The sequence below is a fragment of the Seriola lalandi genome, unplaced genomic scaffold (assembly GCF_002814215.2).
Source record: "Seriola lalandi dorsalis isolate HSWRI2012SDOR001 ecotype SW California unplaced genomic scaffold, Sedor1 jcf7180002054574, whole genome shotgun sequence".
NCBI lineage: Eukaryota > Metazoa > Chordata > Actinopteri > Carangiformes > Carangidae > Seriola > Seriola lalandi.
The window spans coordinates 1,182,242-1,245,178 of record NW_019525127.1 but is presented as its reverse complement, the minus strand read 5'-3'; the positions used below and the strand labels follow the sequence as shown (position 1 = coordinate 1,245,178).

The 62,937-nt window shown below is 40.0% G+C and overlaps 5 protein-coding genes across 5 annotated transcripts; 4 read left to right on the top strand and 1 right to left on the bottom strand.

The window, feature by feature from the left end:
• The first annotated feature begins 4,304 nt into the window (after window positions 1-4,304).
• On the top strand, window positions 4,305-9,219 carry fgg (fibrinogen gamma chain). The gene is made up of 9 exons (XM_023417351.2): window positions 4,305-4,578; window positions 4,672-4,722; window positions 4,828-5,014; window positions 5,193-5,277; window positions 6,080-6,210; window positions 6,608-6,741; window positions 7,666-7,850; window positions 8,075-8,352; window positions 8,544-9,219. The coding sequence occupies exons 1-9, from the start codon at window positions 4,516-4,518 to the stop codon at window positions 8,729-8,731; spliced, it is 1,302 nt and encodes a 433-aa protein (XP_023273119.1). The 5' UTR covers window positions 4,305-4,515; the 3' UTR covers window positions 8,732-9,219.
• A 1,363-nt stretch (window positions 9,220-10,582) lies between these two features.
• plrg1 (pleiotropic regulator 1) lies at window positions 10,583-16,342 on the top strand. The gene is made up of 15 exons (XM_023417476.2): window positions 10,583-10,740; window positions 10,968-11,074; window positions 11,696-11,832; window positions 12,100-12,150; window positions 12,262-12,355; window positions 12,472-12,562; window positions 12,675-12,773; window positions 12,891-12,983; window positions 13,283-13,432; window positions 13,540-13,641; window positions 14,282-14,384; window positions 14,531-14,639; window positions 15,082-15,221; window positions 15,413-15,606; window positions 15,706-16,342. Exons 1-15 carry the CDS (start codon window positions 10,732-10,734, stop codon window positions 15,763-15,765), a joined length of 1,539 nt encoding a protein of 512 aa, XP_023273244.1. The 5' UTR covers window positions 10,583-10,731; the 3' UTR covers window positions 15,766-16,342.
• LOC111663311 (uncharacterized) lies at window positions 15,971-18,329 on the bottom strand. Its single transcript, XM_087176935.1, has 5 exons — window positions 18,078-18,329; window positions 17,750-17,950; window positions 17,324-17,529; window positions 16,367-16,507; window positions 15,971-16,179 (listed from the first exon to the last, which is right to left on the bottom strand). The coding sequence occupies exons 1-5, from the start codon at window positions 18,212-18,214 to the stop codon at window positions 15,971-15,973; spliced, it is 894 nt and encodes a 297-aa protein (XP_087033061.1). The 5' UTR covers window positions 18,215-18,329.
• Window positions 18,330-19,535: 1,206 nt separating this feature from the next.
• Window positions 19,536-31,943, top strand: LOC147818497 (protocadherin-23-like). Its single transcript, XM_087176954.1, has 7 exons — window positions 19,536-21,600; window positions 24,910-25,101; window positions 25,264-25,495; window positions 27,128-27,364; window positions 29,992-31,020; window positions 31,116-31,303; window positions 31,782-31,943. The coding sequence occupies exons 1-7, from the start codon at window positions 19,855-19,857 to the stop codon at window positions 31,941-31,943; spliced, it is 3,786 nt and encodes a 1,261-aa protein (XP_087033080.1). The 5' UTR covers window positions 19,536-19,854.
• Window positions 31,944-33,251: 1,308 nt separating this feature from the next.
• On the top strand, window positions 33,252-51,501 carry dchs2 (dachsous cadherin-related 2). The gene is made up of 12 exons (XM_087176953.1): window positions 33,252-33,870; window positions 34,320-34,559; window positions 37,876-38,046; window positions 40,253-40,462; window positions 40,669-41,529; window positions 41,618-41,731; window positions 42,499-42,710; window positions 42,839-42,990; window positions 43,890-44,020; window positions 44,150-44,436; window positions 45,198-45,339; window positions 47,797-51,501. Exons 1-12 carry the CDS (start codon window positions 33,252-33,254, stop codon window positions 50,403-50,405), a joined length of 5,748 nt encoding a protein of 1,915 aa, XP_087033079.1. The 3' UTR covers window positions 50,406-51,501.
• The last annotated feature ends 11,436 nt before the right edge of the window (window positions 51,502-62,937 follow it).

The following is a 62,937-nucleotide window of genomic DNA, read 5'->3' as shown; positions in this document are numbered from 1 at the left end:
ACTGTGGGAAAAGCCAGTTTAACCCACAAAGTGTGTATAACCTACTTTTGAGGACGTATGTGTGAATAATGATTTTGCAGCACTATCACTCAAATTCTGAACTTCTATCCTGGAAAAATGTTAAATGGTAAACTTACAAATATAAATTATTAGCAAGGAACAAACTGTTAATGAAGTGGGTGTGTCAACAATGTCCATTCAAATCTTCAAGTCAGTATTAAATGAATTCTAACATTCATTAACTTTAAACACTGAAAACATCTAATGCTGTTACATTTTTTGGACCAGTCAACATAATAATAATAATAATCAACTGTCAGAGTTTAACTTAAATAGTTTTATATTTGAAGCACAACCTTTTAGTCACGATGAGAGCCTGTTTCATTCCTAAGCATTTATAGACACACTGAATTTATATTGCAATCATCTGTGTAACAATCAATGGCGGAATAAATATTCAGATGCTTGTCAAAGTACAATTAGCAATACTGCAATGTAAAAATAATCCAGTACAAATAAATGTCCTGCATTTACAATGTTAAAAAGTAAGTAAAAGTACATATGTCTTGCCAGCGAAGTACTCACTGAGCAGAATAGCTCCTTTTTGTGTTTTACATTGTTTCACTTATTATATGAAATTATTATTACTGATGCTTTAATGTGTAAGCAGCATGCTGTAGTTAGTTGATGTGGAGCTAACATTTACTTCATATACTGTTTGGTAATTTGCTTTATATCTGTGCATCATAATTTATGAGATGCTTTACAGATGAAACTGTAAAAGTAACCTTAGTAACAACAGCCGTTAGTGAGTAGAATTTTAAATATTTCCTTCTGAAGTGTAGTTGAGTTGAAAGGAAATACTGACATAAAACAGAAATATTTAAGTAACCTAAAATTGTATTTGAGGACAGTACTTATTAAATGTACTCATTTGTTTTCCACCAGAATCCAAAGTGAGTATTCATACAGTGGAAGACCTGAAGTTAGAAAACCCTTAAAAGTAATAAAACTGATGAAAACTCCTAACACTTATCAATATGTTATCAGCAGCAGTCAAACATGAGTAACAATGACATTAGCCATGAACATTAAATGTGCAGTTTTACCTGATTATATATTTTTCTATTTTATCATAATTCACGTTGACAGGTTGATTTGAAACAACTTGTAATTTCTCAGAGAAAACACAAAACAAGTACATACTATATAAATCAGCGTAATGAATGGCACAACGTGCAATGAGCCAAGAGACGCGTGAAAGAAGCAATGTAAGACAAATATTAATATAGTAGTGTAAATAACATGGAAGATATGTACCACATCTTTTATTATAGAACAGCTGCAGGACCAAAGGAACCCGCATCAAACTAGCTGTAGACAAATTAAACATGGAAGCAATAAATCAGAACAGCAGAGCATCATAAGATGATGTATTATTACGCCAAAGTCGTCCATGATGCGTGGACAACAAAGTGTCAGCCTGGTTGCTTGTTCTACCTCAGATCACACCATGTTCAGCTGAGTCGACTTACCGCCTGTGACCGCAGGTTGAACCCTGAGGTGGCATTGCAACAAACCTTTGCCCTCTGTCTGGGGAGATTTACGCCAAATGGCTCCAGACTTATAGTTGTGGCCAATGGGGAACCCTAGCAAGGCTCTTTAAATTTAATTCCTGCACCGACGACCTGTGAACTATGCTGACTTTGTTTCTCAGCCTTGAAACTTAAGTTGATTACTGACGGACGCATTTCCTAAAGACGTGAATGTTTTCAGGAAAAACAATGATTCAGCACCATATTCCTATGACTAGATTTACAGGTTGAATAGTGGGGAATCGCAGCTGCCACCATATTATAAAGAAAACGAATAACTTTGTTCTGCTTGTATGTTGTTTTGCATTCTGCATCAGTGTCTGAATACATCAACTAGAACAACAACCCAAATCACATCTTAACATCCTGGACACAGTGTTCAAAAACAGTGTCCGTGTCTTTCATGGCACTTAAAGGAAAAGAGAGAGACACTTTCCATCTGGTGTTTCTACACAAAGAGGCCAGTTCAGCAAAAGTTCAGCACTGTTTAGGTTCATGTCCCTGGTAGTTCATTCTCAGGTCAGTGTGGCTTTATATCCATCCTGGGCCCTGGTTTTTCCCACATTATAAAACCAGGCCACGCAGAGGTAGTTAAGGTAAGATTTACTATCTAATGTCAACATGGGGCAGACAGATGAAGCATTATTAAGCTTCATGCTGTCACATGTGTCTTCACTGTTTGTTTTGATGTAATAAAAAAGAGGTGTGTTTGCCATGTGCAACCTGAAAAATACCCACTGGATAACCTTTATCAGCAGCTACATCCCTGCTAAACTGTACATCCAGCAAATTAACAACTCCAACAAAACAAAATCCTGAGTCAAACTGAAAAACATTGCACTTCACTTCAAAATCCACAGCAGGCGCACATTCCTGTTTTGAGAAAAGGCTTCAAACTCATCTGTTACAAGAGAGGACGTGTATTTCCATTAACTGTGACTCAAAATAAGCCCAGGAGCATGAAACCAGAGCCGTGTGGAGACGCTAAACATGACTGAGACGGTGAGGTGATATGGCATTTTTACTGTCCGGGAGGTGTGAAATGAGATATGTAAATGAAATGGCATTTACATACATTATGATGTCTTTGAACACACCGTGAGATCGTTCAGTTTACATATTGGCAGACTGTCCTTCCAAGAAAAATGATAGTTGTTTCAGAAAGTGCCCTCCAGCGGCTGTAGAGATTATGACAGGAGCAAAGGAGGAAGTCAGGTGACAGAACTACAGAGCCACTGAGTCAATGTTCAGAGGGTCTGGTCACCGAAACATGGGATTTTAGTTCTGGAGATCTCAGTTTATTTCCTACTGACAGTTAGCATTGTCTTTTTAAATCACGGCCACCATCATTCCCTTTCCTTAGGCATGTGTTTATTATTGCAATCATGAAGATGAAGGTCCAGGCCCAGACAAATGATATCAGCCTGCCGATAGGGCGTCAGATAATAAAACAACAAATGACCTGTTTTGTCATTTCATTTAGATAATTTGTCGCATAATGGCAGTATACACAAAACTTTAAGAGTGAAATGTTGTTGTTTTCTATACAAATGCATTGTTTAGAAAGTTTTTTTTTTCAAGGATAATGATGCAAAAATTTAAAACTAACTTATTCATTAATTTATGCCTGAATTCTGTCCATCAATGACATTGAAAGAAGATGTAAAATTAATATTTAATGATTTTTGAAAGATATTTGTTTGTTTTTATTCATTTTAACTTCCAAAGTTACCAAGCCATGAATAAATTTTGACCTTTTCACTGAGATTATTGGATAGTAGGCCTGACTCAAAAAAATTTTAGCTTACTATATCTGGAGTATTTTTGTTTGCATCAGATGGGCTCCATGCAAAACACATACCAACAAGTTTTAACAACAACATACACACCACAAATGACATGTAATCGTTTTCTGATCTGACACTGGACATCATTTGTCAGTGTCTTCCAAAACAGTTGAATAAAAATAAAATAATACAATTTCCCGCTCTTACACTGCTATAGCCAATCAACTATGGGTCGATTAGGTTTAGGTACAAAACTGACATGGTTATGGTTATGAACACTTCACAGTTTGGGTTACAGCATCTACGTTCGTTTGGAGACCTTTGGTGTCATGGTTACAGTAATAACTACTTGGTTAAGGTAAGGGAACAATGGTGGTTATGATTAAAAGACGCCAACATGAACTGTTGATAGAAAACTGAGCTATAACAGAAGTCTCCTGTAGTATGGCATTTTTATAGTTGTAATTCCTAACAGTTCTATTTTAAACTTCTCACTTTTATTTCTCATCCTAATATATTTTCTTTTATTTTCCAGGCAGAAATAGGCTTCCACATGTTAAAAGTTTATCCCGCATTTGTTAGCACATCTGTACTGACAACACGCCAATGTTAATGTTTTACGTGGACATGTTATAATGACATTGTGTCTTTATGGAATGACTCATGTTGTCATCTTTGATCTTTATCATAAATTGAATAAGAAAGGTGAATAAACTGTGTTCCAATCCTGTTCCTTAACTGGAATAAGCTCAGTTTGACGGTAAAGTCCGAGTGGAGAAAAAAAAGAAAATTGCCATCACACACAAAGGTTAGTCATCATGCTTTTAGACTTGCTCTGTCATCATTACCAACACTGAGATCCACATAAATATACAGTTTGCCGATGAGTCACATACAGCTGTGTTCTGATGGCCCAACTACAGCTGTCAGTTACAGACCCTGTCAAATATGGGAAATGACCACTGTTGGACATTTGAGTCACAGCCTTGTCTGAACACAGTGAGTGGGATGTTTACATATGAACCCCTTATCGAACGCTGAGCTGGTGACCTTGTTCAGATAAATATCCCCCCAGAGTCAAACTGCTCCTCATTCTCCAAGAAGACAAGACCACAACTGGTGGCTAAAGCAACATGGCTCCATCACTTCTCGCAACGGCAGGAGGACTTCTGTTACTTTTCTCCTTCTCATCAGCAGTAAGTCACTGAGTTTACGTTTTACACTGATGCACTGCTCTTGTGCAGGAAATCATCTCAATCATTTCTTCTTCTTTTTTTTCTCTTCTGTAGCAAATAAGAGGAGACAGTCTCTCGTCAATCTGCAACCCAAATGACGGCTTTGTAAGTAAACAGCTATTGATGATAACCTGAGGTTTTGCTATGTGGATGTATTTATCACTCAGCACACTATCATTGATATTTTTCACTTGCTTTATGTGTACTCAGGGAAGATATTGTCCTACTACATGTGGAGTGGCTGATTACCTACTGAGGTATACGCCAGGAGTTACCAGGGATTTGGAGAAATTGCAAAGAGACCTGGAAACAATTGCTAATTTGACCCATGGGGCTGAAGAAAAAATTGTCTACATGAAAGACTCCACTGTTTCAGCTCAAAAGAGTTCCCCACATGGTACCATTTTTTAATATGACTAGATAATTACAGTCTGTAACAATTATATATATATTTTTTAAATGTGTTCTTGGCTCGCCTTAAGCACAAACTGTTGTATATATTGAAAGTTTTATTAACTGGGTCGAATGGTTTGAAAGGGTGATGACTAATTACTGGAACTAATATTTCATTTCAGACTCATACTTCAAAAAGTCATCGAATATGCTGGAGGATGTCCTTCGCTTTGAAAAGACCATCATTGCGCAGGAACAACAAATGTTGTAAGTTACAATTAGCACACAAATTCTACCTTTAATGGCTCGCTTGCAATAAGATAACTCTTTATTAGTCCTGCATTGGGGAAATTTGCAGTGTTACAGCAGCAAAGTGACATAATGATGATGTGACATCTTACATTTATTTCACCACTGAAATTACAAGTTACTGTGCAGATTAAAAAATTTCCCCCACAACATATGAACAGCTTATAAATTAAGATGCATTTGACTTTACACAGTGTGTAAAGAATATAAAATTTACTTTAATGTGAAAATGCTTCTTACTCATGAAGGCATCAGTAATAATAATGTAATCCAATAATATCATGTGACATTGAATACAATATGTAAAATAACACTCTACAAGAAATCAAGGCATACTTTCCAAAGTTTTGAATGCAAGGCTTTTACTTGTAATGGAAATGTTTTACATAGCAGAACTGGCGCTACTGCCCACGCCTTCAGGTCAATGCACGCCAACCTCCGCGCCCACGCAGTTAAGACTAAACACAGATCATGGGGTAATTTGCCACCCACACCTCTTTCCCCTATTGACTGGGGAACTCAGACTCACTGCTGACTTTGAAAAAAAAACACTTAAATTTGATTATGTCTTTTTCCAAGTTCGATTTGTCATTTTTTCATTTTGCTTCTCCTGCGTTCTTTTTCTTCTTATTCTGATTGTATCTATTTTGTAAAATATCTTCCATTGTCATCGTTTTGTGCTTCTCACCGCTGTGATGATTGTCCCACTGTGTAAGAAACTGTGGCATGAATTACTTAAGATTTGTTTCCCTCTTCCCAGTGAACTTCAGAACGTAATTGCATCCAACGAGAGGAGAATGGCAGATTTGAAACAACTCTCCATTCAGCTGCAGCAGAAATGCAGTGAGCCTTGCCAAGACACAGTTGAGATCCAACCCATCACAGGAACAGGTAAAAAAAAAAAATCAACTGTGACCCTCAGGCCATTCCCATTTCACAAGAAGTTTCTCAATCATGCCTCTTCTGAACAACATTTGTCCTTGTTCATTGTTTAGTTAGAGACTAAAATCAATACGGTGCATCAGTGCAAAGTAAACCATTTATTTCTGATGTAATTTTTTGTGACCTCATTTCAAAGGACTTTCTAAACTTTATAATGTGGACTTAATTACTTATTTTTATTATTACTTATTACTATTATATAATTATAATTATCATAAACAGCAACAAAGGAGTTTAAGGATTCAACTATCCTATCTATATATATATATATATATATATATATATATGTGTGTGTGTGTGTGTGTAAACCCAAGCTATTGTTTTAATATATTCTTTTTTGTATTAGACTGCCAGGATGTTGCAAACAAAGGTGCTACCAGCAGCGGTCTTTACTTTGTGAAGCCAGCGAAAGCCACTGAGCAGTTCCTGGTCTACTGTGAGATTGATAGCTTTGGACGCGGCTTCACTGTGATACAGAGGGTATGATTCCCTGCAACCATTCACAAAAATGTCTCTTTACTGTCTTTATGTTGCACTTGATGATTCCAATATATTATTTTTGTAAAACAAGTTGGTAGTAATAGCCAGATAAATACTGTGTCATTTATCGCTCCTGAAAGCAAACAGCTGTTAACAGCGATTAGGGGCTGCCCAAAAATTATGAGACCATCCTGAGTGTTATTAATATTTACTTTAGATCTTCCCTTTGACTTAAAATAAAAGTGCAACACCCACTTCCCAAATCCCAGTATAATATGGGAGAACTGAGTGCTTACAGTAATGAATGAAAGAGGCAAAGCAAGATATTTAAAAGTTGTGTAGCCTACTTTAAAACTAATATTCTCCTCTTACAATACAATAAAATATTCATTAGATCAGATGTTGCCGAGGCCTGACATCAGATGTCTGACTGTCAGTCATAAGTGATTATGTGATAAATTTACAAGGGAATGCCAAAACAAAATTTGGTATTATTTTGTACAAAAAGGACATTCAAAAACTCAGGCCAAAAGACTTTAGTTCCCAGAGGATGAATCCCAGCTTTTCTTTGACCCTTGACCTTTCCTTCAGTGGCACCATCAGGCCAAAATGTCGAGGTTTTAAGCCAAAATCACCATTGCAAGAAAAGTCCTAAGAATACTCAGAATTATGCAAATTTGAGCTAATAAGGTGAAACCCTATAAAACAAGCATGTAATTAGAGCCACTTGCTCTCAACTCACAAAACTTAGACTGCCCTCCTCGTTTTCTAACCTCCCTCTCCTCACTACCAATTTTCACACAGTCCCTTAGTGAGCTACTCTTTCTAGAGTTGCATACAGATTTTGGAAATGTTTCGTTGACTAACTGTAAGAACAGTAATCAAATGATTATTTTGAAACTGAGCATATTTTTGTGTCCACAGAGACGTGATGGCAGTGTGGACTTCCACAAGGACTGGGTCCAGTACAAGGAGGGCTTTGGTTATCTCTCCCCAGACGACACTACCGAGTTCTGGCTCGGCAACGAGAAGATGCATCTGCTGACTTCCAGTACGAACTTCCCAACTGTGCTGAGGATAGAACTTGTTGACTGGGAGGGCAACAAGAGGTATGTGCACATACACACACCGTACACACACACACACACACACACACACACACACAAACACACACACACAAGATAACAGGTTATATAAGAGGAGAGCAAAGGGACTCAATTACAGAGCAAACATGACCCCAGCGATGAGGTTTCCTTTGAAGAAGAGAAAGATAACGCAAAGATTACCAAAAACACTGCATCCTCCTTTCCTCTATGTGGCCTCCTTTCTCCAGGTATGCAGACTACACCATGTTCAGAGTGGGGTCAGAGGCCGACAATTACCGTCTCACCTATGGTTACTACTTTGGCGGTGACGCAGGAGATGCTTTCGATGGCTTCGACTTTGGAGATGACCCCAGCGACAAGTTCTACACATCTCACAACGGCATGCAGTTCAGTACCGTTGACAAGGACAATGACAAGTATGATGGCAACTGTGCTCAGCAGGACGGCTCTGGCTGGTGGATGAACAGGTGTCATGCTGCGCATTTGAACGGCAAATACTACCAGGGTAAGACCACATGGCTGAAATCGGTGCCAAAACCTTTAACTGATGTTCAATTGTGTGACTGGTGGCATTTAAAGCCCTATAATTATGTTTCTATTAACAAAATCAGCCACTGAACATCATCCAAAACATGTCGTCATCCATGTAACAGTGGAAAATCATTATCTAAACTGTGCTGTGTTCTCTTCATCCAGGTGGCAGGTACACAGAAAAGGATGCAGGTGAATACGGCTTCGACAACGGCATCATTTGGGTCACATGGCACAACCGCTGGTACTCGCTGAAAGAGACCACCATGAAGCTCATTCCCCTCAGCCGCATCGCAGCAGGTGGTGAACAGCAGGCCGGTGTGAAACAGTTTGCCGGACTTGGAGATTCCTAAAAAGTAAACACATGTGTTTGAAGTCTACTCTTAATGTGTTCAGCACAACAACACTGACACCACCTTAGATCAAATAAAATGCCTCCATGGAAAAGTTCTGACTTCATGATGTGTTTTCATGTGATGCTTGCACGCCGTGGTGATCTCACCAAGCTGGACACTGATGTTCACATTTTCTCCCTTCCTTCTTCAGTGTTGTTTTGAGCACTACATAAATGTATTTTCTTTACCAGATATGGTTTGTCATTTGGACTCAATTGGCACCAGTTTGGAAGCACCTACCTTGTGAAGTCCATATTTCAAACAGCTGTTTTATAAAACAATATGGAGATGAGACTAAAAAAGAAATAATCGGGAAAGCTAACAGAGGATACGTGTCTGAATTAACTCTGCAATACTTTCAAATGTTTTGTCATAATACACCATAAGTATACGACTGTATGTAATGCGGTGCACAGCCCTCAAATAAATATCATCTTAAATATAAATATTTTGTCCATTTCATTTGCTTAGGGTGTACAACACAAAAAACACCACTGTGACACAGTGTCAACAATCATTAAAACTATTTGTTTCTCAAATGTAGAACCTATGACTTGGATTTCATCACAGTCTACAGGGGTTTTTCTAGCTCACTGACACCAGGTCATATTCTTATAGATAACACACATCCACACACGGACACGCAAACATGGCAAAATAGCAGCATATTTTCTTTCAGCTTTTTGATTAATGAGTGACTTGGCTCCACAGAGAACATTTTAAACAAATTAAAAGCAGCCTGGCTAAAATCAATTTGCTTTAAAAGCAGCAAAATGCAATCCATCAGCAGCCCTTTGTCACCATAAAATTAATAATTAAAAAATATTGACCAGGGCAGTGATCCTCAAAGCACTTCTAAAGGCCACTTGGAAACATTCCAGTATAGATTTAGGAAGTATGTAATTAAATAATTTACATGTGGTTGATTTGAAAAGAAATTTAACTGAGTGGACTGGTATTTATTCTCCTCACTAAAAGCTCAAGGTTGCACTTAATCAGCCAATACAGGCTTTTTACATTTAATAAAAACGACCCGTGCTTACTTTTACAGGACTGACCTGAGAAAAACAGTTTCAGCTGCAATAAAAGCTTGTAAGACAAATTGCAGGAATTATAGTTACATTTTCAGTATTACAACAGACACCCAAACAACTATTACACTGGTAGAGTTCTTTTTAGAACAGTGCGGTTGTAATCTGTATTTTGATTCACATTTGGACACTTATTTACTTTGCATTGTGTACTGGTAGTACTTGTCCCCGTGCATCATCGATAGCTACTGGTGGAGTCCAAATTCCATCTTGCTCATTGTAGATGGTTGTGCCAAGATGATAAATGCCTTTGCATGGCCTAACACTGGGTATTTGCACAAAAGCCCCACTGCCTCCCCACTCCTAAAAGTCCCCAAGGTCAGTTGTTGTTTTTGAGAATTTTATCCTAAAAAGGATTGTTTGGACCTAGTCCTATTATGCCACAACAGGGGAACCCAGACACTTTTCACTAGATAGGTGGGCTACATTTTCTTCGCACTGAAGGATTGGAAAACCATTGATCCACGTGCTTTGTTAGGCAAACATGACCTGGTACACAAGGCAGGAAAACCAAGTTATGGCCGGTGGTCACAACAGGTTACACTCACTCCAATTACATCCATTGTATTAATATATCATTTGTGAAAATGCAGAATGTTGACATTTAGATTTTCTTGTGGAAAAGTGGAAAAGAAAGTAAATTTTTAACAGAATTGCAGCTCGCCTTCCTGGCCGACAGGTGGCGCTGACAAATGACCAGCTACTGCTTTTGGTGTTGTTTACTTCCGGAGCATTCATTCGTCAGTTTGTAGTGGTGGTGGTCATGTTTTCATGCTTGTGATATATTTTCGAGTGTGGCCAAGAGACATTTACTGAAAATAGTTATTTCTTCACCTGCGGTGTCATATCAGGATATTTATCACCACAATGTCTGAGGTAGGTCGATGTTTGAAGTCCTCTCGTGGCTTTTTCTCTGCTCCCGCTCAGACGCTACCGCACGGAAAGCCACTGGGTTGGGTCCGGCTATTTACTGGAACGCGTTGCGTTTACGTTACGTTTTGTTGTTTGGATAACATACAGCAAAGGATTGGGAAACTTAAAAAGGTCACCGTCTTTGTGCTGTTAAATACGGTATTTTTTAAAACACATCTCTTCTTTCACAGGATGTCCAGAAGCACTCGGTCCACACTCTGGTCTTCAGGTCTCTCAAAAGGACCCATGATATGTTTGTGTCCGACCATGCGAAATCCATCGCACTGGACGATGAAAGGTAAATCTGGCGATTTACATTAAAACCAGCAGCAGAACATCTTTAACGTTATTGTTTCTTACTGTACAGTAAAGGGTTCGCAAATCTTACACTGGTTTTAAAACTCTCATCGGTCTCTACTATTTGTACTTTACTGGAGTATTTCCATTTTATGCTACTATATACCTATACTCCTCCACAGCCCAGAGGTAAATACCTTACTTTATACCCCACTACATCTATTTGTTAACTTTAGTTACTACTGGATTAATAATATTGATGTTGGGGGCTTTTGCTGTGCTACCCCTTTTCTGATTACCTGCCTGGGCGGTACAGAGACCATATGATCTTTAGGATCTTATTATGGAAAATAATGTCGAGTAGCAGAAAGTTCAGACTTCTGACTGACTTCTGTGAGACAAGACCAAATGATGAGAGTTTGCATGTTTGCAAGGAAACCAGGGTATGTGGTGTAATGAAATACAGTTTTATGGAAAAGTTTGGGCATCACTGGGCAAATTACGTACCTTGTTGATTGGAGAAGTGCTATGAGAGAAGATTTGATCTCGTTCGCCGGTTTGGTTACATGTGTTATTTTGAAGAGGAAAAAAAAAGATGCATCTTTGTCTCCTGTATTTGCAGCCACAAGGTAAAGATGGATGTGAAACTGAAAGCGGAGTATGGAGCAGTCTTACACATGCCTGTCCTGAAGGAATGCAAAGACAGAGTGTCACTTCTTTCAGGCAGCATGCAAAGCCACCAGAGCTACACACAGCCAGGTGAGGAGGAAATTAACTCTGCATGCTAACTACAATATGATCGCATTAGATTGCTTAAAAACTCATTGAGATAAATAGTTTATTACAAAGTGTAATGTGAATGTCACATGAAAAATAGTTTCTGGTATTCCCTCAAAGTCACACAAAACCTGCTGATCCCTCCAGATGCAGTTGTAGTTTATTTGAGCTGATTTTAAAGTAAGTTTCTTGTATAAAAGTGTTTTTTTTTCTCTCACTAATGTATCTATTTTTAATGTGTCTTGGAAGATGACCCAGAATACCTGATCACCGGGACACATGCGTACCCCTCTGGACCTGGTATGTGTGATGCTCTTATTTTAACCAAGTTGCATGTTTTCTGAGTTTTCCACGCCCATTCACTGAACTGCACCAGCGTTGCCAGTATCACATCAGTATTTCATTCAACAGGAGTGGCCTTGACTACCGACACAAAGATGCACAGGAATCCCAGTGATGGAGGGATCCATTCCATGGCATTGGCTTTGCCACCCTCACAAGCCAGGTAAACCTTTATCCTCCACCACACTGTAGAAGTTCAGTAAAGTACTTTTTCGGGATTTGGCACAATTTCTCACATGTAAACCTTAATAATAATCGGTTTTATTTATTGAATGACAGGCAGGACGCGAGCCGCACAGCAGCCAGTGTTGGTGACATCCATCGACACGCGGGAGGAATAGAGAGATCTCACCCTCACTCCACCGCCGTGGTATGTCGCAGAGGATTTCCACGTGCAGTTGATGTGATATCTTGTTTATCCTGGCTGTAAAATATCCCGGAAAGAAGTACAGAGCTAATCATAAATCACAATTTATTTTCAGTCGCTCATGGAAGGAGGCGGCACCAGAAATTCTGCACTCATGAGGAAAGCGCCAACCATGCCCAAACCCCAGTGGCATCCACCATGGAAACTGTTTCGGGTAGCTACAGATACTTTTTCCAGTTTACGTGGTGTTTTCTTTGATTTCACCCAGGTGAAGTCTGCATCTGGAATGTGCCCTGTGTTGTTTTCAACAGCAGTGCGTTTTGTCCGATAGGTCATCAGTGGTCACCTTGGCTGGGTGAGGTCCATCGCTGTGGAGCCAGGGAATCAGTGGTTCGTCACAGGGTCAGCTGACAGAACCATAAAGGTGAGTAAAGTAGAAGATAACAATTACTACTCTGTGTATAGACTGTCACAAATAATAACACTCATTATGCAGAAAGCCTGTCCTTTGGTCATCTTTGTCATTTTTGATTGTGTAACCACCATGTTTGATATTTAGATAAATTAGTTATGAAAGTTACAATTACATTACAATAACATAAGCGTCAAAACTCCTTCTCTCTCCGACGCTTTGACACTTTCAGCCACATCCTTTGTTCTTCAGCTTTCCTGATGTTTTCTATAATGATCCTAATATGACTGGACTGCTGTTTGTCGTGACAGATCTGGGACTTGGCCAGTGGGAAGCTAAAACTCTCCCTGACCGGACACATCAGTACAGTGCGTGGTGTGGCGGTCAGCAGCCGCAGCCCCTACCTGTTCTCTTGTGGTGAAGACAAGCAGGTCAAATGTTGGGATCTGGAGTACAACAAGGTAGAACCCTTGTAATGAGATTATTCAGAGGGATTCACTTTAAAACTTTGAATGGGTCGTATAATAACAATTTCAATGTCTCCCAATAATATAAATCTGTGTTTTAGGTCATCAGGCATTACCACGGGCACCTGAGCGCCGTGTATGACCTAGATCTACATCCAACCATTGATGTGTTGGTGACGTGCAGCAGGGATGCCACAGCAAGGGTAAACTGTACTCTGCGTGTCCTGTGCTGAATGTTTGGGTGAAGTGTTGAAATGAAGAAATTTCACGTGTCAGGTTCAGGGTCTATTTGAAAAGACGGGTCATACACACAGTTTGTGTTCCTTGATCAGAACGAGGAGGAACGTTTATTTTAAAGTTGGATTTTATATTTTCATTGGCAGTATCATAAGTGAGTCAGACCATGTTGATAAAAGTTTAGTGGAATTCAAAAATTGTCAGACAGTTTTGTGATTTCCAGACCGTGGTTTGTCTTCAGGTCTTCATGATAGGCATGAATGAGCACGAATGAACTTCTGATATCTGCGTCTGCCACGTTTTACCACTTATAGAACAATAAAACAAGACACTCATTCTGCCCTGAGCTAAACAGAGACCTGCATTTTCACTTAGTATACTCATATGTGCTGTGCTCTCAAGTTCAAACAGCATTAGTGTCTCCTGTTTCATGAAAGAGGAAATGTAGTGTTCAGTTGAGTCACGTGACCGGTGTAACTTTCTGTGCAGTCCATTCAAGTTGTAGTATAAAGTCCTAAAGTCCTATTGCTGTTGAATATGTTTTGAATGTCATGTTCAAGTAAAGAGGCATCAAGGACCAATTGGATTTCCTTTCTATCCACACAGGTGTGGGACATCAGGACAAAAGCTAACGTGCACACACTAACCGGCCACACCAACACTGTGGCCACAGTGAGATGCCAAGCTGCAGAGCCACAAATCATCACAGGTAAATACATTTTACAACTATCTAAGAATATCAACCATATCATTCATTTTGATCTGGTATTGCTGCTGTCTCCACTCTGTAGTTGGTTGCTCAATAGCTCTGTTTTCATTATAATCCCTGACTGGCGACCCACACACTTCTTGCAGGCAGCCACGATTCAACAATCAGGCTGTGGGATTTGATCGCTGGAAAAACCAGAGCGACATTGACCAACCACAAGAAGTCCGTCCGAACTCTGGTGATGCACCCCAGACAGTAAGTTAACACGTAGTAAGTGTAGTGCTGTATTTATTAGTCACTTAATAGTCACTCAACTGGAAATGAATGAATCCAGTGATATACGATTAATTGTTGCTAATCGTATGTCAGTTTAATATGTCAAATGTTTGCTGGTCTCCGTGCTTCTTATATGTTTTATTATCATTCTCAATAGAATGAATTTTGGATTTTTGTTCAGACAGTATGGGCTCTTGAAACTTCTTATGGACATTTCTTTTGTAGTTCTACAAGATTGATCCAAAACTAAAGAATCAGGTTAAGCCATAATGAATATTTGTGGCAGTTGTACTGGAATGACATGGTTATCAGGCAAAGTAAGACGTTCGACCCCAGGGGTTCAAAATGCTTCAGTGACACCATGACAGAAACAAAAAGAGTTTGTTTATTTCCTCTTTTCTTTTTTTTTTTTTTTTTACAGATACACGTTTGCGTCTGGTTCTGCTGACAACATCAAGCAGTGGATGTTCCCAGATGGCAACTTCATCCAGAACCTGTCAGGCCACAACGCTATTATCAACACTCTGGCTGTTAACTCCGATGGCGTGTTGGTGTCTGGAGGTATTAATAACTACTTACATCGTTGTTTTCCTCCCATAAAGTACATTTTTTCACACAGATAATAGACGTTTGAGTCGGTATATGTTTTTATTTGAGTCAGTTTTGACTTGATTATACAGGATGTGGTTACATTATTGCATCAGGAACACATCAAGACTCATCACACACACACGTTTGTGTTTTCTCTTTAGCTGACAACGGAACCATCCACATGTGGGATTGGAGGACGGGCTACAACTTCCAGAGGATTCATGCAGCTGTGCAGCCTGGATCTCTGGACAGTGAGTCGGGCATCTTTGCCTGCTTGTTCGACCACTCCGAAAGCAGATTGATCACCGCCGAGGCCGACAAGACCATTAAAGTGTACAAAGAGGACGACACTGCTGTAAGTTTCACCATCATATTTAAAGTCCATTTATATTTCTGTGCTAGTTCCCAGATAATTTGATAAATCTGTTTTTTGTTTTTGTTTTTTTTCTTGCAGACAGAAGAAAGCCATCCCATCAACTGGAAACCAGAGATCCTCAAGAGAAAAAGATTCTAAGGATTTTTTTTATTTTTTATTTGTTGCGCTTGTCGTTGTCACAAAATTAAATTTTGAATTTTATTTCTACCAAACTTCCTGTTATTAGATACACCCATCAAATTATGGTTGTTTAGTGCTTTTTCATGAGGCAGATTTCTTCATAACAAATGTGTCTTTGACAGAGGCGACCACATCTTTTAAAAAAAGAATCGATCAGTCTGCTTTATTCTAAAAACCACTTGCAGTCTTGATTATACGATGTTAGTCCAGTGAGGTGGCCGTTTTGGACGGCCAGGAACCTCCCTGAGTGTTTGTTCTTGATAATGACGGCCCTCTGGTGGCTCTGGTCTGTCTCGTCCACCAAAAGCAGCCACTCCTCAGACACAGAAGGACTGGCCTCGGAGTGGACCTCGTCCCTGCTCGGGTCAAACCCTGCAGAGGGAGAGACGGCGCGTTGAAAAAGCGGTAGAAAAAATATTATTTTGTATTGACTCGAGAGTTGTACAGGCTTGGAAACAAACATTGCCCCTTTTTTTTTCTGGCTTGCAATGTGAAATTTATTTTGCTCCATTTAATAAAGACCACATTTTTCACATTCCTGATGAATTTCTGTTCGTACCCAGGTATCTGTTCGTCACAATGTTCCTGTAGTATTTACAGCCGTGACCCTTGATCTCCTCCCAGTGACAGTGATCTCCAGGTGTCTCATCGAGCTCCACTGTGTTTCTGCTGTCGTTAGTCGGGTGGATTATCTGCTCATCTGTAAACACGAGTCATGACGCAAGAGAAAGCATAACACTGTTTTAATAATAACAGATTGTATTTATGCAAACGTTGTTAACCACGCAGTTTGGTTTCAGTGTGCAAGTCTCAGGAGCACATCGCTTCACACCATCACACAGAAAGAATATCTCACCAAAGCTTTTTAAAACCTCAACAACAGCTTCTTACAAATGATGTTCTACTTACTGGATGGTTTACACAATGTTCCAGAGACTTCACTGTGAACAGTTTTCACTGGAACTAGTTTCTCAAAAACAACTCTTATCCCCTATGTCAGTAAAGACACATTCCTGTATAGTTTTTAGATGTAATTTTTCCATTTTTTAGATTCAGCTAATAGAATAAATAAAGGTTTATAAAGTATTTTCTACCAAATTTTGTATTCCTGGCACATTGGAGAGGACTATGAAAAAAATGTATATATTTATATTAATATATAATGATAATTATTTATTTTACAGGTTCCTAATTTCCTAATAGTTTTCTTTAGATGTTTCCTGAAAATAATAATATTATCTAGTACCAAGGAAATTAAATGAGGGGGGAAATGTTCTGTGACCAGTTTTTATCCTTAAGATTTCCATCATATCAAACCAAATGTTGATGCTATTTACAGCTGGTATTTATCCTGTCATAGGCATTGAATGTATTTAAATCTGAAGGGAGCCTCAGTATCTCTAAAATCCTTGTGGCTCTGGGTAATTGAGAAGTTTTGTTTTTTTGTAATTTGAGTAAAGCAGTCGTCTAAGTGGTATTTCGAAGTGCATTGTTGGTGTTCAGTGTCCACATGCACCTGATTCGTGAATGTAGAGCTTTGAGAGGGCATGGCGGAAGCCTCGGCCCGGTTTCTTCTTCAGGCGGGGTTTTGGCGGCTCCGGCTCATCCACCTCCTCTCTGGGAGCTTCCTCCACCGCCAGGAGGTGACCGGCGTTAAACATGATCTCCTCCTCCAGAGACCTGAGGCACATCTCAAAGAGCTCCTCATCCTCTTCTGCATTTCTAGAAGATGACGGCATGAACGGCAGATTGTTTGTTTCAACGCGTCATTCCTTTTTTGTGTGTGAAGACTTCCTCAGTTACAACAGAAATACTGAGATATCTTCATGATATTAAAACACAATTATAAGATTTACATATGGTTATTTACAATGACCTCTCAAACCCTTTGAAGGGGCGTTAACTTTTTTTTTTCACCTGTCACTTTCAGACGGCTCCTCACCTGAAGTCCACCCACAGCAGGCCCGCAGTGATCAGGCCCAGCCACTCACTGGCCTCCCAGTTGTTGGCCAGCATGACCGGCACGATCATCACCTCCCTGCTGTCTGCGTAGTTCAGCTCCTTCTTACAGCTGCGGGACGCCTGGTAAGCTGGGGTCATGACCGGACAGATCACCGCGGCCTCCTCCACACCTGCAGCCATCCTGAAAACAAAACACACGGATTTTGTTTAAAGAGTAAATATATGTATATAATGCATGGTATATCCGAGATGTAAAGACAATATGTCAAAACATATATAACCATATAATCACATTCCTTTGTACTTACGCGTCGTTGATGTTCCCAGTCACCCCTCCTTCTATGTCCATCCACACCGGCAGCCCATCATCTTTCAGCCGGTCGTAGATCTTTTTCACAAGAGCCTGGTCATCCCACTGGTACGAGAGCATAATATGAGACGGCATTTTTAAAAAATAAATCTCTTTTCAACTCAAGTTGATCTGAAAATAATCCTGCGTGAAGCTGCTGAGGCAAGATTTCTTTCAGTTTGCTCAACAAACCAACTCAAGACAAAAGCAGAGTCAGTAGTTATGCAGCTTGTTTACTCAGGTGTGGTTCCCAGGTTACATCTGTTGCCTGGTTACAGCTCCTGCTTGCACCGGTGGGACGATGCATGGTGTGGCTACTACGGCCTGCAGGAGCAAAACCGGGGCTCACAGTAACAATCGAGTCGTGTATAGAGCTGCAACCAAGGAATGAATGAACCGCAGCTTCTCAAAGGTCTCATATGTTATCCTGAGAAAATGCACTGATATAGAAGTTAACATGTTCTATATCTGGTGTTGTTTTGAGCTCAGTAAAATAAATGATGTCATTCAGATGCAAAACACTTGACATATATGTCACATTCAGTCAACATAGTCAAAGTTGATTTGTTTTTTATTTAAATTCAATGTTACAGCAACACTGAATGTAAAATAATTTTAAAAAGTAATTTTGAACACATGTTCTATGTTGTTATGTTTACTCAGTTTTCTTTTACTTGTAGAGATGAGATTCCTGTTTATAAACTAAATGTGCACATTTCTTCAGTACTTTTAACTAATTTGGAGTAAAATCATTTTAAATTGGAAGCTTTATTATTATATGCATCATACACTGAAATTATTAGTTGACAAACTGATTGATTTCCATGAAAACACATAAAAATTAAACAATTAATGGAGAGTAAAAACAGGAGGTGAAAAATCATAACTTAAATGTATGTATGTGTCTGTAAAGGTGCAAACTCTATTCATTCAACAACAAAGTTTTTTCTACAGCAATTTTTTTCTTTCTTTTTTTCTTTTATTTCATCACTGCACTTGCTCTAAATCTACTTGACATTTTGTTTATTGCAAGTGCTCCAGTACTGCGCAGGACCTGCAGTTCCCCTTTTCATTTGTACCAGTAGAGGGAGCCACTTTAACACTATACGGCCTTGCGCCAAACCCCAAAAGGACCTCGTTAAACCGCTTAGTAAGTTGGATTTCTTCTAAATACTTCACCAAAATAAGGAGACTTAAATCATAAATTGAATTAGCTGGACTTTCTGATAAGAATAGATTCCCCACGAGTTCTATCTTTATTTCCTCCACTTTCCTTCTCCCTTTGTGATCTCCCACAGGTCAAACATACTATGCCACCTGTCAGCACGCGGCACTGAAGGTAATCTCCCGGCCTAATTAAATCTTAAGCAATCAGGTCCACAGATGGAGCCGATCAGCGTGGGACGTGCCGCCTGCCAGGAGGTGTGTTCATCCGCGGCGCGGTTGGGACTCTGTGGCCACTCGGTGCAGTGATGTGTAGAAGAAGAAGAAGAAGAAGCCAAAGGGGATTTGCGCTCCTGGATGTGTGGACTCCAAGTCTTCAAAATCACGCAACATTAAGCCGCTGAAATAGTGTGATGGGGAATGACTGCGGGCTGCTTTCCCGCGCTCGAAAATGCACCGTGCGTTTACCTGGTTTTGTTTGGAAAAGTCCTCTAAAACGTGAGTGGTCAGTGTGAGTCTGGCAGGGAAATATGTAGCCTTAATTGGACTCTCAAAGGAAGAGTTCTTGAGTCATGCGTGAAGGAGGAATGGGTCGCAAAAATGCGGCAGCTTGGCTCCTCCAGACGCTCGTCCTGTGGCTGCTCTGCGCGCCGTCACGCGGACAGGTGTTCAACCTGACACTGTCTGTCAAAGAGGGCTTGCCCGCTAAAACCATCGTTGGAGATCTGGGCGCGGGGCTGAGGAAGCCAAGTACTGGGTTCTTCATCTCAGAGAGCAGGGACTCGTACGTGTTCAGAGACCTGGAAATAGACGCAGACACGGGGATCATCTCCACAGCCGTGATCCTGGACAGAGAGAGCAGGGATAAGTATGAATTCGTTGCAGCCACTCTCACAGGTGAGATGATCAAGGTGAAACTAGAGGTGGAAGACGTGAACGACCATTCACCTGTGTTCCCCTCAGGGGTGGTTGACTTGGAAATATCAGAGCTGAGCCCCCCAGGGAGCCGGTTTCAGCTTGAAGGTGCTAAAGACAAGGATGTGGGTGAGTTTGGTACCCAGGGATACAGGATCACAGAGAGCGAGATGGGGGAGTTGTTCCACCTGGATTATCGGAGCGGATCTGAGAACCACATGACCCTGGATCTCATCCTTAATAGCAAAGTAGACAGAGAAACACTGGACTATTACTCCCTAACCATTGAGGCCTTTGATGGCGGCATCCCGGCCAGGACAGGGACCCTTCAGGTGAACGTCCACGTCCTGGATGAGAACGATAACCCGCCTGTGTTCAGTGAGACTGAATATCACACCTCGGTGCCTGAGGATGCTCCGGTCATGTCCGCCGTTTGTCAAGTGCACGCCACCGACCTGGACCTGGGCGACAATGGCAGAATCACTTATGAGATCAACAGGCGCCAGAGTGACCCCAATGAGGTTTTCTCCATCAATGAAACCACAGGGCTGGTTTACCTCAACAAGCCGCTTGATTTTGAGACCCAAGCTTTTCATGAGTTGATCATCAGGGCGAGCGACAACGGGGCTCAGCCTGAGTACAGCAGCACTTTTGTGGGTGTAAAAGTGCTCAACATCAACGATAACAGTCCCACCATTAGCATCTTGTTTCTCAGTGAGACGGGAGATGCCGTGGTGTCAGAGGCAGCAGCAGTTGGGGACTATGTCGCCCGGATTTCAGTGTCAGACCCTGACCTTGAGGAGGAGGGGGTCACTGTCACCCTTGAGGGAGGAGATGGGAAGTTTAACCTGAAGCAGACAGATGATTTTCTGTACGCTTTGTGTGTCAACGCAGAGCTAGACAGGGAAAACAAAGATCTGTATGAACTGAAGGTGCAAGCATCAGATTTTGGGAGCCCACCCCTGAGCAGCGAGACGGTCTTCCTCCTGAAGGTGGCCGACACCAATGACTGCCAGCCGGTGTTTGAGAAAGACGTATACGTCATCAGCATCTCAGAGGACGCTCCCCAGGGGAGCTCCCTAATCCAGATGCAGGCCCGAGATGCAGATGAAGGCGTCAACTCAGACGTCAGGTACTCCGTCCTCAAGTCCAGCCCGGACGGTCTGATCAGCATCGACCCAGAGTCGGGCCTGGTCACCACAGCCGCATCTCTGGACAGAGAGGCACAGATGGAGGTGTGGTTTCTGGTGGTGGCAACAGATGGAGGAGAACCAGCTCTGTCATCCACGGCTACAGTCACTGTGCTGGTGGAGGATGTCAACGACAACGAGCCGGTGTTCCAGCAGCAGCTGTACAACGTGTCCATACCCGAGCACAGTGACCCCGGAAGCTGCTTCTTACAAGTATGTTGGAGAATATTTCCTTTTAAAGGATCAGTGCACACAAATTACAAAAACATACTTTCTCACAGACCAAGATCAGAGATTTCTGCCTCTACCCCAGCATAGTTTTAAAACCTTTTTGGGGGCATTTTTTATTTTGAAGAGATCATCTGGGGTCCTGAAAAATCAATTATTTGATAAATTTGATAATCTTTTTTTCATAATATAGATGTAATGTAGTGTGAGACTATTGGACACAGCAGAGGAAAAAAGTTCTGCTTTACAAAATTATTATTTTTTCATTATTTTTATTCAGTTTACATCCAAGAACAGAGAAGAAGAAGAAGGCCGAATGACCCGAGTTTTATCTCATCCTATTCAGGCCTACACGTATGAAATGTAGGTCTCCATTCAGATGAGGCAACGGCTGCTCAGACAAACAAGAGACACTATGTTAGTTGAAGTCATCATAGACATTCAAAACTGTAGTCCCTGATCTTTTATTGTGAAATACTGGATCGTTTACCTTTTAATGTGACAACCAAAAATCACTTTTGCATACTATGAAGTGGTAATATGGTATTATTACGGTGGTAATGGTACCGCTGCTCCACGACACAGTCCAGCGGACAGCTTTACTCTGGACTTGATACTCCTCTCAGTTACTCAGTTTATCAACGAGCTTGGTTTTATAAAAAAAAGAAAGAAGAAGAACCAGAGCAGTTTAACAAGTCTCTACTGTGGACATGCGACATCTCGTGCTCTCTGTCTTTGCTGTCACTTTTTCGTACGTCTCATAAGACAAAAGTAGCCTTCAGTCTGTATTCACAAAGCCTTCAGTGTTCCTCCTAAACACACACAACACGCACACACACACACGCACACACACACGCTCGCACACACGCACGCACGCACGCCCTTTCCAGTTGAGCACTGTGGCTTTGACATGACAGATGTGATGCCTGGTACCACACTCCTGCTGCCTGGCACAAGCTGAAGCCCATTACAAAAGAAGTTGTGTTTACCACTGCAAGTTCTGTAAATTTAATGGACAACATGGACAAAAAAATGAATTGTAAAATTAGTTTTTCAGTGACGTCTCCTTGCTGTATAGTGATCCAGCACCAGGCTGAACGTTGGAGTGTGTGTTACTTTAGTTTTTGTTCGATGGCAAAACAAAACACCATGAGAAAAGTGAAGAACTCAATCAAAGCAAAATGAGTCACAGGAAGTGATCAAGCTAATTGGGAATTGTTTTAAAAGATCCTTCATGAACAGTAGATTATACACATGCAGTTACATTGGTGTTGCTCCATATACACCTTTAATATGCAAACGATGGACAACAGCGAATCCTCAAGAGGTCTGTCATAGTGACCATTTCTCAGAAACAGGATGGTGAACCACTGAGGTAAAAGAGAAGTGAAAAGTGAAAGCTACTGAGGCGGCTTTCATTATCGATTAATCTGTTAATTATTCATCCATTTGTTCATTCATTCATTCAGTATCATTATTTAGATTAATAGTTTAGTCAAACAAAATAGTGACAAACATTTAGCTCTTGTTGTCCCTCAACAGTCCAAAACCAAAAGATATTTAATGTATTGTTAAGTAAAAAAGAAAAGCAGCAAATCCTCAGATGAAGTGGAGACTTGTAAATATTTTGGAATTCTTCCTGATAAATGACTCAAACAGCAAAAGCGACTTCAGAAATCTAGCCACTGCAACTGTACATGTGTGGTTTGTGCAGTTCACACTGACGCAACAGAAAACAGATGATGAACCCTCTAACAATGAATATCATTTTATAGATATGTACTTTTATGTCAAATTTATTTCAATTGCCAAAAGAGAAGAGTCAACAAAAACAAACAGAAGGGCACTAGACAATACAGACACAGGAGACCTTCAGGAAGACTGCGGTCAAACAAAACTAATGCAGTTATTATTGTATATTATTGTCCTTGTCCTTGTCCCTCAATATGGAATCCCTGCTCTCAGCTATGGAGGATTTTATATTGATATAATTAGAAATCCAGGATTTTAAAGTTGTTTTCTTGGCAGCTGTACAACCATAAAATAACCTTCTCCACTGCCTCAGCTTCGGATCAATACGAAAACCATCATTAGTAAGACACAGACCACGATTAGGATGCTCAAGCAATACTCTTAAAAACATGACTCTGAATATTAATGTGTGATATTTTATAGCTCATGTAACCTTACATAAAATCACACTGATCTAATGTGGGCTCAAAGCATGCCGGGGTGTGTTATGTGTCTAATCAGACCTTGACCCGTGTCTCTACGACTTCCTCTGATCAGAGTTCATGCAGCCTGAGGTGATATCATCTTTATGACTGGAAAGTGAGCGGTTGGTCTGTAAAGTGTGTCTCCTGTCACGGGCTCACGGAGACATGAAAGAGCTCTGTCGGATCTGAGACGTGTCTTCACTCGGCGGTGTGGCTGTTTCTTGTTTTTCCGCCGTAGTGTCGCTCGCTCATTCACCCTTTGATCATGGGGATTTTTTTTAATGCTTTTATTGCGTTGACCTTTTCAGGCGGAACAAGAATACAGTACATTGATTCAGTTACGACAGAGGCTACAGCTAAACATTGACAGATGGCGCTGTTACTACAGTGTCGCAACACTGTTAATGAAAGATGACATAACATACTACAAAGATACTGAATGAGTTTCATTATGCATAATCAGTGAATGAATTGTCAACTTGAAACATACTACATATGGAAACTAGTATATAGAACTTTGGAGCTGAAATAATTAGTCAGAAAATTACTGGACACCTATTCTGGGAAATGACTAATCATTGGAAACCATTTATCAAGCGAAGATTGTCCAAACGTCACTTGTTCCAGCTTCTCAAAGATTTAGATGCCATTTGGCTTTTTAATAGAAAGTTAAACATTTGTTACTATTATTTATTTTCATCTTGGCTACAGTTAAATATAAATCACAACAAAGTGAAAGAAGATATTTAATGTTGATTATGCTCCATGTAAAAGTTAAAAGCCGTGTCTTTGATCAAAGCGCAATAATGTGGTGGCCTCCTTTCGGTTTGGGAGAACCCTTTGAGGATGAATCTCTATTTGAAATATTACCACAGCAGGCAGTCTGAAGGCTGCTATTTGATGATGTCAGTCATTTTATGCAATTACAGTCTAATCTGTGAAATTCAGATACAACCTTCATGGTGAACACTGAACACACCGTCTGTGTTTTTTCATTATCACTTCTCAGATGTTCATGATCGTGTTTTAGTTGTTTAGGATCTTTAACTGTGGTTTTTTTTATTTACTTTTCTTTTAGGTTGTTGCCAGAGATGCAGACAGCCCAGACTTCGGCACAGTGCTCTACTCTTTGTCTGATGGCTTTGACAAGCAGGACCAACACCCCCTCTTCCAAATCCACCCCCAGACTGGAGAGCTGTGCGTCTCTCAGGATATCGATCGCGACGCGGGACAGACAGTCCACGACATTCTGGTCAAAGCTGAAGATCCAGTGAGCGGCTTCTTTGATTGGTCATTTTTTTCGGCATACTCTAAAACCAGGCCTTTCTTTTCATATGAGTGACTTCCTGCACAGTGATCATACAGAGGATCAGGCTCCTAAACAAAAAACAAAAAACAAAACTAACTTCTTTTCTTACTTTTCCATTTTCAGGGAGGCCTGAGCGCTCAAACCTACGTGCACATTGAGATAGAAGACTTGAACGATAACGCTCCGGTGTTCAACCCCGACGAGTACACCATGAGCATCAGCAGCCACGCGCAGCCCGGCACAGAAATCCTCAACGTTATCGCCACTGACCGAGACTCCGGCAGGTTTGGACAGGTCACCTACGATATCCTCCCCGGTGACATGTCCAGTTTGTTCGCACTGGATAAACAGACAGGTAGGCAGGCGTGAGGGATTTAGGTACAGATACACAGAATCATCAGCAGCTTTATCGTTTGATTGTTTTGTTTTTGACGGAGTGAAAAGAAAACAAAAAAACAAATAACGTGCAGCTCTTTCAAGATCAGTGCAGTGGATCCTAAAGTTATTTGTGGGCCAAAGTTATTTCCTTGAGCTTGATTTATCTATCTTTCCGTAACTCATGCAAGTACGGTGGCCCTGAGAGGCAAAAACACAAAAGAGAAAACAGTTCAGACTGCGTTAACAAATTTAACACAACAACATTTCTGAAAAGCAACATTTCCCGTCTTTGTCTGTCCCAATCTGTGTGTGTTTGTGTTTTTGTGATTTGTTGATGTGTTTTGTGAAATACTGCTGTGTTTTGACCCTCAGGGCCACCATACCTAAGCCATGTACTCTTTGTACATTCTCCAGCCAGTCAGTCTGTCACAATCAAATCAGCAACACAGGGATTTGCAAAACATTCGACTGTTGTATCTCACAGTATTTTTACACCGTGTTTGGATGATGTCTCAAGCTTCAGCGACTTGTGGCGTAGATCCACTCTCTCGTCAGTAAGTAACTTGTGTGACTGGCACGCCCAGTATTCAGGGATAAACAACTGCTTACTTGAAGTAAGTCCCGTTGATATGATTGGCGGTGTCACTGCTCAGCAGGAGGGGTGCAGAAAGCCCAAAGCTTAGAGAGTAAGATAAGCCACAATGTCACACTGAATAAAATTTTAACTAAAGAGAGAAAGGTTAACATTGTAAGCTGCTTTTAAGGGTGTGAGGTTGCTGTACCTGCACATGACCAGATACGCTATCAACAGTATTTTAGATTCTCTGAGCTCCCTGTAGGAGATTCCACAGTATTGTTTATTGTTTTATGACACCTTATGTCTGGAGAAAATGATTTGTAGGCATCACAATGCTTATGGTGCTAACAATGCACAACAATGCTGTGACACATTTTACCTTCATCAAAAAATTGCAGTGATCCTGTGATTTGGATATTGCACTCGGCCATAATGCGATCTCAATTATATTTCAATTAATTGTGCAGCCCTAGTTCTTACTGATGTACTAATTTAGCCAGAAACAAAGGACATTTTAAATAAATCAGCTTGGAAAATAGATAGAAAGAGTTGCTTTAATTTATTTTCATGGTCATTGAAACTTCAAATTATCTGTATGTACATTTTAACTGGATATTATTTGTGCTCTTTTTGTCCAGAATTGTTGGTCTGTAGTTTATTTTTTTGATAGTGTTTTTTAGCCAGATATTTTTGGTCAGACATTTCTTTAAAAGGAAGTTTTAAATTTTAAATTATTTTCATTATAAATGTATCTGGCAAAGGTTTTCTATTTAAAGTTTGTGAAATGCCAGAAATTAGTCAATAATCCCTGGAATAATTTTCCAGCCCAAGGTGACGTATTTAAACACCTTGCTTTGTTCAACCAACAATCCAAAATATTCAGTTTACAGTAATAAGAAACTGAAAATCAGCAAATGCTCACATTAAAGGAGCTGGAAGCAGCGATCAACCAGTTTTGCTCTAATTTCAATGAGACTTTTAACTGGTTCAATGAGGAAAGCTTAATGACTGAAACTTAACTTGTCACCGTAGGGATGCTCTTCGTGTCCTCCACTCTGACCCACCTGGGCGCAGCCGGCGTGAAGCTCTCGATAACAGCACAGGATGGGGAGGGCTTGACCTCGGTCAGACCAGCAGAGGTCACCATCAATGTCTTACGCAGCGCTCAGGCTCCAGCTGTGTTCCAGAGGTCACGCTACACCTTTACTGTGCCCGAGGATGCGCCGCCAGGGACCTCTGTGGGAGCGGTGGAGGCCATAAACCCAGCGGGTGAGTGTGTGTTTCCGGGCCATGTCCCGCTTATTTACTTTATTGTACACATCAGGTGATGGATTCATACGAAAACACTGTGGCTTGATGATTCTCAGGCAACTTTGAGAGTTATAAGTTATAATTTCTAAGAAGGTTTCTCATGAGCATAAATGAAATTACACACTCAGAATTAGGACATTCAACTAAAATGGCAGCCACATTTAACACACACTGTTCTAGATCAAAAGAATTAAAGTTTGCACAATCCTGTTTAATTGCAACTTCATGTTACCTTCCGAGTCGGTTCCACACAGCGAGGTATAAATATATTAAACCACAAAAGAGCATTTATATCTGATCTGTCGCCTCATACCCGGCTGAGTTAAAACAGCGGGACTGTGAGGGAAAAGATTCTTTTCATATTCTTGATTAAAATGAAACTGGCTTGATGTTTTATGAGGGGCGGGGGGGGGCTGCTGTTTTATGAGAGGGGGGAAAACAGCAAAGCATGTGTTGTAAATGGCCTCAGTGACCCAGTTGAAAGCAACGTCACTTCTTCTTTATGTCTGTGCAAGTTTCCTCTCGTAGTTAAAAGAAATGTAAGAAATGCTTGTCGGGTGATTCTGAGACTTAGTTTCAGTTGAGTGGGTGTGAAAAAAATGAACACTTAGTCTTGAAATTCATGTAAAAACTCTTGCTACCACATTGAGAGCACGTCTTATAGCTGATTTATAAGTAGGAGGAGCCTAAGCAAATGCACAGTATTTATTTACTTCTAATAACACTGACTTTTCTCATGGTCCCAGTTCAATTCAAACTAAATGACTGAAATGAAGTTAACTAAACTGATTTAAAGAGCAAATTTCTCCAACTCTGGATGTTGCAGGAAAGCCGTATTTAAGCGGGCTTTGTCCTGACAGATGATTGTGAAAAAAACAACTGAGCGATCATTGTCATTGCTCAAATCTCTTTGCAGACTTGAAGAGGCAAAGAGGAGTGCTGCGGTTTAATCTTTAATCCTCCTTAGCCTCAGGAGCAGATGACAGATGATAAAGGGGTCCGAGACGATCGTTCCACATGTTGTGTCGGTGTTCTTACAGGTCAAAGATAATCTTCTCATAAACGTGGAGTGGAGTAGGATTTTTTTTTTGTCATTGTTATTATGAAGATATCTATTGTTGTATCAGTATTTAAATTTGTATGATTTTACATGATGTAGTTGCAGGTAAAAGTGAACAACATTTTAAAATATGCAAAGGAAAAACAGGATTCTGAGTGAAGGAGATACAGCAGGTTTTATTCTGTTTTAATATTTTATCATAAACCATTCAGCCTCCTCTCTCTTTGGAGGGATTTCACAGCTCCCATGTTTTCCAGGATTATCCCTTCATAGTCCACTTGTTATGTGCAACTAACCCCACTCAGTCCCCTCCACTACACTAGACAGTCATTTAAGGTTGTCTAGTCAATTAGCAGATTAACGCTTCAGCTTAAAGTAGAAACAACAGAATTGGGCGTGTTTGACAGGGGTCGGGCGCCGTTAAGCTCTCTGCTTGTTTCAGTGGTTTGTTGTCACTGTTGAGGTGCCACAAACACTTGGAAGGGATTAACAGGATCTGCTGGCCTGCACTGTAATTACTTAATGTTGCTTTACTGAGTGTGTGAGCTGTGTGTGTTAATGTTTTATATGTACTATGTTTCTCCACCACGTAACCGTGAATTTATAATGAAACATACATCAGAAACACAAAAAAATAGAGATAATATGTGGAGAGAGAGTGTAAATAGACTTCATTTTTTTCTCCCTTTCATCCCATTTGTTTTCTTTTTTGTCACTTTTTTCTTCACCTTCACGCACAGCCTTATGTTCCTGCACACACTCGTATATAGCAATATGTATATACAATAATATATCAACAGAACACCTTCCCAAACCAACTCCCTCTTGTTACTGCATTTACCTTCAACTATGATATTGTCTATTCTCCCTTCTCTGAATCTTTACTTTCAGTGTTAACTAAATGATGCAGTATGTTAATCGTTTTACAGTTCTTAGCCATGCAGGTAGTTTTGGTTTTATTCATTGTCTGACAGTTTTGAAATATCTGTCTCTGAGATTTTTGCTTCTTCCCTAATACGATAGAGGTGAATTGGATCTAAAGAAATTGCTCATCTTTCAACACCTTACGTTACTCTGAATAAAAAAACTGTTGACAGTGTGTTCTATGGAAGAAGCTTGCTGTGTGTAGTGTGTGTGTTCACACTGGAAAAGTGACAATATAATGTACAGCCTACTCACAAAGGTCACTATGCATCATAGATGTATGGATGGATTTAATTGACCTTTCGGTGGTGCATTATTATACAACTTCCTGTTAGCATAAATTGGGAAAGTATGTTGATTTCTTGTGCAAAACAGTATATAACACAATAAAGATTAATATGTAGCACACACTGTTTTTTGTGTAAAATTAAGATACAGGAACTGAAATGATACGCTGATGCTGATTTGTCACTTTTCACTGCTGCGAGCATCACAACTGAAGTTAAGTGAGGGAATTTAAAAATGCAGTTTGTATTCTTGGTGAACCAACCCTGTAATGTTTCGTCGTTCATTCATCAATAAAGACTCTTTGTCTTCTCAGACTCTGGAGAATCCGTATCCTACCGAATCTCTTCTGGAGATCCTCAGGGTTTGTTCTCAGTTCATCCGAAGTCCGGCCTGATCAGCAACATCAAACCTCTGGACCACGAGTCGCAGCCGTACGCGCTGCTGGTTCTTCAGTCCTACACCGACACGTCTCCCGTTTACAGCACCACTCAAGTCAACATCACTATCGCTGATATCAATGACAACATTCCTGTCTTCGCCAAACTCAGTGACACCATCACAGTGTCCCAGAACACCCTCCCAGGAACTGTGTTGTTCATCGCTCATGCGCATGACTATGACAGTGGTGCCAACGGGAGGGTGAGCTATTACCTGAGAAGTAGCAGGAATGGTACGTTTGCCATTGACCCCAACCTCGGGACGGTGACATTAAACCGCAGTTTACAGGTGGATCGTCAGCAGAGGTACAGCCTGGAAGTCGTAGCTAAAGATGAAGGTGAACTTTCCCTGAGCTCCGTTCTGACTCTCACAGTCAACGTGGACCGCACCGCTGCTGAGGACAGCCTGGCCTTTGAGACTTTAGTCTACCAGGTGGAGATAGGCGAGGGATACCGTAAAGATTCGAGGGTCATCCAGGTGAGGGCGCACAGGACCCGCGGAGCTCACATGTTGAACTCAGGACTCACCTACTCCTTGGAGGCGGAAGCCGGGTTCCCTCCTGCTCCGTTTCGGGTTCACCCGAAGACGGGATGGTTGTATCTCTCCCAAAACCTGGACTACGAGACAGAATCCGTGTATCGCTTTCGGGTGTCGGCCACGTCCAGGGAGGCCTCGCTGGCGAACGCCACGGTTACAGCCACAGTGATCGTGCTGGTGCTGGACGTCAATGACAACGCTCCAGTGTTCAGCAGTGAGGTCTACTACTTCACTGTATCAGAGGGGGCGTCGCCTCAAGGCCTGGTAGGAACAGTCAGAGCTGTGGATAAGGATTCTGGGAAAAACGCCCAGCTGTCCTACATCTTGCTCTCAGATGGGAAGTTCTTCCGCATCAACGCTAAAACAGGTAAAAACATTCACGTTAGTGACTTCATCTTAATGTCATCTTGTGCTTTACTGTGCAGTTTTGCACCTTATTCTGTCTTCTCTGCGCCCATCCAGGGGAAATCATCAACTGGGTGGCACTGGACCGGGAGCAGCACAGCCAGCACAGTCTGAAGGTGATGGTTACAGATCAGGGTCACCCTCGTCTCAACGCCACCGCCAGCGTTCAGATCCTGGTCACGGACATCAATGACAACGCTCCGCAGTTTACACACCTGCCTGCCAGCAAAGAGCTGAATGTGCAGGTAAGAATGAATCCTGCTGGGGCGTCTGGTGGTCGAGAGCATCAAGATGTAAATTGTCATGGGTTGTTCCCTGCTGATGAGTCGGGATACACCAGTGTCCCATTTACCAGCATCAACTCACATCAACACTTCAGCTGCTTCTGTCTCATAACATAATTTTAAATGACTCAGCGCAACGTTACGTGGCCGACGTGTGTGCACACTCATGCAGAGCGTTGACAGTAACATTTTCCATTAGATGAGATGATTCCTGAGGTTTTCCGAAGTCTCTCTTCTCGTCTGAATCTGTGGCCATAATGATATGACACAGACCAACTAGAAAAATACAGCAGCACAGACTTGATAAAGGCAGGGAAGTCGTCAGACTCAGATAACAAACCCACAGATAAGAATCTTTAAAGTGAGCAGTGTGGTTGATGAGTAGTGATTGAGACTAGATGTTATTTATACACTTTACATATTTTTCTTTTTACTGCAGATTTGGGCCGGGCTGCCAACAGGATCCTTGGTGACAAACATGTTTGCCAAAGATCTGGATGCGGGAGAAAATGGAACGGTTACCTTCTCGTTGGTCACAGGTGAGTCGAGAGTGGTACCTGTGCAGTATGCACATTTACTGCCGTGTGCCATTTATCATTAAGGTCCTGAATACTTCTCTTTCCAGCTGATTTTGATGAAGACGATGATCTTGGACACTTTGAGATTGACAGTAAAAGTGGAGACATCAGAACAACAGAGCTGTTCAGCCAGGAGGTTGAACCGTACTACACCCTCAAAGTAACTGCCAGGGACAGCGGAGTCGCACCTCGGGAGGACACTGCAGTCATTCATGTACAGGTAATGTGGTTCCTCCCATTCATACTGTGGTTTCTGGTATTCATTTAAAGCGGACATGAATGCTGTATCTGATACAAAGTCAGTTTCAAATCTGATGAATGATGCTATGATTATTGGATATTGAAATTGCTGACAAAATTATTTAAGAGGAGAATTCCAGAGTTTTGTTTAGTTTACAGATACCACCGATCAACATCTGCATTTTCAAATATTATATATCAATATATTCAGTCTTTCTTATCAAGGTCCCAGAATTTTGAGTTGAATTACCTCCCAACAAATCAAGTTAAAACTCCGTATTACCTTTTGTTGTGAATACACACCAGGTCCCATTTATTTGTTTTGCAAAGATGGTTTGCAGTTATTTGGCTCATGAGATCTGATCTTTAGTCTTGAGGGGAGAGAAGAAAAGTAGTGCGCACACTAAACAAATGCCCAAAGATTTTAATGACGTGACATTTTGAACATGTAAGAAAAAAACAAAAACATACAACATTTGTAAACACAATTAGGAGATCACATGATATTAAAAAAACTCTCAAATCTCCATAGCGATTCACTGTGTACACAAAAACACAAATAAACTCTCACCTATGCCTGATGGTCTGAGTATAATACACATTTTCTACACAATACACACAGAGTAGACTGAATCTGGCACCAGGGGGAGACATTTATTATTTTTTCATGAATATATATCATATATACATACGAAGCGCTTTATGGCATTTATTATTTTTATCTCTATCACCTCATCTAATCCTTCCTAGTCTTTGGACCTGTTATAATTTTGCAAACAAAAATAAACATTAAATAAACAAATTAAATAAACAAACAAACAGTATTTGAATGTATGCATGTATGTATGTTTGCATTTCATCTGCAGGTCCATGGCTTAGAGGCTCCGTATGGCCGCACTGACCACCGCATTGTGAGGCGCTTTACAGTGAGAGAGGACACAGAGCCGGCGGCCGTCATCGGCTCTGCTGGTGTTCCAGATAAAGGGAAATTCCACTATTCCATCTCCGAGGGTGACGGGAACGTTCACTTTGGCATCGACGGCTCCTCTGGTGACATCTACATCAACCAGCCGCTGGACTACGAGTCGGCAATGCAGTACTTCCTCATGGTTCGAGCTGAGGATTCTGGCCTCGCTCCCGGAGCCAACGTGTCCGTGCTGGTCAGTGTGATGGTCGAGGACGTAAATGACCACACGCCCTGGTTCCCTGATAAACTGGTGACGTTCGGCCTGAGGGAGGACGCTACGGTCGGATCGCTGGCGTTTGCTTTTCATGCCAGAGACGCCGATGGGACCTTTCCTAACAGCGCCCTCCGCTACACTCTGACCTTTGACCCTGAACTCGGTGGGTCATCACCACGCTTCCCCTTTCAGATCAACCCTTACACAGGGAGCCTGACTGTAGCGGCACCGTTAGACCGCGAGACCACCTCCAGCTTCGCCTTCACTGTGACGGCCACGGACCAGGCGAAGAGGCAGGACGAGCGTAAACAGACGTCGGTGACGGCTCAGGTCTTTCTGCTGGATGTGAATGACAACCGGCCCGTGTTTATATCAGTGGATACGGTTCAGGTGACGGAGGACGCTGAGGTCGGGAGTCTGCTGCATCATTTTGTGGCCATAGATGGAGATAAAGGTGAAAATGGACTTGTCTCCTTCATCATCATCGCTGGAAACAAGAATGGGTTCTTCACACTAGAGGAGAAAACAGGTTGGATTTTTGTAATTGCCGATGGACTATTTTTAGTAGAGCTAGACTGATCAATAGGCTGGGCTGATATTAGCTTATTGCTGTCTGCATTGGTGTAGATGTCTCATTAAAACTATAACTGTTAATGTCCTGTCAGTACAAAAAACTAAAATAGCTTTAAGGGATCTGTATTAATACGTTTTTTTAATGTGATAGCCTTTAAAAATTCAAATAACAATATCAGATATTAAATTTATAAGTCTCAGATATTTATATTGAATCACTTTGGTCATTTTTAATTAAATAATTTTCATGCTATATAAAAATTTCTGATCGATAAAAGGTTTAAGCTTGATTTTAAATCTTACATTTTTCTCTGTTATCATTCGGAAGTTATTATTTGTGACTAAGCAACAATAAAGGTTACGTTAAAGTCGTTTTCAAACTCCATCTTCTCTCATCTCCTTCAGGGCTTTTGTTTCTCTCGGCCCCTCTGGACTACGAGACGCAGCGTTTCCACCGTCTGACCGTCCGTGCAGTGGACCACGGCCTGCCCTCGCTGTCCTCCACCCAGACTCTGACGGTGGAGGTGGGGGATGTGAACGACCAGCCGCCCGTCTTCACTCAGAGCATCTACAACGCCAGCGTGGCGGAGAACAGAGACCCCGGAGAACCGGTGGTCAGGGTCTCTGCCACTGATAAGGACTCAGGTAATAATCATCAGCTTTTCTCGTCATCGTTTGAGTTTTTTTGTGAATATTTTTGATTCATTACTAACTTGTAATTTACTGATTTGTTATCATTGGAGATGATTAGATGAAGTGTAGGTCTCGCGTAGTGGCAATCAAGTTTATGTGATCATCCTGCGGAAGTGGAGATGAGGCAGTTTGTCTCCAAGGTGCTAGATTACAGCTCAATGCACTTCAACTTAAGAGGACACATGCAAATAGACAAAACACAAACTCATTCAGAAAAAACATCTTCACCGATTTGACAATACACAATAACAATACAATACTCACAACACATCAAATACACAAACGTGCTGCAAGTAGCACGGATGACTGTGGAAGGGTCTCCACTCAAAAGTGATGAACCTGGCTGTGACACCCTTGTTGTTCAATGCATTGTGTGTGCATGGATACATTATAAAACATATATAATACATTACTTATACGTTACATCCATGCAAGTGCGTCCCAGCTGGGTTCATCACTTTTTTTTTTTGTGTTCCCTTGGAAACACTTCCACTGTCGTCTGTGCTATTCGGTTGTGCTGTGATTATTTGCAGCAAGTGTTTTTGTCAAATTGATGAAGATGTTTTGTGAATTAGCTTGCGTTTTGTCTATTAACATGTGCCTTCTTTAGTTGCAGTGCGTTGAGCTCTCAGGGCCACCGTAGCTAGATGGCAGCACCAGCATGCGTCTGTAAAGCCTCACAACCTCAAACCACAGGCTCATCCTACATATAACCAAACTTTTTCTTTTATGTGACTCTTGAACCTGATTTTTAAAAATACTTGGTGGGTTAAATGGTAAAAAGAGGAAATTCCCCTACAACCTTTTCAGAGTTGAGCGCTCTGCTATGTTTTGGTAAAACCCTCAGCGCAGCAGTGAATCAAGGTTATCGTCTGTTTTGTTTCACTCCATTAGCAGTTTCATTCAAACCAATCCCTGCCCTTTTCCTCGTGTGTTGTTCCATTTGTGTCTTTTTTTTCCTGAGCTACTTTCACTGTACATCTTCGCAAATCTCATTCATCCGACCCCCTGTAATCACATTCACAAATCTGCACATCAGCCCTGTTTATTTTAACACGTTGTGCGCGGGGCCTCCTCAATCCCACTTCGCCTTGTCGTGTTGACAGTACGAGTCCTTTTAAATACTGGAGGTGGAGGGCATGTGGCAGGACAGGAGGGGTTTCCATGTTGAACTAACATTCTTGGGGGTGAGAATTGTCCAAGAACAGCAAGCACACAGCTCCTCTGGGAGAATTGAAAGGTCCTGTCTCATGATGATTTCCATAATCCAAGCCATCTGTGCCAATAGGCGCCGTGTTTTCATCTGTCTCCTCAAATCGCCTCGTCTGGCAGCTCAGCCCGCTCTCCCACCAGTCTTATTTGATTATCATTTGTGCTGCTTTTTTTTTTTTCTTCCCCCCGGCGCTCCCCAAAGATGACCATTGTTTTGTGCCCGTGTTGGCCTCTATATCCAGTTTCCAAAGGTTCACGAGTTTCGAAGGATTCGTGTTTTTAAGAATAGCTGTTCTGTCTTTAGGGTCACAAGGACACAGATGCAGTTTTTTTCTTCATAGAGAATTTTCATGGTGAAATTTGATTATTGCATCCTATTAGCTCGTACACATTTACATTAGGACATGCTAGTGACAACATATGAAAGATGCACTGCCGCTCGAACACACGCAACACATTTCTGAATAAGTTTCACAACTGTTAGCACAATAATCTTCTAAATTGCTCTTTGTATCCTTAACCGTTCACTCATCACACTTTTAAGACTGATTAAAACACCTTTTCTAATCTTATTACCCCAGTTACTCAAATTAAAAATAAAACAAAAAACCAAACCATACTTTCTCACTTAACTCCAAAGAAATACATAGAACATATACAGAACAAGCTTTTAACAGTTTTCATAGGGACTATTTGTTGGGTAGAAAGTAAGACAAGTGAGTAAGTAAAACAATTAGAGCTCTCATATCGTCTCATATCTATGAACACTGCGTCTGTTCATTGTCCAGTTCAGATAAACAGGGGACAGAGCTCCTTGTCACTTGCTCTTGCAGCCCTGACAATTTCTCTAAAGATCCTCTGATACTGAGATGATGTAAAACGAACATATTGCTCTGTATCAGCTGCTAGACAATGCTAAGCTTTACCACCACAGTTGGTGCACAGCTAACTTTTCTTTTTTTTAATGTGTGGCTGCAAGTAGAACAACGTTAGAGACCCATGAGATCTGTAACCAGCAGCAGGGCCTGACGAACACAGAACAGGGCTCAGATAAAGGACGCGTCTCTTGTCAGTTTTGAAAGGTGACACATGACGGTGTGTGATTTCTACTTCATGCTTCTGTTTTCAGTTTGACAATCAGATAACGCTTTTGTGAAAGGGAGGAAGCTGGAAACATGAACTGAGCTGATGAGGTGCTAAACTGAACATCTGGACTCAAACTAATGCAAGAAAAAAAACACTTTATTAGTTTTGATAGAAAAACATGAGCATTATTTGAAACGTAGGATCTTGTTTTGGACATAAAACAATTTATAGATAAAAATAGATTATTTCACATATGTATGTATTTGTATTGTGCTGTGTACTGTGTTTTGTATTCTTGTATTATTTATTAATATATATATATATATATATATATATATACATATATATATATATATATATATATATCTGAAATAAGAAATTTGAAAATTAGAAATAAGAAAATTCAGAGCATTCACTCAGTGGCCACTTTATTCCACTCTGTATTCCATCTGTTCTGCCTATAAGCTACTTTTGATGCCTATTATGTCCAGTGTTTTGTTTGTGTGTTTGACAACGTTATAGAAGTGTTAGTTGAATTATGTTTTAGCTTTTAGGTTGCAGTTATTGATGTAGTCGTATTAGACAGGAGTCTCTAATACAACACGGCAACAGGGATGAACAACAGATTGAAATATTATTAAAATCATAATATGGCCAAGTGCAAGATCCAAATCGCAGGAGCTGCAATTTTTTTAATAAAGGTAAAATGTCTCAAGACAAACCGTTAAAAATGAATCATGTATTTAGCTATTCATTTTTGATTTATTTATTTTGCATGTGGAGCACCCTGTTTCCCTCACAACAGGTCAATTCTGTCATGTAAACCTGAAAGTATATTTTACTTTACAGTAAGTTACACTTTACAATCTGTCATGTGATCAGCTTTTTTGTTGTTGCTGTCTTGTTGCTGCAGAAGTAAAAAAAAAAAAAAAAAACCCAGCTTGTTACTACTAGCTAGCTACTGTAACAGCGTTTACATTTACCTTGTGTGTCCACCCCTCAGAGGAGAACGCTGTGGTGTGGTACAGTCTGCTGCCCGGCCCAGGCTACGAGCTCTTCAGCATCAGCCCTTACACCGGTCTGATCACCACCACCTCCTCCTACCTGGACAGAGAGCAGCAGCAACATTACACACTCAGGGGTAAGACACGTTAAACCAACACACGCTGGTCTTCACACACACACACACACAAACACACTCACAGTTAAAACCTCTTACACCTGAGAGACACAGAAGTAACAGCAGCAGAATGTGGTAACTCCACAACTCCCACATGAACTTTATTTTAATCTTTATTTAATCAGGATCGCTCAACATCTCTTTTGCAATAAGGCACGCCAAACACAGCCGGTCACACACAAGCAGCACCACAATATTTACTTTGTCTCCCGTGATGAAACTAGAACCTAATAAGTGAAGGGATGTTTAAACTGCTATGCAACAAGATGAGATGTGTCAGATCGGCTCGATTCAGCTCAGCAGGTGAGTGATGGATTGATCGCGTCATATGTTCGGCGCTCAGTAATTAATCAGAGCAACATGTTGCGTTGTCTGAGGGGAAAAGTTTGGAAAGGTTGTGTGAGAAACAGTCCAATCAGTCACAGTCCACTGCTGATGTCTCAGGGAAAAAAACACTCACAAGCTCGCTGCGTGGCAGGTCAGACACCAGACCAGTTTCAGCTTGAAATGTTTAGTGTTTTTATTGAGGCAGTGTAAGTTTAAAGTCCATGTATTTATCAGCGTATTATCGATGGCTGTGATCAGGTTTTCCTGGGGGACACTTTTTGATGTGACACTGAGGACACAAGCACAGCCACAACCAACTGTTTGAAAGTCTGTGATTTAGTTCTGGCCGCACGCTGAAGTCGGATCTTCCAACTGAAGGGCAATAGAAATATTTAATAACAAAAAGAAATAATCAAAAGTTGCTAAAATAAAACATAAAGTTATGGTCTGCAGTCCTTATCAAACATGGACATTTTTCTCTTTCTCTACCCCTCTCTGTTTCTGATTCTCTAACTTCTCTCTTGTCGCGCTTCACAGCCAAAGTCGTAAAGAATTGAAGGTCCGCCCTCCTGTATGAACGCAGCATTATTCAGCAGATTGATTAATGTCAGGGAAACAGTAGACCTTTAATGGGCTGAGGTACAGTATATCTAACCTCTGCTGACTGCACCGCTGCACCCTGGGCCTTTTGAAGTGTTTGCCTTCACTCCCTCATGGGCATACGCAGTAATTACATTCAAGCTGTTCAGCAGTGTTTAGTGATAAACTGCTTTCAGATGGTTTATCATAATATTTTTACAGTCGGTAGAATGATGAACAATTAAATTTAATAACAAAATATAATAATAGGAAAGCCTTGAATGTCTTGAAGTCGTGCCAGAATCACACAGGGCTTATTGGGAAATATGTATGAAATATGTGGGGACAATTTTCTCTGGCTGCAGATGAATTTGGAGAGAAATAAAATACCGAGTTCTTTTCAACAAGTATTAAAAGCTGTCGCAGTACTTTATGTTGACAGATTTTTTTTTTTTACTGCTATGAAAAGTCTAATGTGGCTTCAGTCTTTGGTCAGCAGAGTTGGCACCAATCAGACTTACTCATTGCTGCGTTTTGAGACTGATACTGAGCAAAACTGTCTATTTCTATAAACTGTTACATGTATTACTTATGCTTTCATTACATACGGTATATTACAGTTGTAGGAGCTATTATGATATTAGTCTGTGCTAGCAGCGTGGCTCTAGTGATGGCAAAGCTGGTCTGTTGCTCGGCTGATCCATCACTTCCCAGTTGACTTTGAACTAACACGTTCAGCAGGTCAAAGTTTATTTGTACACTTTTTTTGGTTTATGACCAAATACCGTCAGAACAAAGAACATTCCCATAAGCCTCAGCTCAGCTTTGTGTTCAGTGCTAATTAGCAAATGTTAGCATCTTCTGTGCCTAAGTAAAGCTTCACAGAGCTGTTAGATTCATAGTCTTGTTCCTTTCTGCTTGTTTTTAAGTCCAGGAGTTAAATAAAAACCATAGGTGACATGACATAGATGTCACTGTGGAAACGCAGATGGAAATATGTGTCTTTGCGATATAATAAGAGCAAAACCAAAAAAAAAACATCAATAGAAACTGTTGTTAGTAACAGAAACCCTGATGTTTGAGCAATAAAACATATAGTTTCCTTGTGATTTGCAGATAACATCTAGATCTAATTTTCTAATTTTCAAAATGTTGTGAAGCAGCAGAAAAAACTATTCAATCAAAAGATTATAGCTTTCTGTGATGTTACGTTGGAGGACAGTGAGTGTACGTGTGAATTCCTTTCGATTCCTGTCCTCAGTCCAAGCTCGTGACAGCAGCACGCGGCCGCTCTCGGGCACGGCCACGGTGCAGTGCACTGTGCTGGATGACAACGACAACCCTCCAGAGTTCATGCAGTCGTCCTTCCAGATCAGCCTGCCAGAAAACCTGCCCCCTGGGGTCGTCTACACTGCTCAGGCCTCAGATCCAGACCACGGAGAAAACGGAACTATACACTACTCCATACTAGGTGAGGAACACAGATAATGGTCTTTATGTCAAGCAACTTGGGTTGTTTTTTTTTTCATTTTGGCAGTAAAAACATTATATCACCAAGTTACTAGTTCAGCATAACTAGATTCTGAATCTAGAAAAAATAAGAGTTGTGATAAATTGGAATTATCCTTTCATTTCTATCCACGGTTTGGTCGTCACTATATCTTTGATGGTCTTTAGGCGAGGACTACAGAGGTCGCTTCACCATCAACAGTCACACGGGTGCTGTCAGCACCACGCAGGTCCTTGACCGCGAGGACAGGCAGAATTACACACTCAACATACAGGCCCGTGACTATGGCCCCACCCCGCTCAGCTCCACCACCCAACTCCAGCTGGTGCTGCTGGACCAGAACGATAACATCCCCTCTTTCACCCGTAAGAGCTACCATGCGTCCATCAGCGAGGGCCTACCTGTCGGAGCTGAGGTCCTGCATGTTAACGCCTTTGATCCTGATGAGGGGCCCAACGGGGACATAACCTACTCTCTGACAGAGGACAGCAGCCAGGGGGTTTTCTCTGTGGACGCTTTTACAGGAGTGATCCGCACCACCAGGGCTCTGGACAGAGAGAGCAGGGCTCAGTACACCCTCAGAGCCGTGGCTACTGACGGCTGCACTCAGGGACCCCTGAGCTCCATGGCGTCCGTGACCGTACAGGTGGAGGATGTGAACGACAACGTGCCAGTCTGTGACCAGAATCCCATTAATGCATGGGTTTCCATGAGGACTCTGCCAAACCAGATAGTTACCACGGTGATGGCAACAGATGGCGACCAGGGCGAGAATGGGACAATACATTTTACGTTGTCTGATGAGGAAAATCTGTTTGACATCAACACTGAGTCAGGAGAGATTTCACTGAGGAGACGAGTGCGAGCAGGTTTCTCGGGGAGGAAGCTGCAGGTTTTGGTTTCAGACCGAGGACGACCTCCTCTGACCTCCACCTGCCTGGTTTTTATCCACCTGAAGGGAGAACATGAAGGACTCCACTTCACAAACAAAGTGTACAACACCACTGTCAAGGAGAACAGTAGAGCTGGTAGGTTTCACCACCTCTTTTCCTATTGTTTTCACTGGATATCATTAAAAAAAAATGTCATCAACTTTTTCACTTTCTCTTTGTCAAGGCACTTGGATTGCAAAAGTGGAGGCCAGTGACCCAACCAACAGCAGACAAAGGATCACCTTCACCGTATTTAGTGGCAATGAGAATCACATTTTCTCCATTAACCGTCACACAGGTAAAAAAAAAAAAACATATGAAACTTTGCAAACAAAAACATTGTTTTGGTTTTTTTTTTCCTTTTTCTTGCTGTCCATCCAAAGTTCAGTTCACTTGGTTATGATTAGCAGATTGTGTTAATTTGCAAGAACACGCTTTCATCAGTTAAGTTATGCTAATTGCACAAATTCTCATGCACTCATCCATTTTATTTTCCACAAAAGTATCCAGAAAATATCTTTTTGATTTCAACCCCTCATCATTGTTTATGTCTGACCAATAAGAGCTTCCAATCCAACCATTTTAGGCTCCATCTCTCTCTGCAAAATGCCCTCTCAACTTATCAGCTTCATCTGGTTGTTTATATACAAGTATTTCCGAAGGAATTATGATTGTTGCCTTCCTGACTTTATCATGTTCTAACCCAAATCTTTTTCGGATACATGTCTACATAAGGTAATGAAGTAGACACAGACACAGACACTTAAACACTCAATATTATGGTAATGTAGGACTGAAGTCTAGGGTTACCACAAAAACTTGAACCTAAAAGTGCTTCTGTCGACACATTTTTTAATGGAAGAAAAGTTATGTTTTCCTTTCCACTATTTTCCCTTCATTTTTCCCTGATCCAGTAAAAAAAGGCCCACTACAAGGCCAAAGAAAAAAGTACAAAATTACTCAAATAGTCATCTTATAATGTGGAATATATTATTGAATATAGTAGATTGTATTATATAAACTTACCATTTGGGCGTTGTTTTCTTGGGTTGACGTCTCGTGCAGGTGAGATCCGGGTGCAGAAGGATAACTCTCTGGACTTTGAGGCGAGTCCTCAGATCCAGCTGGTGGTGCTGGCCGACAACGGACTGCAGACGGCTCACTGCAGGGTCTCCATCACCCTGCAGGACATCAACGACAACGCACCGCTGTTTGAGCACAGCACTTACAGAACAGCTGTCTGGGAGGGGCAAGTGCACAACACCTACATTATGCAGGTACACTCAACATTTAAGCCCGCTTTGACATTACAAACATTAAGCAAGTACCTCATATATTTTATTGTGCTCATTGGTGGTCCAATTAATTAATACCATCTAATGACCACCTCCCATATCTTCTATAGGTGTTTGCGTCTGATGCTGACAGCGGGATGAACGGGCAGATTGAATACTCCATTGTGTCCGGTAACCATAATGAAGCATTCATCCTGGACTCTGTGCGAGGGATCCTTGCTACCAATGTTTTACTGGACCGTGAGATTTCTCCATCTTACAAGTAAACTCACACATTAGATACTATGAAGTAATATTTAAAGCCATTTTAAGAATGACTATTTAGATCAGTTTAATATTGGTTCTACTCATCTTAGCTTCTGTAACAAAGTAGGTTTTCTTTCAGTTGGTTTGTCTGAAGCTGAAACGCGTTACTGTTTTTTTCCATACAGTAAGCTACATGAGTATATAGTACTGTACTTTTTTGTAAAAATGTAACCAGGATAAAACAACAATTATTTCATTGGCACATTTTCCAGGGCTCATGGGAGCTGTAGTTTGTGAATGGTTACAAAAATAATTGTTGTTTCATCTTCGTTAGGGGAGGAGACTAAATACCTCATTATTAGTTTGAATTAGTTCAAATGGGAAGTCATCTCCTGCTCTGTGTAATCATTGTGGCAGGCCAGTGTGGAACTCTATGGCTGGTTTCACATAGTGATTTGCAAACACTTCTTGTGTGCAGATCGCAAACAGAGGCAGCATTAAGAGTAAGAAAAATATTTAAGACCTACAAGGCTCTCATGAGCAGGTGTTGTCAAGCAAACTTGATGCAATGGGCCCCTGAACATAATCCAGCAGTTTCATAATGGCTGTGCTTTTCTTTATAAGAGAGACTGACAGATTTGCTGACAAGATAAAAAACTAAAATGGAATTTTCTCCCGACTCAGCCATAACAGCATAACTTTGGACCACTGTGTAATTCTTGCTTTTCATAATGACAAATTGAAAGTATTCAAATTAAATTTGAATCAGTGATTTTGGAATGTAGTTACCTCGTTTTTTTATTATTGAGAACATTATTACTGATAAATTTCCAACCTTGTATAAAATATCAGTACACCATCCAGAACATGCTTTTAATCAAGTGCAATCATTTGTTTACTCCCTTTATATTGAAGGCTGGTTCTGCAGGCAGCAGACAGGGGGAACCCTCCACTCAGCAGCACCACCACCATCAGGGTCCAAGTGGTGGACGTCAATGACAACAGCCCTGCCATTCCCCCCATGGAGCCCGTGCTTATTGCAGAGAGTAAGACCAAACCTCACTGCCCTGCACTCTGAATTCCTTTAATGACAGATATTCATCAGATTTAAAAAGACAAAACTGTGTTCTCTCTCTATTTGTGCTCCTGTCTTTATATGTTCTGCGTTTCTGCAGATCTGCCAGCAGGTTACATGGTCACCCAGGTGACTGCGAACGATGTGGACCTGAGCTCAACTATCACCTACAGCTTTTCAGACAACAGTAGCACCAACAGTCCCTTTGCCATTGACCGATATACTGGTGTGGTTACTCTAACACGAGCCCTGGACTACGAGGAGCAGACAGATTACACTCTGACAGTTTGGGCATCTGACTCCCTCCACCAGACCTCCGGGGAGCTCAGAGTTCAAGTGCTTGACGTCAATGACAACGCTCCAGTCTTCACACAGGTCTCCTACCAGGTACAGATGATATATATATCAGTAAAAAGGTAGAAGACCTATGTACCAACTAGTTGGGGTCAGCGAGCCATGAATAAAATGATATATACATGCCACCATAAAATGCCAAGAGAAACAGCTGTCTAACAAGGCATGCATTATTTAGGATTCATAAGATTAGAAATAAATTGTTTATTAATGCTTCATTATAGAGATTAATAAGGATAACTTTTGGGTTGCCAGGTTGTAAAATGTCCATGTGCCTTCAGCATAACTTGGTTTGTCTTTTTAGGTCACTTTTTCCCGAACACACTTTATGCAACTGTTTTCACAAGCTGCATAGCACTCCTCATGACAAGTAAAGGTGTAAAATTGGTGGCGTGCCCCTTTAATAACAGGTCACAAGGTATAAATTGAAGTCAATCATTGATCATCATTGAGGGTTTTTGCATGTCACTAATCCAGCAAGTCAGAAGTTTTATATGTTTTTCATGTTGTTCCAGATACTTTGCAGCCCTTTTTCTGAGGGTAAGTGAGTAAGTGTCCATCAGGAGAGTTAAGCTAGAGAAGGTTGTATACCAGCCAGAGAGATTTTTTATACCTGGCAACCCAAAGGCTGTTCTTACAAATGCTTATTTATAGAGCATCAATAATTTATTAGCTTTCAATAAAGCATCTGCTCCCATTATAAACCCTTAAAGTGTAAAGTATGTCTTATCAGAGACTGGCACCTGAAATGTATCATGCTGTAGATGTGACTGATTATTCCTCATCTCTTTAAGGTGGAGTTGTCAGAGTTGGTCTCAGGAGACACACTGGTTGTATCAGTGTTTGCCACTGACAAAGACTCTGGACACAATGGCAAGATCACCTACAGACTGCTTTCATCTCCTTTACAAGGCTTTTACATCCAGCCAGACAATGGTAAGAACATCTTAACTGCTGGAAAAGAAATCCTCCTGATTTCTGATATACGTGTCACTTACAGCAAACCACTATTGTGTGTGTGTGTCACTCTCTCTCTCTCTATCTCTCTCTCTCTCTCTCTAAATATATATATATATCTATATATAGTCATACATTACATTAAGACATTACGAAGTCATATATATATATATATATAGAAAAGGGCTACATTAAGAAGTCACCAGTGAAAAAAAAACGTAAAAAACTAAATGTACCATATTTCTTCTGTAAAAGATATTACTTCAATCTTTACAAGTTTCATGACTTACGACTGTCTGGTGGTCTGATTCTCATATCCATCCCTCTTATTCTCTCCATTAAAATCAGTTTTTCTGGCATAGATAAAGCAGCACACGCCAAAGAAAAGGGCGCAGAGAAAGCCTCTGCCGTGTTATGAGCAGCCCAGCATACAATATCAGAGGTTGCTAAGAGTTTTCATTGTGCCAGTAGCAGTATATTTCTCCATTGTTTATATTTCTGAAGTATTGGGTAAAGTGCTTCAAAGGAATCATGCCTATCCTATTATCTCCCTTTTAAAAATACCCAAACCCAAGAGAGAAGATAAATCCTACAGAGCTGAAAACCAAACCAGTACCCCCTCAGTACTGGCCAGTCTTTTCCACTCTTGAGTGATTTATGGACTTCTACCATGTTTGAACCCCAAAGTTTAATATCAGAGAAACGTATTTGACGTGTTTTGCGGTGAGGAGCACTAATGGAAAGTGAAATTTGTATCAACGTTGACTAAAGCTCTCTAACTAGAATCCAAAGATTTAATATGGTGCTCTTAGCAGCACTGTGCCTCTCAGTTTTTCCATGCCCATATGTTTCACAAACAATAAGTGGTGGTGCTTTAGAGCAGAATTAATAAAGTAATCCTGGAGAAAAGTTCAATTGGCGGTGGAGTGGAATAATAAATTGGAGGGACAAACAGTTTATTGTCATCCAAGAGGAAAATTTGCTCTTACGGTCTGCACATGGAATTCATTTAAGAATTGTCATACAGGAAATTATGTTGCATTGTGGTGTCTAATGACAAGGGCAGTTGTGATTTAAATCTCAATATATTGTCATGCAAGCAGACATGTTTTACAGTTCTTATTCTGGAAAGTAACACATCCAGGAACAATCTGCATATTTGTTAAACCATCTGTTAAGTCAATTCAAAGGAGTTTTATAGTTTTACATTGGTGAGACCATGTTTCTCCATCATGTAAGCTGTGTCATTGTAAGATTAAAAAAATGGCATTGAGTGCTCAATGTCTGACTGACTGCAATATAATATTTGGATAAAACTGCAATAGATTTTAGTAATTACTATATATATTATCACCTTGTTAAGTTAGTATGGCAAACTTTTTAGCCAAAAGTTGCCTATTTTCACACCCAGCAGACAGAGAATTAGCATTAGCATGAGCATTCAATTACTATCTGAGTTTCTGGCCACCTGATGAATATAAAGCCATCACTCCTTTTAGCTTTTTTTACTCTCCACCAGCTCCTGAGAAAAATACCTGGCTCTTAGCTGCTCCACTGTGTTAACCAGCTGGTCTTGCCTGTCTGCTATTTGGTGCTGGATAGGTAGCTATAGTGATTTTATCAGAGCTTTTTGCTTAGAACACCTGCATGTTTCTGCTAATTTAATTATGTACCAAAAGCAATTAGCTAAACCAAAAAACCAAAGCAATAAGCTAAAAGCAGCTAAAAAGTTCCATAGACCTGAAGGGAATAGATTTTGGTGTCAACTGACTGTTCACTAATTCGCTCCCCCAATCAGTGATTGTTCAGTGGGGTCTTCTTCTTCTCATATATAGCAAGCTGGCAATTTTTGATTTTGTTAGCAGTAAAGACAACTATTGGTGTCAAATTTTATTTTTTGTAGCTAGTTAGCTAATTAAGGTAATGTTGCACACTTAGTTTTAAAAGAAAACCCTGAAAAAAGGGGCCTTTAATATAATCTTAATGGCTGCATGATATTATGCTAAAAGGCTGAGGCTAAAGCTACATAACACTGGAAAAAGTGAGCAATCTTGAAAGATGATGACCCATGTAGAAGACATAGAAATAGAGAAACACTGTTCCTTTATTGCAGTGTAGGACCATGTAGACCTAGTGTTGTAATATGACCAGACATAACCCTTGGCTGGTCTTTACTGCTAACCAAATCAACAATTGCTACCTTGCTATATATGAGAACCTTATTTTATGTACCTCTGCCTATAATTAAAGACCCATCATAAGAATTCAGAATGGTAAATGTGCCACAGTTATCACAGTAAACTACATGCTATGAACAGAAACCGCAACAGAAACCAAGGGGGGACTGCTTTCACATTACACAGACATTGAATCCATTGCTAATGATCAGTACAGCTAAAGAAAGCATTTGTTCATGAACACATTTTTATCTTGCAGGATCTGTTTTCACCAACAAGCCCCTAAAGGCCATCACAAACAGCAACCTGATCCATCTTCTGGTTGAGGCACGAGATGGCGGCGATCCCGTACACTCCACTGTCACCTCCATAGACATACTGATTCTAGACACCAACGACCATGCACCTTTATTCCATCAGGATATCTACACCCTCACTGTCCCAGAGGACACCCCTACAGACACCACCCTCCTGACGCTGACTGCAGACGACCAGGACTGGAGCCCTGAAAATACCCATTTGGACTACGCCATCATCAGGGGAAATGAGAAGAAGCGATTCTGTCTGGAAGTAAAAATGATTGAAGTTGAGAATCAGATGAAGAATTTAGGAAAACTCGTTCTGTGTAACCCTTTAGACCGTGAGACCACAGAGAGCTATACACTGATAGTGAGTGTGTCTGATCGAGGAACACCTCCACTGAACTCCTCTGCTGTTGTTATGGTGACTGTGACAGACTGTAATGACAATGCCCCTGTCTTTTCCAGCACAGAGTACCATGCATATGTGAGCGAAAACAGCCAAATAGGTACCAGGCTGGTCCAGGTCAGTGCTCAAGATCCTGACCTAGGAATCAACGGCCTATTGCGATATGACATTATCTCTGGGAACAGCAAAGGTCACCTCAAACTCGACCCTAACTCTGGTCTTTTGGTTGTCAACCACTCCCTTGACTATGAGGAAGACTCGAAATACAGCATCACTATCAGAGCATCTGATGGCGGTGAATCATCTGAAGAACATAAAGTTGCTTTTACAGTTGTCTTCATCACAGTGCTGGATGAAAATGACAACACTCCGTACTTCACGTTTCCCAGCATAAACTGTTCGGTGTTGGAAAACCTCCCGGCATTTACCCACGCCTGTTCGGTCCATGCTGTTGACAATGACTTAGGCCACTACGGCCAGGTCACCTACTCAATTCTATCCTCCTGCTTCATGGACTATGGCAGTGGCAGCCCTGAGAGGAAGGAGGCCTTTGCCATTGACCCCCTCACAGGGGACATTCACACCAGACAGACCTTTGATTTCGAACGCGAGAGTGAGTACTGCTTTGTAGTGGAGGCCAGGGACAAAGATGACAAAGCAGCTACAGTGAGAGTCCAGGTGACCATCAAGGGAGTGGATGAGTTCAGTCCCATCTTCACCCAGAAGCAGTACCACTTCCTCCTTCCAGAAAACGTCGAGCCTGGAGAGACGGTCGGTTATGTGATGGCAATGGACCATGATGGAGGGGTGGATGGGATGGTGGAGTACTCACTAGTGAGCTCATCATCATTTTTCTCAATAAACAAAACAATTGGTGCTCTCTTTGTGTCAGGTCCTGTATTTCGCAGAAGAGGTCATGCCAGTGAGGACATGGTGCAGCTGGTTGTGTCGGCAAGTAGTCCCAGATTGGGTTCCAGGTCTACCACCTGCCTGGTTTTCGTCAATATCTCCAGCTCAGCAGAAGCATTCACCGGGGTTCCCCTTGATGTGCACATGCTCAGTCTTAGCATCTCACTAATTATGTTCCTCCTTATCCTCATCATTTTCGTGGGCATGGTTCTCAGGTACAAGATTAAAGAGGCTGCAATCAAAAAGGCTGCTGCCATTGCCGCAAACTTGAACCATGGCACAGGTTCGTTCGGTAGATCCAACAGCCAAACGCAAAGTGCCATCTCTTTGCACGAGATGAAACGGCCCAGCATCTTGGTGACCAATAGGGACATATCAAAGCCATACAATCAGTCAGACTCGAGCGGCCGTGGATCAGCAGAAGGTGAGACAGCTGAGGACCAGGAGATCAAGTGGATTAATCAATCCCCCTGCCGTAAAAGAGATGAATCTGTGAAGGGCAACCAGACCACAGAGATCCCAGACTCTGCCTTACCTGGAGATACTATCTCCTGCCACTCTATCGATGTAGGGCCGGAGCATATTTTATCAGTCAATAAATGTTTAGTCTCAGGGATGGCCAGTACAGAAAGCCTCCACCACTTCAAAGAGGAGGGAGGAGGTGAAGGGCTACTTCCTGCAATACTCAGGGTGAGAGATTTGGAGGAGAGCATGGGGACAAAAGGGTACGCTCCCCTCTCTGAAGCCCATGGCTCAGCAGATTCTCTCTCCTCACTGTTGTGTCTAGACGAGCAGCTGCAGGGCAGCTACAGCTGGGACTTCCTGTTAGACTGGGAGCCACGCTTCCAGACTCTGGCGTCCGTCTTCACCGATATCGGGATGCTCCCTGACGAGGAGCTCCAAGGCGGCCGTGAGGACTTAGCAGCAGAGTCTAGCTGTCTCATGTACCCACCGCCTCTAATAACAGGAGTGGCTCAGCCTGGCATCAGGACTGTACCTCCACGAAAGCTGGGGCGTGTGCCAAGCCTGAGCAAGAAGCCCTCTTACCGCAAATATGCGTATTCCCCCTTAGCCAGGAACACAGGACTTACCCCTTCAGCCATGACACCAACTTTCTCCCCATCACTGTCTTCTCTCACCATGAGGACCCCCAGTGCCTCACCAGTTATCTCTGAGACTGGGGTAGGGGGCATCAGACTTGACTCAGGGCCCCTTACTGCAAGCCTGTTGGAGGCAGAAATACAGGTGTAGACATGAAGTTTATCTGCGACACTCAATTCCATCTTCCATTCACTATCTGAAGGTATTTCCCCCATTATTTTTATGGGACTTTAAGGGACTTTAACTGAACAGTTTGGTTTTAATTTAGGTTTATTAACAACAATTTTTTAAAAAACATGTAAAATTCATCAGTTTTTAGGGGTAAAACAATAAAGTCCTGGTCTTATTTCCATCATTGTCCCAGTTTTCAATTGTTTTAGATTCATGGGTCTAGACTCAAGGGGGCAATACCGGGCAGAATTGTCATATGAAGGTAATATAGTCATTTAATTACTTAGATTGAGGCTGATTTCATAACTTTGTTCTTTAATAAAACTGATATATGGAAAAGGCCAAACTCAGCCTTGCATTATATTTTTATAATGCAGCTCTTTGAATAAGAGCAGATGTTTGAGTCAGCAATTAATTATTGAATGTTTTATTGTAAACATGTCTACATATGCAGAAAATGAAACACTTTGTTATTGCAGTTGGTTGCAGCTTCTAAATGGAAACTTTTTCAAGGTTGGTTTAACTTTAATAACCAAAGAAAGGCAACATTGTTCTGTGGTTAAGTCCATCTTCCTGGAATAACAAAAACCAGCGTTTTGAAATCGGGCCCTTTTTTTGCCCCCCCTCTTCTTTAATATATTCTGCCAATAAAATGCCAGTAAAATCCCATGACGAACAGAATTTATTTCATTCCTTTAATCTAGGACAGTTCTTAATTTTAGTATTATATTGTTTGGCTCGAAAAGAGTCGAGGCTAATGCAGACATCATCCAAAAATAAAAATAAATAAATATGGGGGATTCTTAGCTGACACTAATTTTGTATGGATTCAAGACATGGGATTCTTCAGTATTGTACTACTGTCACTGGTCATCATGATTGCAGATTTTCATAAACCCGTTCCAGGTTCTCACTGTTTTATTTTTTCTCATGGATAGAAATGGTCTGTTCCTTCATGATTGTTTATGTGTGTGCTGACTTTAGACTATGGACACCCTGTTAACAAAAAGCACTTTATGTACAATTTCCAGGGAACTGTATGAGTTTTAATTTTAATAAATTTGCAATAAAGAAATTTGTTTCGTATTCTGTATTTTAAATATTTTTAATAAGGTATATTTATTAGCTTATACATTGTTGTGTGTAATGTCATATTCAAAAACAGGATATCTTATTTTATAGGGAATAAATAAAAATAAAGAGTATTTTTATGACAATAATAAGACAAGGAAAATTGTATAAAAAGTTTTTCCTGCTACACTTTCAATGGAATATCACAAGTGCCCCTTTAAAATTCAGGATGGAATGGTATTTTGTTTTTTTCCTGAATAAATTTTTCACATTTACCATTGCTTAACGGTGCCAGCTTGAATCTAAGAAACACTTTCCCTGAATTTTACACTGCTTGGTTTGGCTTTAGAGAAATCCCAATGCGGATGAGCTGTCTCCACAGATTGGTTACAGTAATGGAATCAATTTATCAAGTCTTCAATGTTGCCACAATGCAACGCCACATCTAAAAATCTTGTCAGGTTTAAACCCCACAGATGATTGCAAATCTCTGCCTCTGAATCGCTGACCATGCCTTATATGTGTTCAGTGATTCCAATATGAAATGTGAAAGGATTAACTGAAACAAAATGGTAATTCAGTGTGGTTGTCAGGCTACCGGTGATCATCAGCAGCAACCTAATCCTTGTCTGCTTACTGATGGACCATAAAATAACTCATTACCCAGCATCATTGCATGTTTCCTTCTCTATTATTTGCTGTAGGAAGAGGCTTTGGAGACTGCACATCCTTCTGCTGCCTTGAACAGTGACCTGAAGATCTAAGAATTTTTGCTTCTCCAAGAAAAGTAGAGAAATACAAAGTGATTCAACGTGGCTCCACTTGGTCTGCTGTTAATCCAAATGTGCTGCCCTCAGGGAACATATGAGCTGTGGAAGCTGAGGAGCTAAAGTCTTTATCAGATAGTTTCATGAAAGATAATAAACAGTCAGGCCCTGAACCATACCAGCCAAGTGTGCCCTGCATGTAGTCACTGATAGGTGCGTAATTATTTATTGACTCAGTTCAGTCTCTCCTCTGCACCTCGGTGGGTTTTGAAAAGCTCCGCACTCCTCTGTGTTTGTGATTTCAGCAGGTCCTTGGCCTTGGGATCATGGTGTTGGAAGAGATCTCTTGCCATATCAGGTGATCTGACCAAACAAGCTTCTGTGTCTCAGTGCATAGCTCCACAGTCCCCACAAATCATGTCGAGAGCTGCTCCGTGGATCTTTATCAAATACTACCTGTCACTCAGTCAGGCAACTAAATTTGCAGAGAGAGTTCAGGGGGTCTCAGGTACAATAAGATTTGTACAATAAGGTTTTTGAATTGGCAGAAACAATTATGTTCAATACATGCTAGAGAATTCACTCTTTTATAAGGCTGACAACTGAAATCCTCAGCATGTCACCAGGCAGTGCCAGGCTTGCTGAGTGACAATTGATTAAACACAAATTAATTAAGTTAATGTAACATGTAAACACAATAGCAAAAATGAGGGGATTTGATTTTACCCCAAACAATCAATAGTAACTGACGTACCAGTACTTACCTCCAGAACAAGAAAAGATAATCATCTGATAGTTACGTCTGATAGTCACTTGGAAGAGGAGGCATAGTGACAAATAAAACACAGCTGTGCTCTCATCCTGGCTTGGATTTCATATTTATCTCAATTTGCATTCTACTGAGATATGTACTGGCCTCTAAACAAGTTCTACATTGTGGTTTCTGGCTTGTATCGCAGGGGACTTCAGGCTATATGATGCACTGGAGGAATTTAGCTTACATTCACTTGGAGAAAAAGTTGTGGAGTGGGAAGGTGCAGTCAGGGTGACAGTTGATTTTATAATAAATCATTGATGGATTGCTTAATTTTCCACTTGGCTAAAAATATAATGTGATGTGTCCTCAACTAGAAGACAATCTACAAAATGTTAGTTGACATATTTTTGTGTTTAATGTGTGTTACCTCACACATATATTTGTGTTTAGCTGAACTAGCAGTCAACTCATTCCATTGTAAGCAAGTAGCTTTCTGTCTTCACAGGGTAGGCTATTTTAGTTTTTATATATCTCTCTTTTTTATGTTTTAGAAACTACACGTATGTTCAGTTAAGCTGCAAAAGTTGTTTACAATAATCACTTTGCCCCCAGTCAAAGTCTCAACTTCCTCCTGAGCAGTTGACTTCACTGAAGTAAAACATCCAAACATCACAGTGAAGTAGAGCTGGATGTCGAACCTCAGTAAATTTCTGGTAAAAACCATAGCAAAGTATTGAATAAGGACTGAAAGCTGACATCACTATCTGGTAATATTTATACTTTACTTATTCTTTGATTAGACAGTTCCTGATTTCAGTCAAAATCTTCCCAATTTGTGTGTAAACGAAAGCTGACATGTATGATCAGATTCATAACAATGTTTACTTGTTCTTTGATCAGACACTTCCTGGTTTCCATCAAAATCTTTCCAATTTTTGAATATTTCATGTAGACAAACTCCTTGTATAGCCGAGTGTACTTAAACAGCACTTAACATTTCAGAATTTCTTGTTTCTTTTGTTAAATGAAAACAGGCTTGAGCAGCTCTGAGGCTACACACTAACATAGCAGTGCTTTCAGCTAAATGCTAATGTCAGCTTGCTAACATGCTTACGATGATAATGCTAAAATTTTTTGCAGGTATAAAGTTTACCTTTAGTATTTTAGTGTGCTAATGAAGGCTGTGTTCAAACATTAATGAGCTCATTCATGATTTATTTATAAAATGATCAACACAGTTACAGGCTGCTTCTTATCAGTGTAGAATAGGTGGTTGCAGGAAAATTATATCTGCACTGATGAAGCTTTCGCTGAATGTTAAGAAGATAAGTTTTTAGTTTAGAGGAGAGCTAGAATATGTTTATGGTATAACAGCAGGATTTTGGCAAAAACATAAATCATCATCTTCAGTATCATAAATCACCACTGGGCCCTTTGACTCCAGACAATCAACACATGTGCAGAGTCTAGATAGTTTTCCATAAACCTTTAAGTTCATTTACGCTGTGTTGCTGAAAGATTATGTAAACATTGTCACACAGAGAGCATGCTTCATGCTTCATTTGTGAGCTGGAAACAATCCAAAATGTTTTCTGTTTTTTCTCTTCCACCTTTTTTTCCCACCCCCCCAAAAAAAGGGGACACACTTGACAGCAGAAGAAAGAAAAGCTAACCATTTTAGCATTTAGCCAATTTTAGCATTTTATTATTATAGAGCCATTTTTGCCACAGACATTTAGTATGTTAAAGAGATAACAATGCAGTTTTCATAAAGAATGAATCGCAGAACGGGAACAAGTAAACTGTGCTCAGTGACCAGCTTACCTCTGGTTTTATCAGAACCATGTGCAACATCCTTTCTATGCTTTTCAGATGTTTGACAAGTGTGTGGGACGATATATGCCAGAGTGCGTTGCTGTGCCTGCTCCTGATGGAAATTAATACAGACGTGATGTGGGATAGCTGAGCAGAGCTGGGAACAAGAGTTTGAAGTGGGGATGGTAACGTGCAGTGTGTAGAAACAGGCTTGTTACTTGGTATATTTTTTCCAGACCCTTATCAAGGCGTGTTTTTTTTTGTTTTTTTTCATGATAACATGGAGCAGCTTACATGCATTTTTTGGAAAACACCCATATCTCTTAAACCTATTAAATCCAGTTCATGACTATAGTGAAGTCAAATAAACAACATCCAGTGATGGAAAGTAATTTAATAATTTACTCAAGTACAATTTTAAGATGCTGAGTGTTTCCATTTAATGTGACTTTATACTTTTACTCCACTACAGTTCAATGGGAAATACAGCCATTTTTACAGGTATTTGACAGCTACTAGTTACTTTGCCGTTTAATATTTTAGGAGCAAACTATTCAACAGTATATAAAACAATTAATCTTAGATCAACTGTGACTTACAACAATTTTTAAATGCTATTTATGCGCACATTAATGCATTAGTGATAAGAATCCAATGATATTATTATTTGAGAGGGGATATTCAGCTTAATATGTACTTTTTTAATAGCAGGCAGAGACACTAAAATACGATTTTAGAATGAAACAGCTCAGAATTGCTCAGATGAAATCCTAAATATATTCTTTGACAGTCCTTCAGGGAAGAAGATGACTCCAAAGAAAGTATAAAAATGTACAAAAACTTATAAAAACACTCCAAATGCAAATTTAGCTATGCTGTGGAGATGGTAATGTCGGCCTGTTGATCAGTCCACGGCTTTGGTCTAGACTGAAATATGTCAACAACTATCAGATGGATTGCCATGAAATTAGGTACAGACATGTATTGTGCCCAAAGGATGAATCCTAATGACTTTCGTAATCCTATAACGTTTCCACTAGCGCCACCATGAGGTTGGCATTTGTGGTTATGAGTGAAAAGTCAAAATAACCAGTGGATGGATTGTTTTTAGTCATATTTTGTTCAATATTTTTGGTGTAGGAAACAGAGGACTTTCCCACAATCCTCAGCTGTACTTTATATTTAGCACTAAATAGCAAATGTTAGCATGCTAACAGATGTTGAACATGCTCAACATTATACCTGCTTAACATCAGCGTGTTAACATGTGTTCTGATGCTGACATCAGCACCCAAAACAGCACAGTACGTGTAGTCCATAACATAAACAAAGGTAGTTGCATGTGACAAACAAACAGCAAAAGATGTGTGTGTCAAGTGGGTCACCGTTGGGATCCATTGTAACTGTTTTCAATTCAAGCTGACAACAAACTTTTCAGAGCCACCTTTCAAATCTACAGGTGGTTTAATACTTAAATAACAGGTTTTCAGTTGAGTTTTCCTCACAGTATAGACCTTAGCTGGCAGCCCAATAAGTGAGACAAGACTCCCTGTTCCCATTCCCACACACACACACACACACACATACACACACACACACACACACACACACACACACAGTCAGGCCTGGAGCCCCTTGAATGAAACCAGTGGGGAGAGGGAAAGGGAGCTTTGTTGGTGGAGGGCAGGAGAAGGAGGGTCAAACAGGCTTTGGATGTAGGAAGGAGCCTCAAGCATCACATTTGGGTCCAATCAAATCAGTGATGTTTTTTGGCCACAATATATAAAACAGATGGAGGAGTACGATTCTTTTGTATAAACGCTGTTCGGATTGAAGAAGTAGCTTTCTTTTTCTTTTGAAGGCGATTGATCTTTGCTTAGCAGCTTTCCTTTTTGTTTTCTGAATTGTCGTCTATTCTTTTTCTCCGTGTTTCAGACTGAAGCATTTAAAGTTCGTTCTTATGTGTTCAAGGTGTTGTTTTGTAGTTTTCACTCTGTCTTTGTCTGTGGTACTGATTATTTTCATGTTGTGACTGTTGCTTGTGTGGCCTTCTGTTAACATTAATAATACTTCAACCTTTGACCTGCCTGTAATGTGAGGCCTAATAGATTTAACCACAGACTTGAGTGTGAATGTCACCTTAAAAGAGTGTCTCTGGACATACAAAGTTGTCTCACACCCTCAAATGACCTCTAACCTCTCAGGAAAGCAGCAGGGGATGAAGTGTGTTCAGGGGGGTTGGGGGCTGTTTTAGCCACAAGGTGAAAACACGGGGGCAGGTGCTCCCTACAAGGGGCCTCTGCTCCCAGAATAAGGGGCCTGGTTCTGCTATGATGGATGCGTCTGGATGAGATGCCAGGCCCCTTTGGGGCAGAGTCCACAGCAGGGGAGGCACCATCTGGGACCAGAATGTCAAGGCTGGCCCGAGGGTGGAGATTTATGCCCCAACCTCAGGTTCAAACGACTGTGTCTGACACAGCATAGACGAGGTGGCAATGACAGGTTTCCTCCCTTCTAGTCCAAAAAGAGTCCATCCATTTTTGTCTGTGGGGACATCAGAAGGATGAAAGGGATCAAACAACTTTAGGGTCAAGTTTTTCCAACCTAAACATCTTCCTTTTTTCACTAGGTGTCACTCAATGTGTATCATGTAGATCTCTCTAGTGGAGCCAGCTTTGAGTCTTTGTGTTTGCTCTACTGAACAAAGGGGAGCTGCTGTTGTGTACAGTTCCAAAATGTGCAAAAATAAAGAGATTTTTTACGTCCAACTTCAGCAGCATGCATAAATTAAGGACAGACAGACTGAAACAAACAGACCAAAACTTTTTTCTCCTAGTTTCCTCAGCCCCCTGAAGAGTTTTTTCCAAACCAATCTACCATCCTCTACACACACTTCCATACACAACCCAGCCACAACGACCATGTGGAATAAACATAGATGATGTGTAGTATGAGTTCATCCACTGACCAGTGAAATCTCCATGGGTTACCTCAGAGTAACAAGAATCAGAGGCCCTGGCAGTTTTTTTGTGGGACCTACAGTGCCTCGGCTGCACAGGGAGGTTGGACGGGGAGAGGTATTAAACAATTAGGGCCGTAGACACAGATGTTGGAGACAGAAGGAAAAGTGTATGTGTTTGAGTGTGTGTGTGTGTGTGTGTGTGTGTGTGTGTGTTGGGGGTTCCCAGGCCGATGAAAGTGGTTGTGCAGGACTACGCACAGTGTCCCATGTGGAGCTCATTTTATCCCTTCACATAGGAAATAATCTGCAGTGTAGAGGCATAGAGCATGTGTGCATTTATACTATTTAGTTTACTGGAATATAAAAGGAATGTGGCTGTGTCTGTGTTTCTTAATGTACCTATAAACAGTGCAAATACATAAAAGAGGCGGATATACTGTAGCTGTTATATACAAAGAAAATGAGTATAGAAACTGGCAGTGTAAAACCGACAGCCAAACAAATAAACAGGAAAAGTTGATATATATACAGGCTCCATATACAAGAGTAACAGAGTGCCTGGCATTCTACAAAGATATTATGGAGGATGAATTTCAGCTTTACAAAGTGAGAATCCACTGACAAACACTGATTTTACAAAACAATATTTCCCCATGCCATATATCTTGTTGTTGTTTGTTTTTTTTAAATCCAACCTTTTGTTAGATTTTGTCAGTCACCATTTGAAAGCTTTTTGTGAATTAATTGTGGGCTACATGAGTTTCCTAAGATGTTTCATGTTAAATTGTCAATATATTTTATGTAATATTATCTATTAAAGCCACACTTCAATAGACATTATTGATAGGCAGTGTTTTTTATGTTTTTCATTTCATCACTGTGAACCTCAAATGAGCTAAAGCCTTAGCATAATTTAGCATAGATAGTCTGGAAGCTAGTTGAAACAGCTAGCCTTGGCTCTCTCCATGCACCAACACCTCCAAAGTTTACAGATTAACCAAATGTGTGTAATTTGTTTAATCTGTATGTCAGTGGAAGGCTGTTGTAAAATCTACGGACCTACCACACCTGGCTATTGTTAGCGAATAAATTACAGTCCCTAAATATCCCTATATTTTTTTACTGTTTGTGTATATAGATTAAGCAAAAACCTCTCCACCCCTCCAAGATATAGAGATTGGCTTTTTAATGCCATGAACCAAACAGTTTATTAAAATAAAAGATCTCGATTTGCATTCAGGAATGCCCATATGAAATATATGTACATATGAAGTAAAATCACATATGAAGCCTTATTAAAGCATATTTAAAAATTAGATATTAAACCTGTTAGAAAATAAAAATATGTCATATATTGACATATATATCTAGCTAACAGAAATATGTATTTTAGTATGTCTGTTTATATTATAGACATATGGTACATAGATATACATGTATATCCATCCCAAAGCCTGTGAGTATATGCACATATTATATATGTAAATATAAAAGATAGACATGTATGTTTAAATGTAAAAAGAAATTATGAAGAAAATAATGTACAAACATTTTAATTAGCATGTTGTTTTAATAAAGTTGTATTATGAGTATTTCATATATATCATAAACGTATGTCTTTTTATGTCCTTTTTATGCCACAGTATACTGAGGCATAAAAAGGTTCGATTTCACCCCTGCTTCACTGAACCCTTAGTCAGCCAAAAGCCCTCTTCAGCTATCAGCTTCCCTAGGATTAACTCTTGTGTCAATAAATAACTTAACCTCCACCGCATCTGGTATATCTCTGAATTTGGGTCAAAAAAACTATATTATCAAAACCATAACAGTAAGGCATAAAAGTCATACTCAGAGTATAGTAAGGCTTAAAAAAGTCATAGTATAGTAAGGCATGAAAATGTCAAAAAAACATCATAGTATAGTAAGGCATCAAAAAGTCAAAAAAATACATTGTAAAGTATGGCATAAAAATGTCAAAAAACATCATAGTACAGTTTGTCGTAAAAATGTCAAAAAAATGTCATATTATAATATGGCATAAAAATGTTGAAAAGGGTCATATAATAGTAAGGCATGAAGTGTTATAGTATATTAAAGCATAAACCATCATATTAAAGAAAGGCATAAAAACCTCAAAAAAGTCATAGTATAGTATGTAGTAAAAATGTCAAATAAATGTCGTATTATAATATGGCATAAAAATGTTGAAAAAGGTCATATAATAGTAAGGCATGAAGTGTTATAGTATATTAAGGCATAACCCGTCATACTATACTAAGACATAAAAACTTCAAAAAAAATCATAGTATAGTGTGTCGAAAAAATCTAAAAAAAATGTCATATTATAATATGGCATAAAAATGTTGAGAAAGGTCATATTATAGTAAGGCATGAAGTGTTATAGTACTTAAAGGCATAAACTGTCATAATTTTCTAAGACATAAAAATTTCAAAAAACGTCATAGTATAGTATGTCGTAAAATTGTGAAAATATGTCATATTATAATATGGCATAAAAATGTTAAGAAAGGTCATATTATAGTTAGGCATAAAGTGACATAGTATATTAAGGCATAAACCGCCATAATATTCTATGACATAAAAACTTCAAAAAATGTATAAAATTGTAAAAAAAAATGTCATATTATAATATGGCATGAAAATGTCAAAAAAGGTAATATTATTGTAAGGCATGAAGTATTATAGTATATTAAGGCATAACCAGTCATATTGTAGTAAGGCATAAAAACTTCAAAATACGTCATAGTATAGCGTGTCGTAAAAATGTCAAAAAAATGTCATGTTATAATATGGCATAAAATGTCGAGAAAGGTCATATTATAGTAAGGCATAAAGTGTCATAGTATATTAAGGCATAAACCGTCACCTTATAGTTAAGCATAAAAACTTCAAAAAAATCATAGTATAGCATGTCGTAAAAATGTCAAAAAAAAACGTCATGTTATAATATGGCATAAAATGTCGAGAAAGGTCATATTATAATAAGGCATGAAGTGTTATAGCATATTAAGGCATAAACCGTCATATTATTCAAAAACATAAAAGCTTCAAAAAACGTCATAGTATAGTGTGTCGTAAAAATGTCAAAAAAATGTCATATTAGAATATGGCATAAAAATGTCGAAAAAGGTCATATTATAGTAAGGCATAATTTGTCATAGTATATTAAGGCATAAACCGTCATATTATTCAAAGACAAAAAATTCAAAAAAATGTCATAGTATAGCATGTCGTAAAATTGTGAAAATATGTCATATTATAATATGGCATAAAAATGTCAAAAAAGGTCATATTACAGTAAGGCATAAGTTGTCATAGTATATTAAGGCATAAACCGTCATCTTATAGTTAAGCATAAAAACTTCAAAAAAATCATAGTATAGTGTGTCGTAAAAATGTCAAAAAAAACGTCATGTTATAATATGGCATAAAATGTCGAGAAAGGTCATATTATAGTAAGGCATGAAGTGTTATAGCATATTAAGGCATAAACCGTCAAATTATTAAAAAACATAAAAGCTTCAAAAAACGTCATAGTATAGTGTTTCGTAAAAATGTCAAAAAAATGTCATGTTATGATATGGCATAAAAATGTCAAAAAAGGTCACATTATAGTAAGGCATAAAGTGACATAGTATATTAAGGCATAAACCGTCACATTAAAGTAATGCATAAAAAATTCAAAAAAATGTCATAGTATAGTATGTCTTAAAAATTGTGAAAATATGTCATGTTATAATATGGCATAAAAATGTCAAAAAAGGTCATATTACAGTAAGGCATAAGTTGTCATAGTATATTAAGGCGTAAACCGTCATATTATGCAAAGACGAAAAATTCAAAAAAAATGTCATAGTATAGCATGTCGTAAAAATGTGAAAAAAATGTCATATTATAATATGGCATAAAAATGTTGAGAAAGGTCATATTATAGTAAGGCATGAAGTGTTATAGCATATTAAGGCATAAACCGTCATATTATACTAAGACATAAAAACTTCAAAAAAACGTCATAGTATAGTGTGTCGTAAAAATGTCAAAAAAATGTCATATTAGAATATGGCATAAAAATGTCGAAAAAGGTCATATTATATTAAGGCATAAGTTGTCATAGTATATTAAGGCATAAACCATCATATTATTCAAGGACAAAAAATTCAAAAAAATGTCCTAGTATAGCATGTCGTAAAATTGTTAAAATATGTCATATTATAATATGGCATAAAAATGTAAAAAAAGGTCATATTATAGTAAGGCATGAAGTGTTATAGTATATTAAGGCATAAACCGTCATAATATTCTAAGACATAAAAACTTCAATAAAAAATCATAGTATACTATGTCGTAAAAATGTCAAAAGAATGTCATAGTATAATATGGCATAAAAATCTCAATGAAGGAGTGCATTGAGTAGCGCAGTGGTTCGAGCAGGTACCTCATATGTAGAGGCTGCAGTCGTCCCCGGTTCGAATCCCGCATTAGATGGCCTTTTACTGCCTGTCATTGCCCCTCTCTCTGCCTCCCCATTTCCTGTCACTCTCTACTGTACTATCAAATAAAGGCATAAAAAGCCCAAAAGTATACTTAAAAAAAAAAAAATGTTGAAAAAGGTCATATTATATGAAGGCATGAAGTGTTATAGTATGTATTAAGGCGTAAAAACGTCAAAAAAAAAAACATAGTATAGTATGTCGTAAAAATGTCAAAAAAATGTCATGTTGTAATAAGGCATAAAAATGTCAAAAAAGGTCATATCATAGTAAGGCATGAAGTGTTATAGCATATTAAAACATAAACCATCATATTATTCAAAGACAAAAAATTCAAAAAAATGTCATAGTATAGCATGTCGTAAAATTGTGAAAAAATGTCATGTTATAATATGGCATAAAAATGTCAAAAAATGTCATATTATAGTAAGGCATGAAGTGTTATAGCATATTAAGGCATAAACCGTCATATTATTCAAAGACATAAAAAATTAAAAAAAATGTCATAGTATAGTATGTCGTAAAAATGTCCAAAAAATGTCATGTTATAATATGGCATAAAAATGTCAAGAAAGGTCATATTATAGTAAGGCATAAGTTGTCATAGTATATTAAAGCATAAACCGTC

Coding starts and splice junctions, on each gene's coding strand:
- fgg (XM_023417351.2), top strand. CDS start 4,516: ATGGCTCCATCACTTCTCGCAACGGCAGGAGGACTTCTGTTACTTTTC. Junction 6,211..6,607: donor CCAACCCATCACAGGAACAG/GTAAAAAAAAAA, acceptor TTTTTGTATTAG/ACTGCCAGGATGTTGCAAAC. Junction 6,742..7,665: donor GCTTCACTGTGATACAGAGG/GTATGATTCCCT, acceptor TTGTGTCCACAG/AGACGTGATGGCAGTGTGGA.
- plrg1 (XM_023417476.2), top strand. Junction 15,222..15,412: donor TGGCGTGTTGGTGTCTGGAG/GTATTAATAACT, acceptor TTTTCTCTTTAG/CTGACAACGGAACCATCCAC. Junction 15,607..15,705: donor ACAAAGAGGACGACACTGCT/GTAAGTTTCACC, acceptor TTTTTCTTGCAG/ACAGAAGAAAGCCATCCCAT.
- LOC111663311 (XM_087176935.1), bottom strand. CDS start 18,214: ATGCCGTCTCATATTATGCTCTCGTACCAGTGGGATGACCAGGCTCTT. Junction 17,951..18,077: donor ACTGGGAACATCAACGACGC/GTAAGTACAAAG, acceptor TTTTGTTTTCAG/GATGGCTGCAGGTGTGGAGG. Junction 16,508..17,323: donor GCTCTACATTCACGAATCAG/GTGCATGTGGAC, acceptor TCGTGTTTACAG/ATGAGCAGATAATCCACCCG.
- LOC147818497 (XM_087176954.1), top strand. CDS start 19,855: ATGCGTGAAGGAGGAATGGGTCGCAAAAATGCGGCAGCTTGGCTCCTC. Junction 21,601..24,909: donor CCGGAAGCTGCTTCTTACAA/GTATGTTGGAGA, acceptor CTTTTCTTTTAG/GTTGTTGCCAGAGATGCAGA. Junction 31,304..31,781: donor GCAAAGAGCTGAATGTGCAG/GTAAGAATGAAT, acceptor TTTTTACTGCAG/ATTTGGGCCGGGCTGCCAAC.
- dchs2 (XM_087176953.1), top strand. CDS start 33,252: ATGCAGTACTTCCTCATGGTTCGAGCTGAGGATTCTGGCCTCGCTCCC. Junction 42,991..43,889: donor GAGATTTCTCCATCTTACAA/GTAAACTCACAC, acceptor TTTATATTGAAG/GCTGGTTCTGCAGGCAGCAG. Junction 44,021..44,149: donor GCCCGTGCTTATTGCAGAGA/GTAAGACCAAAC, acceptor GCGTTTCTGCAG/ATCTGCCAGCAGGTTACATG.